Genomic DNA, 70,332 nt, shown 5'->3' on the forward strand with positions numbered 1-70,332 from the left:
AAATAACTTCAAATAAATAAGCACAACCAGACAGGAACAACTGTGGTTGAAATCGAAATGGGATATATTTGAACTGCAGAAATAAATAAAATGAGGTATCTACCTAGTAGCTCTGCTGTAGGGATTTAATACCTTGCAATGACTGATGCCATGATAGACCTGAGCTGACAATTTTCTGTCAAGTAGATATTAGTCTGACTTAAATTATTCCAGACTACTAAGCACATTCATATTGTGTTGCTCATTTATCTATGTCTATAGGTTTACAGAAAAAGGAAAGAACAAAATTATTAAAAGGTGAAGCCGAAATACTTACCCAAGTAGTTCCTTTCAGTTGGAAGAATACCTTCTCCTGTTTATTTTTGCTTTAGAAAATAATCATTATAATCAGTAATTCAAATGCCAGCCTCCATTATATTTCATTGGCACTATACCTTTGTAGTTTTGAGGTCAAAGAGATAAACAGCTGTGGCAAATGAATCCAAGCAGCTAGCCTTGTAGCTCATCATGGGGAAGAAATGGATTGTGGCAAGGCATCTGTAAAATTTCCCTAAGGCCATCTTGATACAGTAGCTTAAAAATGACATATAGTTTTGCAGTGATCATTTAGATTGGGTTAACAGAAAGATCGTTCATTGTAACAATGAGAACAACAAATGGAAACCAAAAAATACTGTAGCTTCAGCAGAAACACACTTTCTTAAATTGCATTTGGTCACCCTCCACAGAGAGGAGAGAAAACCTTTTAGCACTTTTAAAAGTGAGAGACAAACAGCCCTGTCGAGAGCCAAGGGCTTCAGAGGTGGGGGCAATGTGTGAAACAACCCACACCAGCCCAGCCAGCGGTCCCGGTTCCCTGCCCTGCTGTTCCTTTGTGCTGAGGAAGATGATGCTTTTATGATGCAAATGAAGATCGACTGAAAACCACTGCACCGATCTTCCTCCTGACCACCTGCACCGTTTTTCCTCCTCTGAGACCTGGGATGTCAATGATGGAAAATGTATTCAATTTAACTATGGCTGCTTTTGGTGACTGTGACAAGGCTCCCGCTTCTCTGCAGAGATCTCCTGTATAAATCAGTATAGCCTAAGGAGATTAGAGGACTCAAAGACAAAGAGGATTGAGTGCCTATTTCCACCAAGGCCCTAACACATCTCAAGTATAGCAACTGCAGAATTACTCCGCTTGTTCACTCAGAACTCTTTTCTTTCTTTTCCTCAGAATAAATCTCCATGGGTAAGGGGGGCTGGACTTGGTCCTGAGGAGGGAGCCCTAATGGTGATGCAGATCGAATGCACAACATTTGCCTTGCTATGGTTTAGCAGATTGATACCATAGAAACACAATATTTCTCATTCTAACATAAGCGCTTTCCTGTACCTGCATGCAGCATTGCCGTCAGCAGGAGCTGGAAGCCTGTGCTGCCAGGAAAAGGTGTGCAGTGCAACACCCAGTACTGCCAGGGATTGCAACAGGGGTTTTGTCATCACAAAGAGAACAGATCTCAATATCGAGATACGGTTGCAGCCACTTAGACACTCTGCAAAGGGCTTCTGTTGCTGATACTTTAGTACCTGAAGGGTCTTTTACATCAGAACAATACTGGAGTAATACGCCTGCAGTGTACACTCATACACCTGAGATCAGCCTCTGATTCTAAGCCATGGGTGCTGAAACGTATTATTAGCATAAATTATAGTTTAAATGTAGCAAATTTTACCTTTATGAGAGGATATTTAGCAGACTATATAATATGTAATGTTCTAAAAAGAATAAATGCCTCTGACAAATTTATATTAACTAGCTTATTGACAGCTAGGGCTTTTTTGCTACTTCCCAGATGTTGCCTTTCAGCAATCTCCTATAGCAGTCTGAAGAAAAGGTACTGTTGAATTTCATAGTAAAAATAAACGTTGAGAGTAGAAAACAATTATAAATAGAAAATAGGTGAAAAAAAAAAATCAGCACTATCTTTAGTTGATTGATAGTTTTAAAGTCAGAAGGAATACTTTGCCTAAATGACAATGATGTGTCATCCTGAGATCACAGAAGAGGCATAGGCTAAATGGAGCAACATGCATTTGTAAGAGGATTGACTGTGGGAGGAGGAGAAAACACTAACAGAGTTCCAGCTGAGGAAGGAACTATTGGTAGTTATCTTGTATTGTCATCAAAACCTATGTGTAAATACCCAGTGGTGAGCTTATGGATGCTCAGGTTCGAAAACTGTTCAGCTTCAGAAATTGAGTGTGAAAGAGATCCAATCTTCTGTTCAGTTATTCCAGTGTAGCCTGAGCCAACTCCATTTAAATAACTAGGTTTATTCGAACATGTACTAGCAAAATCATGAAAGGTTTGTTGAGGTTATAGGGTTGCTGTTTTCTCAATGAGTATAATTAGCCCTGGAAGTAAATGGAAGTGCAGGAGTCTCCATCTTGACTAAACAATTAGATCTGCTTCTGCTATGCAAAACTGAAGTAGGACTTCTGCACTGGACTAACTGGATGAAATGGTGTGGGGTCATTATACAAGAGTTAGCCTTCTTTGTTGCTTTTCTGTCCTTAGGTCCTTATGTCACTGAATGTTTAGTTCTAAGGTAAAGGAAGAGATATTCCATTTTCCTATATAACACACATTAAATTAGTTAGCAGATATCTTATAGCTTATATAAAAAAGTTCAAACCTTGTCTCAAATTAATTTTTCTTCTTAATTTGAATAAAGAAGTTTTCTGTAGAGGCAAACATTAATCTTACCTCATAATGTCCTTCCTGAGCTAGTGATTGTTAGGAATGTGTCAAGATGGAATTAGTTTTGCGGCTAAGGAATCTCTTCTTTTAATACTTTTGGTTTGACACTAATATTTGGTTTAGATGCTGGAATTAACAGAACAGTTCTTTTCCTCTGGCAGGGCCAAAAGCTTGACAGCCTGACAGTGGCCATGGGGTAGAGCAGGTCAGGTAAGCTCTGATGAAAAAGACCTTGGTGCTTCAAATGCTACTCTGCTGAACACTGAGTATTTCATTTAAAATACTTCATATTTTAATTTTCACTGTATTTGAGATTAGTTCCAAGGGATTCCCATCTGTATTTTTGACAGGTTCATCCCAAGGCAGAGTTTTGCAGCTGGCTACTGAATGGAAGCAGAGAAGCCCACAGTAATGCTCATTTTACCAGCCTCCATGTTCTGACAGCTCTTGTTTTACTGGCAGGCTGCTTTCTCTTGTGACTTTTATGTTATTTTCAGCTAAGACCCAAACCGCATATATACGTGGTAATGTAGTGAGCTGGAAGTGCTTATTGGCTTCTTAAACTCACCTTCTACTCACTGAACTCAAGCTCTGGTTAAACAGGGGTCACTGTGAGGTGTATAGAGGACAACAAAAATAATCAAAATTCTCCAGGTGACAAGAAAAACAGAGATGAAGAATAGCATGAAGGAAGGTGACAAAGGAAAATAAAACAAACAGAAAGGAAGAACAAGAAATTTTAGGAATTCTTAAAAACTAATATTGTGATTGACAGTAAAACAAATATTAATCTCTAACCAGGGAGTGGTGCATTGAAAGTAGAAAGAGATAGATTTGGGGTGTCTTTTCACTTGTTTGACTGCCCTCTGACAGATTCAATGTAAAACACAATTTTGCATTATTTTATATGATTTGCAGTGTTCAAATCTCTATAGAGTGTAGTTTCTGGCATGGACATATTTGCAAATTCTGATTTATGCTGCAGTGGTACTTCAGAAGGAAGAAGATATCCAAAGCTAAGTCCTCAAAACTCAAAGAGTTAATGATGTCTTTATTGCTCTCCTTTTATTTAGAAAAAAAAAGTTTAAAAATGTCAAGCCCTGCAGGCGGTGGAACCTTCAGGATCTGAATGCATACAGTGCTGCCTTGTGCAGGATGAGGACAGCCTGAAAGAGGCACTGAGAAGGCACGAACTCCACCATTCATCTGAAACCAGGCTCTGCTGGAGTAAATGCTAATATTGTTAACTCTTTCAACACCAAGTGGAGACAAGGAAAAGGAGGCTAACCTGCATACTCTCCATGCTCTGTTTATCAGAATGGACTTACCACTTGAAAAGGACTGTGTGTTTGGGGAAAAAAAAATCAAACATTCTCTCTGGAATTTTGGGGCTCCTTTACCAGGGCCACTCGTTTCACCCTGGGCAGCAGTGTGGAGGTCTATATCAGAGTCAAGGATTCGGTGTCCAAACTGTTTTAACCCTGGGAAGCTAAGAAACAGTTACAATTAGAGAATTCTATCCCAACAAGTGTAAGCCTAGCTAATTCACATCTGAGCCTCTCTTCCTTTCTTCCTCTTATGTTGTCAAAAGCCAAAAGCAAGTCTTCCTCCATATCAAACAAGGATGTCTTAAGGAAGAATGGCTATCCCTCAAGCTTTTATAAAGCAGTGGTATGCAGACCTCTCAAACCTAGCTCCAGCATTTGACAGACTTGTCACCAAATTATCATCAGCTACCAGGAAGCTGTATGCAGATGTACTGCAGCATCATTGGGTAGCATTGCAAATGGAAGAACCCTGTCCTTTCAACATGCACATACAGCTTCGAGTTCCATCTGTATGTGGGCATATATCATAGAACAGTCAACAACTAATCTTAACCTCCAGCTTAATCATATAAACCTTAATCTAAGCTCATGACTGATGTTTGCTAAATGAAACCCTGAATGAGAAATACTTTACTCAGAGGTCATGAAGGCATCTAATTATCTGCAAGAGGATCCTTTGTACCTGGAAGCAGAGATTCAGTAAAGAATCAGCACATGAAATTGCTGTGGTTTAACCCAGCAGGCAGCTAAACACCACACACAGCCATTCGCTTACTCCCCTCCCCTCTGTGAGATGGGGAAGAGAATCAGAAAAAAAAGAGAAACCTCATGGGTTAAGATAAAGACAGTTTAATAGGACAGAATGGGATAATAATAATAATAGTAATAATAATAGTGATAATAATAGTAATAATAATAATAGTAAAAGAGTGTATAAAACAAGTGATGCACAATGCAATTGCTCACCACTCATCAATGGACATCCAGTCAGTTCCTGAGCAGTGGTTGCCCCTAGCCAGGTCCCCCCAGGTTTGCATACTGATCATCATACTGATCATCCATCATGTGGCCTGGGATATCCCTTTGGCCAGTTTGGATCAGCTGTCCTGCTTGTGTCCCTCCCATGTTCTCACGCACTCCATACCTTCTCATTGGCAGGCCAGTATGAGAAGCTGAAAAGTCCTTGACTGCTTAGTAACAACTAAAATACCAGTCTATTACCAATGTTATTCTTGTTCGAAATGCAAAACAGAGCACCATACCAGCTACTAGGAAGAAAACTAACTTTATCCCAGCTGAAAAGAGGACAGAAATAGAGATACCAGGAGATAGTGTTTTGGCAATGGGACAGTGATGTTGTCTGTTGTCAGAGACTCATGGTTTGCATGTAGGCGAGCCCGCCTGAAGTGATAAATTCACAACATAGTGCTGATACTCTGGCCTCAGGTCTCATACAGACTGAAGAGATTTCTTTTGAGCTCTGCTAGCATAGAGAAAGAAAAACTGTGTCTTCCTTATTTGTAAATACTTTCCATAGGGAGAAGAACTCTTCACCTTCAAGTTTTCCAGTGGATAAATTGTGCAAAATGAATGAAACTTACTTACAAGCTCAGTTTAAAAGAACTGTTCACCAGAAAAACAAAAGGGGATTTTCCATTGTCAGGGGAGAGTTAGTAAATGGAATAAGACTTCGAAAGGCCTGATAAGAACAGCCAGCAGAAATTGTTTTAAAATAGAGGAAAAAAAGAATTTAGAAGAAAAGATGAGAAGTACAACTGCTGGCTACAGTTACAGATGGGCCACCTTTCTTAAGCTTTTGCGTTCCCTGTGCAACACTAAAAACACTACACAGATTTTTCTGCTAGCACACATACATATTAAATCAAATGGAAGCACATCTTAGAGAAGAATGTAGTTCTCTGGTATAATAGCAAACAGGCTCAAATCCATTCCTTCACATAAATAGTTGCATTGTCTTCAGTGAGGATTATCACATGCATATCCAGATGCTATTAGATCATTTTCTTCCAGACTATATGTATTCCAGAGTCTCTTGTGAGAGTTACGTAATTCAACCACAAGCTATTCTTGAACTGTATGTATCTCCCACATCTTTAAAAAGTTTATGCTTGCAGGGCCATAATTATTAAAAAGGTACAGTTCTTGCTTTACATTACCATCCCAGCCTTCAAAGTTTATTCAAATCTAATCTCTTCAAGATTAAGTTAGTCATGACCATGTTTCTAATGTGAGTATTTTCAGTTCTTTTCTCAAAGAACAATGGCCTAAATTCACTGTGGATATAGATAAAGGTGCTTGATGTAAGCCAAGGATGGAATTTCTCTAACTAGAAAAAGGAAAGAATGCTTGTGGGTTTTTTTGTTTTGTTTTTTTTGTTAGTTAGTTAGTTTGTTTGGGTTTTTTTGTGTGTTTTGTTTGTTTGTTTGCTTTTTTGTTTTGTTTTTGTTTTTTTTGTGGTTTTTTTTTTTTGCATTTTGCTTAAGGAAAAAACAACAACAAAAACAACCCATGTAATCACACAAAAATAAAGGGTAAAAAACAAAAAAACAGGAAGCAAAGTAAAAGCTTTCTCTTTAGCTATAACTGATCTACTACCTTAATTAATAATGCTGTCACTTGCACTTTTAATAAGTGCTCTAATCTGAGAGTTCTGTAACCCTGACATGTCACATTTCTAGTTGAAGACAAAACCCCACAAACATATTAATTGGGAAAAGAATGTCTTCTGCTTTTTATTAATAAGAAGCTGTGATGCAAAACTAAAGCTACAGTGCACAGGGACAGAAATCTTTGACCTCATCCTTGAAAGAGGCTGGGATAGCTCCAGGTTATGGATCCTGGCACTCTGGGTGACATAGGGAATATGTCACCGGGAGACTCTGGCTCTCAGTGCTGTCATGGACATTTTGAAAATGCCAGGGAATCTTTGTCCCTGCCTTCACTGTCTGAAAACCAAAGACTGAACCTACCAAATGGTATCATAGGGAAAGCAAGTAGCCTGGATTTTCAGGGGCTAGATGCAGTACATGGTTAAATACAGGTCTCCTGGTTGTTTGATGAACCTCAGCCCTCAACATAAATCAGTGTTTCTATAGCAGAGATGCCTAGGTGTGCTGAAGCACCTTAGTCTGTGTTCTTTTCATTGTTTCTTGTTCACTACAAAACATAGCCAGCTTCTGAAGATTTAACATTTGCTAAGTACAGGTATTAAATGACTCCCTCAAATACAGAGTAGTACCAAAAAAGTGCAGTTCCTGAAGCACAAGAAAATGCACGTAGTATGCTGTTAAGTTTTAATGATTCACATCATCTCACATTGACTTTGGATGAGGGAGAAAGTTTGAAAAAAAAAAAAAACAAAAAACAAACAAATGAAAATGAGGTTGTATCACAGAAAATGCCTGGTATAACTCCTCCTAACCACATTTCTCAGTGCTATTATGAAAATTCATCTTCCTTGTCACTTATTATATTTCCAGCCTGAAAAAGAAGGCTATTCTCAGGGTGAAGATATAAGGACATAGAAGATCCACTTCAAGGTCCCAGTTTGCCTTGGCAATCTGGACAAATCATTAGGTCTGGGTACTTAGGGAGCTGAGATGAGCCAGCTTCCTGCAGGCACTTTGCTTCATAGGTTCTGCCCTCCATAATAAAGGTAATATAATTTTAATGAGGCAGAGGGATTGCAACCTAGAGTCTCAAACGTGTGTGCAGGCATCTGCCCAGCACTGCTCCACTTAACTTCCAGGAGGGCTGCCACACTGCCTGCAAAATATCTTTATCATCTGAGAAAAGACCTTCAGAAACCAACAGATGGAGAATAGCGGGGCAAGAGAGAAATACAGATGAACAAGGCACCAGAATTCCTTCTTCTTAGGTTCACCCACTGTGACTACTCTCCCATTAGTCGCCTGAAACAGACAATTCACTCAGGTAGGTGGGGATTTCCCCATCCAGGACAGACAAAAATCCACAACTTTCTACCACAGAAGAATCACTAAGGGCATGGGTAGTACACGTATTCCAAAACAGGCTGGGTTACTGCAGACACTGGAAAACTGCTCATTTCTCACCTGACCACTTTACTGTCCAGCTATTCTTGAGTCAGGGTTTCTCCACTTCTCTGACAGTAGCTGTTCCCTTGAGAACCATTTCATGGAGCAGAGAGTGAACAAAAGAGAATGTTTCTACAGCACAGTGGCTTATGTCAACAATGTTGGTACTGAGGCTGAAGTCTATACTACAATATTCCATTACCAAAAAAAGTTGAAACAACTCCAAAAGGAGGTGTAAAAACCTTTTCACCAGCATATCTATTACTACAGTAGTTATGCCCTTCTGATGAGATAAGGAAACACAAAATTTATGTATCAGGTATAAATTAACCATATCAGGATGTTGGATATAGCTCTTCCACCCTAGAATTAACAGAACCTATTTTTTTTTATTTATCAGAACATGAACAAATATATATATGGTGATAACCTCTGATAAGCTTGGATCTACTGGCAGTCTGCAGCCATCTTAGACGTGCTCTCCATTCACACACAAGGATGGGCCCAGCCAAGACTATCATTTTGAGCAGGTTTTGCCTTCAGTCTTAACTCCAGCACAGTAACAAGGGAATGATGTGTTTTGTGAGTTTTGTTAACCCGGCAAAAAAAGCCCAGAAGCAGCTCAGTGACGTGTTTGAGAACATCAGCAGCAGTTAGGTGCACACAGGGCAAGTTGCATATATTTGTACTGTGTCAAGACAATGGCTTACAGATCCTAGGACAGGTAATGCTCTTGTTGTTTAATGAATTTGGAGAAGCTACCAAGAGTTTCAACAGCAACTCACATCATAGAATGTAGAATGCCATGAACACCAAATGAAAGTCTCACCATATAGCCTAACATTCTCCAGTTTCTTATGAAAAGATATAGGACAACATGCTTGGAAAATCCCTATATTGTGTTCAGGAGCCATTCCCAGAGCTGCTGGAGCAGCAGCTGGAGAAGTTTATAATCTGGGTCCCAATGACAAAACAGGAGCTAGGCAAGTCATTTAGGTCATTTAAGGGCAGGAGTTATTTAAGTTTGAATCCAGGAATTTATCTTAGAAGGGGTAAAATAAAATATATTTTTTAACAGAGCAATTGTTTTCAATAATTTACCATTTGTACTTTGACCTACACAAAGATCATATTTTGATACAGGTCATGAAACATGATCTCATTGGAGATACTGGAACTGATACTAGAGTTTTATGGTTTATGATTTCTTAATGAGACTAGGGCTGATACGACAATTGTTAATGCGTTAAAGGTTTACATACCTGAAAGGCATAATGTTTTCCTACCTCACAATCTTATTTTCCATTCCATCACCCTTCTTTTATGTTGATCACTCATGGACTGCATGTTTTTCTATTTTATGTAAAAGAAATAAATCCTTGCCATAAACATTTCCAAATCTTGATTCATCAGCCCATTAAATGCCCTCTTTTTAACAGACAAATGTCTTACAGAACTGCATTCAAAACAGACAGAAATGGCTTCTAAGAACACTGAGGAAAGTAAGAACAGGAAACACCAAGAAACTTTAAAGACTTCAGAGTATCAGTCGCAGATTTAGGAAGAAAAGCAATGCAGTACCCCATCTTCAACAAAAGGAATCATGTATCATGACACTTACATGCATTAACAAGCCATGCCTGTATCAGAATAGCAGTGACAATGCAAACCTGCTAATGTGGGATTAGTTTAACCAATTTAGAGAACAAATTAGAATAAAAGAATGTCTTGCATGTCCAATTGCTATGCAAGTCCAAGGCATGGAGGAGAAATAACTGTGAAAAATAATCTTTCAGTGGTAGAAAAGACAAGGTTACACTGGATACAAAGAAACCCTACTGAACACAAGGCTGGAGAATGTTCCACCACACAAGCAGGACAGTTATTTCCAAACATAGCATTATTGATCTTCATAGTCTGCCTTCACCAATGACTTTTTAATTATTTTTTTTTGTCTCCCTCCCCCCCAGACACCCGATAGGATTAGCAAACAAACATTATGGAGATACTTCAATAGAGAAGGAATCTGCACCACTCAGGGACACAGAACATATAACCTGGGAGCAAGCAGCAGTCCTTGGCAGAGCTTATACGTATCTACCACAGACTGGAAAGCTGGAGGCACCCAGCATCCACAGCAATGGGGACCTTTCCTGCCCTGGTAAAGTCTTTCACCTAAATAAGCGAAATGTGACCATTTAGTACTCCCAAGTAATTTCTATATTTCCTTCTCTACAAAAAGTACTTCCTCCCATTTTGCTGTTCTTTTCATAGGTCCTTGAGCCACTGTTCATGCTGGGACTGAAAAGGCATCTGAGAGAAACAATTCCACAAGCAACACAATGAAGGAATAAAAAGGAGCTTTTATGCCCATTCTTTATAAATATTGGCACTTGTAAAAGAAGGATGGTACAAATCAAAATGCAGAAATGGCAATATGTATTTGTGGAGAGCCAGGCACCACAGCAAGATTTTGTTTTTATCTTTTCTCTTTAATACCTTTCCTAGTTTATTGAACGTAATCAAGCAATGTGAAATCAATGAAGAGTTTATAAAGAAGGAATAGCTCCCCTGCCTTCAGAAGTGATTGACCATCTTACAAGAAGATTTTAAAAACATAGGTACTTTTGCAAGTCCTAAACAGAAACACATACTTAAATTTAAGCCTGTGCTTAAAGCAGGTTGCTTTGATAGGGCTCAATGTCTCACTCAAAAATCAGAAAAAGAACTCAAGCGTATATATATTTGGACTCATAGTCAGATTAACTACCTCCAACTGCTTGTTATTGTTATAGGTTAAAATGGTGAAGAAAAATAAGAAATACTGCTTGCCCAAGCAGATACAAATTTTAAATATGTTAAGTCCAGAATCTACAAATAAAAAAATAGACTCCCTTCCAAAAGTTACAAGTAACAAGTTCTTTAACATATTTACAGGCAGATATTGGGAAGTAAGAACACATCGGTCACAGTCACTCTTAATTTCAAAGGACAAATGCATGTGATTTTACTTCTGCGCATACCACTGCAATTGTATTATTTATTTAATTAGTTTTAAAATATAAGCTCATTATAACGAACTCAGTTCCTTAGCATGTGTCTACACTTCAGCCTGCTCCCCAGTGTAAATACGAGCCAGCTTGCCTATCAAGAACAGCCTGTCTACTGCAAGCAAGAAGTGGGGCAAACAAGCTCTTCTGGTACAGATAGGCACTTTCCAGTCTCCAACCTGGCTTGCTTACAACAACTTCACATTTTACTATATCACACTGTTGCTGGCACTGTTGACTTACCCTCATTTTAATAACTCTAAAGACAGCAAGAAGCCATGAGCAAAACACACTGTGCTTCTCAAAAACAGCTTCAGAGCCGTGAGCTGCTGGTGAATAGCAGTCTCTGTGAGAGCAGCACGATTTATGACCGGCGTACAGAGACCCCATGATTAATATTCATGCTACATATCCCAGAATAAATAGGAGATGCCAGTCTGATCCAAAGCCCTCTGAAATTGATGGAAACGTTTCCATTGACTGCAATGAGCTCTGGGTCAAGCCCCAAGCGTCCAAGTGTGTTTATACCTTTTAAAGAAGAAGGAATTCACTCTCCACATGTTTCAGTCCCTTGCATTTATTGTCAGAAAACCTCTGGCAAAAGAATGCCTTTCTCTGAAATGGGACTCTCCCTGAAGCCAGTAGGAGCAATATACAGTGACTGAGGACACAACCTCAATGGAAAACAAATAACAAATTGGAAAGAAACTTGGTTTTGAAACCACACAAGACAAAAAGTAGTAAGAAAGCAAATCTTTCTTTGTAAGAAGTACAAAATAACTCAGGTTTTGTATTCTTGCTGGTTAAGAAGGAAATTTTCAATGAGGCACATTGAACCTTTGTAATGTAGATTAAAAAAACATTCATGTAAATCTAATACCATTACAACGATCTTTCTTAAACACTGTAATTATAGCCTCCAAGGGTAAGTACACAAATGGTAAATTAAATACAGCCATTCAAATTATTTTTATGCAAAGCAAAGACTTTTTTACTTATTGAAGGAATTTAATACTACTTATAGGTGTCCTTATTAAATGCAGATTGACAATGAAGTTAAAGAATAAAATATGCTACTTCATAAATTTTCTGAAGTCCAAGTCCTCTCACAATAGCGTACAGTAATTGGATTAAAACTACCTTCAAATACTTTCCATCACATCTTTTACATGAAACATCTTGCAAAACCCACAATGTCTATATAATCATTTTACAGTGATTATCAAAAAAAATACTACAGAATTAAATAAAAGTGGATTGATATGGATTCTCCTCCCCAAACAATAAAATCCTAGCACCATACAAAACATAATTGTTTAAAACTGAGTGCTGGCTCTCCCTCTTTCTCTTTCTTTCACTTCAATAACCAAACAGATTATTTTTCAAAGCACGACTGTTAATATGCAGATAGGTTTCCAGAGTAGTTTTCAAAAACCATTTTTTCTCGCATTTTGCTTCAAGAAGAAAAATACGAAGTTTAAAAAAAAAAAAACAAAACAAACAACAAAGTAAAAAGGTACAGGAAATAACGTCCTAAGGTCAATTAACAGTGAGTCCCCACAGAGGCAAAAGTGGACATTTCACGACGGATGGTACTGAAAGGTGAGAGCTCCAGTTCTGTGGTGTACTCATTGTCATTGTCATCACTTGTCACTGTTGAAGACTTCTGGATGCATTCATCACAGCAGCAACAGCAACACTCCATAAAGGCCCGGCTGAAAGGTTTACAGAGACAGAAAAGGAGAACTGGGGTAACACAGGACTTAAAGAACAAAAGGAACTGACTAATGAGATGGAGGAGGTCCATAGTCTGCCGAGAGACCCCTGTGGACATGTAGGCAGTCACAATGTTGCAAATGTTTTCAGGAATGATGCAAAACCCATACAAAATGGTCAAAGCCACCACTGTGCAATTCATCTGACTTTCCAGCTGAATTTGTCGCTTGTTCCCCCTTGTGCAAGCCTTTTCCGCTCTCCTGATTTTCCTCGCTGTCACCAGGGAGCAGGTAATAGTGAAAAGGGTAGGCAAACAAAAATAGCAGCCAAAGTACCACCAGAGTCTTGCCCCGTCGTAGGTGAGAGCTAGCACATAGATGGTGTCGGGCAGGGAGGTGGATATCTTCACCACGCACCGCTCACCTGGGGGGCTGCCGCTGTACTGGGGGTCCTCCTTGGCCAGCTGGCGCAGCACCACCTCCGGCAGGGCCAGCAGCAGTGCGCCCACCCAGATGACGGCCAGCTTGGCCGTCGTCGAGGTGCAGTTTTCGATCATCTCATAGTACATCTGCACGTTGGTGGCAGCACGGAACCGGTCGATGCAGAGGGCGCACAGTGTGAATGTGGTTACTCCAAGAGATGCCACCTGGGAATGAGAAAAGGGAATGCAAGTTAAGACAGGTGCTGTCTGAGGGAAAAAAAAAAAAAAAAAAAAAAAAGAGAGGAGAGAAAAAAGGCCAACTAAAAGGGCACAGTCCATTATTCAGTGGAGAGTGGGCAAACATCTCCTTCAAAAGTCCCCTGGTCCCTTCTTGATGGCAGTCTTCTCAGAGAGAGAAGATAAAGGCCTGAACTTACTCAGGCTGAAGAGGGAATTAATTTATTCTATGTTGGATGAAGGCTTTTATCATTGAGCTGTTCTCTGGAAGAGGTTTATACTCTTTCATAGTTAGAGAGAGCTTGATTTGTCCTCTGAAACACCAGTCAAGTCCAGCCTCTTGACTGACAAAGGCAAAGGAACATGTAGTTTGCAGGCAAAGGTATGGGAAGACCATGGTGCTGAGCACCATCAAAAGAAGTATCACAGTGTTTGCTGAACTACCACCCAGGATGCATCCCAAAAGATTATACCATTCTCCATTCTGTTTTTCTGCCTAGAAATATTTATTTCAGCTTGGTATCATCCTCTTCTGGAGGCCTATACAAGCAACACTGAGTGGAAAAAAATCAGGGAACTGACCAATACGCACAACTAACCACCTTCCTCCCCCTCATTTTTCTAAGCAGTGCTTTTCAGAAAGTTCCATCACACAAGTTAGAATTTAATCTGAAAGGGAGAGTTTTACTTCAGCAGAAGTATGAACTTATGCCCATACCACATGCTCATCGAGGATGCAGAGGATCGTAGCATCAAAACCTTCCTTATTTACAAAATTTAGGAACCTTGCAGATTAGGGATCTACTGAATGCAGTAGGGTGCGACAATTGTTTTCGTGGACTTAGGCTTTTAAGTGAAACTTCGATGTGATGTAGGCACATAAAGTTATCCTGTGCTGTGAGTTCAAAGAGACTGTATCTGAAATCTTCAGATTTCCAGAGCTTGTGTAAAATCAGCCTTGACTGTAAGAGTTAGGCTTTAATAATCTATATCTTCAACTTTTCATTTCGAAAAAAAAATCACAGGCAAATCTAGGCTTAATTTCATAGGAAACATCCTGTGAGAGAGTGTACTGCAGGCAAGGGCAAATGGCGGAAGTTTTTTTGTTTAAATGATTTAAAGACGGATTGGACAGAGTTCTCAATTATATAATGTAAGGAGCAAGTACAGAGCAATGCTTATGTTCTCTAGCTTTAATAACCATCATTCTATGCATGAACAGAAATCTTGTACTGCATGAAACATAATTTCCTATCATTTTATCCTGTTTATAATTAAATTTCCTTAAAAGAAATTTGCAAGAAGACTATATACATTTTGGCCTAATCCTATTTCCAATAAATTCAGCTTCAGTTCAAATTCAAAGCAGAACTGACATTAACTTCAATTGGAGAAAGATTAGGCGTCCTATTGCATTCTAATTCATTTATTTTCTTGGCTTTGCAGGCTTGTGTTATGCTGAAAATGTGTTGATGCAAAAGAAACTGTTAAATAATATTCCTAATAAATGCAAAGAGTCCTTATTCTTATCATGAATAAGCCACGTGTCTGTGCAAATAACTGGGAAATCTAGGGCAATATTAAGCAGTTCACTACAATTTTGGTCACTCAAATTTGATGTGTGATGGCATATTTAAAATTCATATAGGTAGATTTTTAAAAATGCTTTTTTATTGACACAATAATTTTGAAATTTTCCTGTTAATGCACATCTTGTAAAAAGTTCTGCAAAGACAGATAGTACAATGACGCACAATTATATATATGTATCATTAATTTTGGCCTTCAATATTTAATGGCAATATCAGATTGCTACAATTGAATATCACTGAAAAATACTAGGCACTTGGGATTAGAGCTGTCAGGCATTGACTCACTCGGGGACTTCTTTGAAGCAGCTTCCTAAAAGACAGGATGAGTAAGATGCAGTCTCTTACTAATTAACTTGCAGGAATCTTTAATGATGACAAAGCAGTACTGTAAACATTTTTAATAGGCAAAGTTATTGATTTAGGAAGTTAAACTGTCTGACAAGATTCAAGAAAGCTTGGTAAATACAGCCACAACTAAAGAAAAATTACAGTTACTGGGAAATCTTAATAAACAGTGATAAACAAAGCTAATGAAAGATAATCTTAATGTATCACACTTTAAGAGTCAGATTTTTAAATTCAAGACTGGTGACTTTGTTTCCAGAACATTTAAATGTGTGTGCAATCTTCAGATGCCTTAGAGTGACAGCAAAACCTTTAGCCAGAACATCCAACATGAATAAGAAAATGGTCAGGACTCAAATCTCTACAACTACAGGAGACATGGAAATAACTGAGACTCAGGAATGAATAGGGATTCAAATAACAATCAGTAGAAGAGAGGAAAATCTGAGGTTTTGTATATTAACATTTTCCCTCTCAGCTATTATGTGAGCTTTCCCTGCCCCCAACGCACATGCTTTTACATTCCACGGCAAACAGGCAGTTATACAGTGGCTAAGACATTAAAACTCTGCAGCTGTTAAGGTTGGACTAATGGAAGAAGACATGTCTACCATGAACAAACGTAACCTACGGGGTTCCTGTCACAGTAATTGACCAACAACTTGGAGGTTTAAGACAGCGAAACAGAGCAAGAGGAAACAACTAAGAACAGTGGAAGTTGGCTTTAAAAACTCTCCTGTGGATTTACTGACAAAATAAGCCAAACAAAGTACGTGTTTCTCGGGAGCAGGCAATGGTTTCCTATTTTCTGTAGATTAACGGAGTTAGTGATGCCATGGCAAAGCTTGCAAAAAAACAAACACTCTCACGCAGATGAACAAGAATTCACTCCAGCTGACTTGCTTAAAGGCACTATAGCATTTTAAGGGTCTGATTACTTACCCCACACTGCAGACTATGAGCAACAGCCGGCAAAATCAATGGGTGCTGCTAACAATCTATGTGGGCAAGAACTGGGACATGCATTCTGTATGTTCACACAATTTCAGTTTAGGGGTGTTTCTTCATACCAGTCATACTAATAATTAAAGTTAAGTTGAAAATATGAAAGAAGCCAGAGAAGTTCCCTTTTTAATCAGTTACATTGCCCTGCAATAACCACAGAATGAAGAAAATTAATTTGTTGAGGAGTAGCTAAAGGACAAACTAACAAATCCTAAAGTGGTGTGAGTGTAGAGTTTAATGTTGATGCTCTTGTGGTAACAGCTGAGTTTCTGACATGCTGATATGCTGCTGCCGTCTTAGTTCCAACAACCTGGCTGGAAGTGAGGCAAAGCAAGGGCAAGTCAGGCTCAGTACTTTTTGATCATCACTTCTAGTTGTTTGATTTATTTCCATACGGTCCCTATGAAGATTCTCCTTCAGTCTCTAGACATTCAGGATGACAGTAGTTTACGTCTTTCTCTTACCAGATTATATCAGAAAGGTCCCCAAGTTTCTAACTCAATGACCACTGACCTGCTTTGAGGAGGTGGTGAAGTGACCCCTGCTTTGAGCAGGGCAGAACGCCACTGTTGAAGTTACCAGCTACAGCTACACACACAAAAGACAATATTGTTACAAGAGAATCTCTCCTCATACTGTTGCTCCTTTAAAAGCATTGACGGGCAGGGATGCTAGTGAGTACCGTGATGCTCCTTCGAGACACTGCATAAATCTTTGGTCATTAACTCACCAGCTGTTAGTCAACTATGTCAAAACTCATTTGGGGAACTGAGGCCAGAGAGAACAGCATACTAATGAAATGCTCAGCCTAATTGCATCATGTTTCCTCTGTCCCTCCAACATACCCATTTCCTTTCATGAACTTTAACAATTACCAAAATGTTCCCAGGCCTGTCCTACTTCTTCTCCTGGCTGTGGTCCCACAGCTCCTGGCCCTGGCCTCTGGGAGCAGAGCCTCTGCCTGACCAGGGAAGAAGTGCAGATGAGGTACGGTGAGCAATGCCAGTAGAAATAACACTTTGAATTCTCTCTCACTAATATCTGCCTGACTAGATAAAGGTAATGAAAACAAAACCAGAAACAAGATCAGAAAAGGTGATTTGGGTGAAAAGGTCAACAAAGACTAAATTCTCTGAATTAACATAAAAGAAGTTGGGGCACTCAGTCCATGAAGATGAAGACCAAGAAGGGATATTGCTGGTATATATAAATAGGTCTACCTTGATATACAGAGGTTACTTAAGCCAAAGGACAGTGAATATAACGGAATGGGAATCAACCAGCCATGAGCAACTCGAGGCTGGAAATGAGAGGGACCATTAATCATTTCAGGCATCATGTTCTTGAGCATGCCTTCTGATGGAAAAGTGAGAGGAAAAAACGTAGACTGAGTTTATATGGAACAAGACTAAATAAAAGATTTATAAGAAGTACCTGTTTCTACCAGCTAAAGCTGGACTTTCTAAAACAGATTATATTTTATGTTGATAACACAGTTTCTTAAACTATATGGCACTCTTCCTTCCTTTGTGAACAGGCAGGATAAGTACTTAAAACATTTTCCTGTTGTAATAGGAAAGCTGAACTAGAGAAAAGGTTGATGACAACTAGCCAAACCATTTCTGAGCTCTCAGTGACACTCTGTAGAATCTTTATTTCCATTCCTGTTATATCATATAAATGACTGATTTTTTTCCCCCAAGCCCTTGTAGTCTATCATCTTATTATGGCTATTCTATAACCACATCAAACTTCATAGCTGTAGAGAATGTTAAGGCAACATACCGTAGTGGCTTTTGCAGACTTGTGAGTTTTGCCTAAGATAAATAAACAGAGTTAGTACAGACTGAAATAATTTTTCGTGCCACTCTATATTTACAGTAGAGAGTCTAGCAATGTGACTGAACTACTGCAAAATAAAAGGTCACCCCATTGCAAACAATTATATAATTAAGTTTATCTAGATTCCTGATTTCTGTTCTTTCAATTAAAAAAACAAAACGAAACAAAAACTAAAACCCAGAACAACAGTCATTACTATAAAAAACCAAATAAGGAGTACTGGGGCCAAGGTATCCCTCTGATCTTAGCAATTAGCTTAAGCATCCTGGATGAAAATCTATGCCACATTAATTACCTCAAAGACAAGATGGTAATTCTGGAAACTACTGCCATGGACAGGTCCTACACACGTTGAACAACAGGTACAACAGGGTTGTTTCTTTTGTAGTACTATCAGTATTCATATCAGGGAGAAATGAACACATATACTTTGTGTGTTTCTTATCCTTCTGTGTACCTTAAAAGTAATAGTGTTCAGAATCCACTTTGAAGAGCTGCTTTTGAATTCTGTTGGAAGCAAAGGCCAACCAGACCATCAGGGCACTAGAAATACTCATTAGTACGCCACATGTTTACTCAGAGGGTTGGAAAAGTTGCAAAACATGAAAGGATTTAATTTGTGTTTATCTTCCTGTTTGCAATCTACCATGCTACCATACAAGTTAAGTTTAATCTACTTAAAAAACAAAACAAAACAAAAAAAGCGTCATTTTCCACTGAGGATCAAATTCTTATCACACTACACAAGTGACTCCTATACTAATTTTTAATATTAACAACATGGAATGGAATTGCTGCTACAAATCTGCCACTTTCTCCTTTTCTGGAAAAATCCTGTCATATGGAGAAATGACACGTCAGTGCTCAGACTAGAGTCAATGGTGCCGGCATAGCAGATGTTGCCTTTTCTCTCTACACATATGTAACTTAAATATTACTGACCCAATTTTAAACCTCATCTGACACAAATTCATTTCCATGCTGAAATGCCACATGCAAAGTTTAAGCCAAAAGCACATTTTTATGGACAACTTATAAGCCCCTAAGGACAGGGTTTCCAGAGGAAAGATTGACAGAACAGTCAACATGGCAGCTACTATTATCATGCCATTAATACCTAAAGGGCAGAGATAGACTAATACTTCTGTTTTAAATAATTATTTATTGCATGATAAGTGCTGAAGATATTCTGCTCAGCAAAAGACACATGTAGCCATTGCCCTAGAAAATTCTCTGTATGAAGCTTTGAAACTGCAAAGCTCTCTGTGGATCTTTGTTGTCAACCCAGAGGACCTACAGGAGATTCAGGAGCCGAGCTCTGACTACAGTCAAAGAAGAGACACAAAGAAGATGCCACAAAACAAAAGACACAGAAAATACAAATAATTCACAGCTTTTATAAACTCCCATAAAAAATGTATGTGCTTCCCTGAAGTGAAACTTAAAATAAGGATCTCTTCAGACAGCTTGGGAACAGGCAGAGAATAGTCACTTTCTTTGTGCCTCCTTCCTGCCTCTACCATGTAAAAGAGAGAAAGGGGAAAAAGCCTCACCTGAAATTGCCCTGGAGGATCATCTCCAGGGAAAGGGACTAATTTGTATTCCAGTCCAAAACAATCCTCATGCTTTCCACTAAGAATACTTATTGTGATAGCTTTCCTGAGCTGGAAGTTACCTACCAGAAATGGGAGTGATGTCACAAGTTGATTGCCAAAAGCACACACAGAGATTAGACACCAGAGCTCAGAGGCTTTCACTGTCAGCCTGCTCCAGAGTCAAGCCAGTCTCATATGCATGATATGGTCCAGATGAGGACACTACAAACTTTGTCCCTCTCTTATTTGTGGGGGGTATGAGAATGACTCATGTTTACTAGCTCTGAATGCAAGGCTGAGTACTACCACTGGTACCAACCTCTTGCTTTGTGCTGGACTGCCTCTGCAAATCCACATTCTAGACCGTTCCCCAATTCTAAATCCTTACTCCACTATAAGTAGCTTGTCTCAATCTGCTGGCATAGAAAGTGATCCTTACTTCCACAACCCCCCTCAAATTCATCCAGCTTCTAGCCTAACCTCAAAGAGCAGAATGCACACAACTCAAGCAAGCTTTTAAAGTCCAAAAGATAGTTTCTAGTTGTAGCTGACACAATCCATTTGTCATCTTGAGCAAGCTGCTCAGGGCTTTAAACAACTTAACTACTTCACTATCGGCTTCCACTATTAAAATAAAAATGCTACTTCACAGGAGTGGTATATTTAACAGCTGTGAAATATTTAGAGGCACAGTATAACTACCGACTTTGTCTACATCCACACTTCTTTGTATTAAGGTCTGGCACACGTCTGTAAGTAGGGGAACTTGAACTATATTGTTCTGCACTTCTTTCCCAGCTTTGCCTCCCCTGCCACAGTCCTGTTGTTGAAAAGACTAGGTGTGCTAAAACAAAAAGGAAAAGGTTACACATTGGCAGGGCTTGTGGAACAGGAATTAGCCAAAGCCATGGTCTTTGTTTTGTCATTTACCCTATATCTCCTGATTCTGGGCAATACTGAGAAAAGTATACGGAAGAAAACATAAAGACAGTGTGCAGGTAAACATTTCAGACATGCTTGCCTAAAGCTAGACTTCTGAACTATCTGCAAAAAAGTGGTAAAATTTTAACAACTGTTGAGCAGAGGGTTAAAACTGCAAAGGAGAAGCACATCTCTACACATTCTTATAGGCAGAGTAGCTGCTCCAGTTTTTCTAATTCCCTTCTCAATTCCCTCTCAGTGCATTCAAAACTGTTCCTCCAGGACAGTGACATCATCGGGGTCAAGTGAAGATTTTAATGGAGATCATTTTATCTACTTCTACTAACCATCTGTCTTTCTAGCTTTGTTCTCTAGTAGTTTTACTCTCATTACCCAAAGACCTCGTGAGAAGCACAGAATAGCTAATTTACTCAGCCTTTTCCTCAGTCATGTGCACAGCATTCCTTATGTAAGCATAGCCATGAGATAATTTTAAATAAAAGTGACCAAACTGTGATACAATATATGGCTGAAAAGACTGCTTAATATACTTGGTCACAGCAGATCTTTATTAGGTATGGGAAAACTGCCCTTTAAATTAAATTAAATACTGTGCAGACCTTCTACTGCTGGGAACTCAACATTTACCTATACAATTGTGATCGAAGATATCATAAAACAAATTCCCCAGACTGCGTGCATATGTATTATCACTGGCAACAGATTGTTGAAATTTTGCACAATAGCCATTAAACAGCACGAATAAAAAAACATTTGCCACAAGAGGCTAAACTAAGAAAACTCAAGGTTCCTCACTGGAATAATTTGAAACCTTCAAACACAATAGAAAGCATGCTTGAGTTATGTTAAAATGTTGTGATCACCATATCATTTGCTCTGGATAATTACACATTCCCTGTTCCCTAGTTCTGAAAGTACAAGCTGATAGGACAGAGGACTCAGTCCAGTAAGGGTCTTTGATGGTTGAAAGAGAGATACTTCTAAATCTACAACTCTAGGTGAGACACGTAGCTCCCTAAGCAGCATACGAGGAGAACTGGCATGCAAAAAAAAAAAAAAAAAAAAGAGATACAAAACATGGAACAAAGAGACACTTAAAAGAACAAAACAATGGGCTAACTTATGGAAAACACAGACAACAGCTCTAAATTTGTCCATCTTCAGGATGATGCTTCTATTTGTACTCTATGAAGGTCTGGAAATCTCTCCTGAAGACAGCTATCCATAGCTTTCCTCTCAAGGAGCTGGGAAGACTTCATCCTTCTCTTATTGTGCAAGAAGGGGATGAACCTACCCAGGCAAATTACAACAAGGGAGAAGACAGTATTGTTCAGCTGTCAGATGAGAGCGCTGCAGTGACTGATCCTTGACAGAGCAGAGAGCAGCAGGTTTCATTGCATACTCCACATCTGCATTGCTCCTGGTGGTGTCAGAGCCACTGCACAATCCCTGTGAGGTTTGAACAACACTTGGAAAGTGGCAAAACTACTCTAATTCTCTTAAACTCAGCAGAGTCAAATTCTGATTTCCAGAACCGTGTCCCCCTCACCAAGCTTGAGACAAGCTATGGAGAGGCACAATCCACTCATGGTGTTCAGTATCCACCACTCATGGCTACAAAGGACGGGGAAACCAGCCTTTCATTTACTGTTCCCAGCATGATGACTACACTTTGCATGCATGAGTATTATATTTAATGGCTGCTGACTGAAAAATGTATAGTTCTGGGAGGAATACAGGATCCCAAGGCTATATCATTTTAGATCTGTACCTTAGATGTAAATTAATTAAATTTCCTCAGGGACAAGGAGAATGTTTCACTTTTAGACCCCAGTAACAATTAAGCCTATGACAGACACTGTGCTACTGATCCATCGCAACTGGATTTGTGCCAATTCTCAACTCTCGAGATCTACAGAACTTTAAAGTGGAAAAATAAGATGTCGCTAAAGCATAAGGGGGGGACAGCAGTAGCTGAATGTTTTTCAGGATCATAGGTTTTAATTCTGGCAACTACATTTCAGATAAACTACTTTTAGTTTGACAGACTCTTTAGTGCCCAAAATTGCACAGCATAAGCAATTAATTTTGAAGAACAGTGTGGCCATGCACGTAATTTCAATTTCTGATCTTTGATGAGAATCGGCATTACAAAGAAACATTTTTATTTTGCATGTGGATGCACCAAAAAAAAGTTAGGAAGCCTAAAATGTCACTATAGGAAGGTCCTGAAAACACTTGAACTATCTACTTTAAGTGAAATGGGTACACTTTTACTGAAGCAGTACCACTTAATTTTTGGTTAACACAGTAGACAGAACTCAAATTCAGAAATTTTAAAAGCTCCTAGTACTATCGGTTTCTCAACAAATACATATTTACTCCTTCATGTCTTCTTAATGCAAATCAATTAAGTGTAGTTGGAGTTTTTCAAATGCAGTGGTATCCTGCCAGCCTTTAATTCATCTAAGTGTAGCACAGCTCCACCCTTTGTCCAATACCACCAGTAATAAAGTGTATCACAGACAATGGATACCGTGGCAATTCGATGGCTACACACACCATACATGTTTATAAACACTTTCTTAAAAATATCCTCGCGGGTTAATTATGTATTACTGTGTACCAGTGTGCTGCAGAAACTGATATTCTGTGCATTAATAACAAGATTTTTGCCTTTTTTTTCTTTCTTTCCTTAATATCTCATTCTTAAAACACGAGAATCAACAGTTACTTCCTCAGCTTTCAGTTACAGAATAATGTTGAACATAAGGTTTTGGGAATACAGTAAAGCCAGCCAGAATTAGGGGCTACCACCTTACCAACAGGCCTCAGCGTTCAGTTCCAGTAAATAAATAAAGCGCACCACCTGAACGCTGCTGGCAGGACCCTGGCCAGCTGGCTGACAGCTTCCTTGACATGGCCTCTGAACAACTGCCAAGAAGCTGCAATTTAAATGGAGCTGGTTTTTTTTTTTTTTTAATAAAGACAAATAAAAAAATGTGAGATTTGAATGCTTAAGTATAAATTAAGAGCATATACATCGCATTGATAGTCCTTCTTACAATCACCACCTTGCAGCTTATCCCCAGCCACCCCCTCCTTCCATTTTCCTGAATCACTTCACTTTAGGAAAACAAACAAAAAACCACCACCAACAAAAAGGCAACTTGAAGTCTAATTCTGAAAGGATTCTTCTCCTTGCAGGATGACAAAGAGCAAGGAAAGTTTAGCAGAACTCATGTGGGTAGGAGAGCTCGACGCGCTCACTCTGAGGCTACAGAAATCCCGATGCTGCTGGACTCCATGCGGCCAGAGCCTCCTCCTGTCACTGCAGGGCCGGGCCAGGGCCCCGCTCTGCCTCAGGAGTGCCCGGGATACACAGACCACCCAGCACCCGGACGTCCCCGGGCCGGCAGCAATGAACGCGGGCAGCGCGGGCCCCGCACGTAGTAGCAGGCGGCAGAGGAGCGACCGGAGGGTTACCCGGTGGCCCGGTAGGGCCGCCCGGGACTGTGCGGAGGCGCAGGGACCCGGGTATCCCTACCCACTGCCATTACCTCAATGTAGGGGACGATTTTGCAGGAGAAGTCTTCTAGGAGCCACTTCTTGGTGAGCTCCTGGAAGATGACCAGTGGCAGGCAGAAGAAGACGATGAGGAAGTCCCAGAAGGCCAGGTTGGCCAGCAGTGAGTTAGAGATGCTCCGCATGTAGTAGTTGTGGCATACGATGCACATCACTGCCATGTTGCCCATGATGCCGATGCCGAAGATCACCACGGAGAGGCACATGACGGCGTACGCGCCGTACGACTCCTCGGTCAGCGGGTAGAAGGGGTTGCGGAGGCGGGCACGGCGCCCCGTGCCGTTGCCGCGGCCCCCGGCGCTGCCCTCGCCATCCGCCGAGCCGTTCAGGGGCAGCCAGCGGGGTCCGTCCGACGCGCCCCTCCCCGCCGCCGCGCCGGCTCCGCGCTCGCTGCTCCGCGCCCGCCGCCGCCCGGCCCCCGCCGCCCCGCGGGGCGCGTAGCTGCCGCGCGGTCCCTCCGCTCCACCGGGCGCAGCGTCGGCCTCGCGAAGGAGGGCTCCGCGCCCGGGGAGAGCCGCGGCCACCCGCCGGCCAGGAGCAAGGGGCGTCGGGGCTGCCGGCGAGCAGGCGCGCTGCGGGAGCGCTGGCAGCCCGACAGCCGCGGCGGGGGCCAGGGCACAGGCAACCCAGGCGCCCAGCACCTGGCAGAGCAGGGCGAGGGGAGCGCGTAGGGGCTGCATGGCTAGGAGGCAGCGGGGCTCACCCGCTCCCCTTCAGAGGCGGCGGCCGCCCCGTTCGGCGGGACTGGGAGCGGGAGACATGCCCGGCCGGCTCCCGGGGACAGCCTGCCTCGCCGGGGAGGGGGCGTCTGTGCTGCCGCTGGAGTGCGGCTCCTGCTGCCGCCGGGGTCCACCGCGGTAAGCGGCCGGTGCTGGGGGCGCGGCAAGCGGAGAAGTGGGTAGGCTCTTGCCGCCTCCCGGGACAGACCCAGAAAGTTGTGTCGCCGTCTCCGACCCGCCGAGTTAATGTAGCAAGTGCAGCGCCGGGAGCAGCCCCCCTCCGGCGCTCCGCCCTTTCCCGGGACCGCTGCCTCCTCGCCAGCAGCAGAACCGGCGTCGTGCTGCCTATTTACATCCTCCCGCCGCCGCGGGCAGTTGGTGGCTTTTTAGGTGAGGAAGGGTTCCTTGCGGAAAACACCTCCCCTCTCCGGATAATCGCAAGCACTAATTCCTCCTCTTCAACAACCTCGGAGAAAACAGGTTGCTGCGCGCAGCTTAAGGTGTTTAAGAGCTTTGCAAAACTCTTCCCGGCGTTAATAACCGCGCCGACTAAGCACTCGCACCGCGGCGGTGCGCGGCGTGCACAGCCAGGGCGGCAAAGTTGCTGGCGGCGCCGGGCGGGCGGAGCCGCGGGACCGACCCCTCGGGGGCTGTTCCTGCCTCCCCGAGTCGAGCGCGCAGCGGCAGCCGCGGCCGACCAGGCAAGCGGGGGCTGAGCGAGACGCGGAGCAGCGAGGCGGTCTGCGGCGGGCTCCGCTCGGGCTCCTGGCTCCCCGCGGCTCCGGCCCCGCTCGCCCCGCTGCGGCTCGGCTCCGCCGCGGCTCCCGGGGACGCGCCGGGGAGGCGGGCGAGCATCGCGGCGGTCCCGCAGTGCGCAAGCGCCGCCCGGCGGCGCTGCGGGGCCGATCCGCCGCCCGGCCGAGGCGCCGCCCGCTCGCCCGCCGGGGGAGCCGAGCGGCGGGGCCAGGGGCGGGTGCGGGACTGGGCGAGCCTTGCCCTCCCCAGCGCCCTCCCCAGCGCCTCTGCGTGCGGGGAGGTGCGGCAGAAGCCGCTTGGTCGCCGCCGGCACCTTCGCAGCCCGGGGCCCGCGCTCTCCCCGCGCTGCTGCCGGCGCCCCGCTCTCTGGGGCTGCCTCGGCTCGCAGGTGTCAGCGCGGCCCTAGGAGCGATAGGCGAGGGAAGCGCCTTGCTCCCGTAAGGGGTATCTCGCACCCCGGCACGAATCCCGGGCGACGGGAATAGAGGGTGACAGATGATGGGGAAACTGTCGGCATCTGGGTGGAAGAAGTTTTACCAGCCTCTGAGAACACCTTGCTGTACGGGGGGAAGGGCTGGAGTTAGAAAGGGATGCTCCTATATGAGAGCACAAAATGAAGCACAAGGGTGGTGTTGATGGTGGTGGTGTTCAAAACATCATTCCCGCAGCTCGACAGCATCAGAAGTGTCTTCAGATATTTTCAGTTTTCAGTGCCTGGAGAGGTCTACATTTCATTCCTGGTTTGAACATTCATGTGTGTGTTGGTGTGTTTTTTTGTTGTTTTGCTTTGTTTTGTTTTTCTTTTTTTTTTTTTTTTATTATTATTATTTTTTATTTTCTTGCCCTTGCACAGGCAGATAAAGTTCACAGCTCTTTCTCCTTCTTTCCTTTTTTTTTTCTTTTTTTTGTTTTGTTTTGTTTTTTCTTTTTGTTTGTTTTTGGGTTTGGTTTGGCTTGGTTATGTTTAATTTTAATTTGGGTGACTTCTTAGCTCACCAAAGTTGCATACAATAAACATTTCACTGTAAGTAGCCTTTAGGATCCTCTGTCACCCTTGTTCGCATTTTTAAGAGTTTTAGGGTAGCTTATTCCCGACAATTTTATGTTTTAAAGTTTTTCCATAAAGCAGTTTGAGAAACATTCTTCCTCCCACTCCCCTCAAACCCATTGAAGTAAAGATCAGAAACCTAGTCAAAGCTACCAGAGCTCCCCATTTTAGAGACTGAAACAAGGACTATGGAGCTTATAGTTCTGTAAACTCTTTTCTCGTGGGTCAGTTTTTAAAGTCTTGAGATACCAAGTATGTGGGATATGGTTGCAGGTTGGGACTCCTTTTTTTTTTTTTTTGTATTAATGATCAAGAAAGAAAACCATGTAAATCTACAGCAACAGAAAATACATGTTGCATCCACACAAAACCAAAAAACAACCAACCAACAAGAAAAACCCCACACAACCAAAACCCCGAATCTATCAGATGTGATAACAGAGACAAGATTACTACCACTTTTTCTCAAAGGGTTTGAATCAAGCTGTAATGTTGAAAGGATTCTTTCATATTAATTGTTAGCTATTGTTTATTTGTAAAAACACAGTTGCATGAGTTCAGTAGCTGGCAAAAAGGTAGACCTTACCTAAAGGTACTCACTAGGCTGACCTTGCTGTCAACAGAGAGAGAAAAGAGCCTTCCTGAGGTCATTTATCTGGTATTAATGTCCATTGTGTGTTGTCTAAATCGCTGTCTGGAGGTGTCACTTGCACAACATTTACCCTAGAAGTAGCTTAGAAAATTATTTTTGGATGAAAAATGTGACCTTTCAATGGCTAAAATTAGTGAGTCCTGTCCCATTCAAATCTTGATATAGTGCCAGTCCCCAGAAAACACACAAACAGGACAAACAAAAAGCTTTTCCTTTTACTGAAACCATTCTCTCCACATGTAGGTGAAGTGTGATTGTGGGAACCTTGAGGCGTTTCTAAGCTTATGAGAACAACTGTAATCAGCTGGGCACTGCTGGGTGCAATGTCTCCTATTATAAATCAAGCCATTTAATTCCTCTTCTTCCTTAGCAGTGTGTCATCTCATGGAGTTAAATGATCAAGCTAATTTTAAGACTTCCTAAAAAAAAAAAAAAGTTTTGTCTAATAAAGGTATCTATTAATAAAACAAACAAAAAACCTACCAGGAAGAGAATAGAAGGGAATGGTAAATATATTTTACCTATGTTTTCCCTTATATTTTTCTCCTATTTGTTTCTACTTGTTTCTTCTGAGCTCAGCTGGTGTATAAAAGGAGTTAATGATGATAATGAGCTTACATTTACTGCGCCTTTCTTCCTGAAGAGTCCCAAAGGACATTACAAACAGATATGATAAATTCACTACTTATTCTTAAAGGATACTGAGGAATATTGCTTCTGGCTTTTATATGGAAGGAGCAGACAGAAGTTAGCAGACATATTGCCCTCCTGCATACTTCTGCAAGAAATATGGATCATGAAGGAAAAGGTTAAGCAGTATTTGGTTTACGTCACTGATCCTTTAAGGGTGAGATAAGAACCGAGTAGTGTATAGGTTTTCCAATGTCAGCATTCCACCTGCTTTATAATAGAGAAAATTAATTTCTAACCACAAGAAGTCTTGTAAATCATTATTCTCTGCTTACATTTTGTCAAATTTATCTTACTTCATTAATTATTTGGCTTGTTACAAAGAACAGCACATGCAAAAAAAATTGGATTTTGTAGCTTGTAGCCACATAACCACCCTGCCTGGAATGGAGAAGCTTGTTGTATTTATATAGGCATGATGGAAGTGTTCTTCTGGGCTTTTGTTTTGTTGGAACATTTACATCAAAGGGAAGCAGATGAATTATATTTCCTAGAGGTTTCTTCTGCAAGTGAGATGTAGTTTTTTGCAGGTGTATCTGCACCTCACCATAGTTACCTAATTCTGCCAGTCTAAGAACGTCTTTTGCTGGCTTTAAAAGCAGTTAATTTGCTGTTACGATAGTTCCCATTTACTGTTGCTGCCCTGTTCTGTGCTGAAAGTCAATGTCTGAAGGTTGCATTTTCACACTTTCTTTGTTCTCAAATATTTAATTGAAATTTTGCTGCAGTCCATGAAATTTATTAGTGGGTTTTTGGGGGAAAAGGGTGGTGGTTGTTTTTTTTTTTTTTTCAGTGAGGAGGGGGGTGGTGGTGCATATGTCCTGTGTCTTTCAAATAATTTTGGTACTTCTTATGATAAGATCTTCCCTTAGGATAAAGGTTCTACTCTCTCATATTCTGATACTGCCTCCAGTTCAGTCAGGGTTTCACAACTCATAGTGTGCTTCTCTTCTAAAGAAGTCATACATGTTTTGACAGTCTTCCTACCAATTCATGCATCAGCTTAGAAATAGTCTCACAAACCACAAACATTTATACTTATAATACATAAAAAAAAAAAAGGCACAGTTTTCTCTGTTAGATGAGGGAACTAAAATTTAGAGATGTTTTTTGCAGCCAAAATTTAGAAAAGTAAAATCAATAAACATGTTTCTACATGAAAATAAAAATGGAATTTGAAAGGTTTCCAGATACATTTGTTCTTCTTTGTTGGAGTTCTATGGCATTTCGACTATGATAAAGAAATCAATAGGCTTTCAATGCCTGCAATGTTTTTTCTGACATCTCCAATATTCATTATCTGAATAAGTGATACCCTTAGCCTGAACATGTTGCCGTGTTGCAGAAAGAAGGGATTACTGCTGTCTTTTTACCTCTGCTTAGGGTTCATATTCAGCAGTTTTTCAATGGAGAAGAGAAAGAGTATATTTCCCAAATTAACTTATGTTATTTTTTGAACTATGGTGCGCTCAGCTACCCTTACACTCCACTCTCCTTCCTTGTTTAGGCAAATGTAATAAGACAACTGTTTTCCTATAGAAAAAAGACTTATTGCTTTACTCTGTCTACTTACATCTCTCTGGGTTTTGGTGTGTATTACCTTGTCATAAAAGTCTGAGTTCAGAGAGAATGCACTTTCTGTGAGGTGGTATCATTGGGTTTTTTATTTCAGATGGACCAAAAACCCCTAATCAATGGAAGGACACAGGCTCTGTAATAAAAAATAAATGTTGAAAAGTTTGAAATTGAAATTCAAAAAGGAATTAAAAGTTTAGTGATAACATTGGGAAATTCTTGTAATTACTATTCTGATTCTGCATTTATTGACACCCATTAGGAAAGCAGATGATGATTCCTGAGTATAGATCACTATTCCCATCTAGTTTCACATTTTAAATTATGATCCTTTTCCTTTTAACCTTTCTCTTTCGCTGGAGTTTGAGTTCTGTTTTAAAGGGTAAGCATCAATTCTCTTATCGCATAGTCCGAATAGATTTGTTGTTTAAGTTATCTTTGTTTTCAAAGATAAGTACCAGCAACCATTCTATTACCATTAGTAATAAAAAGACAAGTGATCTACATTACATTAAACACTAATATGTGGTTGATAATTGTATTGCTGCTTTTCTATTCTATTTTATCCAAAAGGCAGAACAATATATAGACTATGTAACAGCATCAATTGTTGGAGAGAGAAGTCAGCAGTACATTTTTAAGGTGAATTTATTGGGGAATAAGTTATGTTTATATAATGTGGAGCTGTCAGAAAGAGCGTTATTAATGATTACCCTTGATAGACCATAGATTAAGACAATGAGGATGAAGCCACGTGGGCCATGTCCATCCAGATAAAATCATTCTTTTTCAGTCTCATGTTAGCATCTTCCCTTTTACTTGTGATCATCTGCACAAGTTTCTGTGCAGAAAACACTCAGATAGAAGGTCTCACTCAGTAATCTACAATACTAGAGGTGATGAACAAAGACTTTTATTTTTCTTTGCCTGTCTATGAAATTCAGATCAGGAAAAACAGTAATAAAAGCTTTCATTTTTAAAAGTTTATCCAAGATTTTCACTCTGTAATCAGTAAGTAATGTAGAAGGGCAATAAGAGTCTTATGGACACAGGTTAAACTTTTACAGATTTTTAAGATGGTAGATGGTGTCAGCTTTCAATCTAACATTGATTTTTCAAAAGTGTCCACCATGCTGAAATTCTTTTGATCGTTGTATTTCAGATAATTCTTAGATTTTTTTTTTTTTTTTGTTGGTTGGTTGTTTTTTGTTTGGTTTTGTTTTGCTTTTGATATCTGGTTTATACAAAATATTTGTTCCTATATTCACCAGGGTCCTTTTACTTTGCCCATGCAGAAAAATGGCCATTGTCCTTCTCAATTTCTTGATCTCCAAGTTTGACTGTTTCAACTAATTTGGATTGGAGCTATAAACCCTAAAATGCACAAACTAGTCTCAGAGTTTCAAGGCCATCTCCCTTGTGATACAGATAATCACCAGGAACATTGCTCCTGTTAGTCGCTACTTGCCCTACTTTGTTATTTAATGAAAAACTGAAGTTCAAGGGAAATTAAGACCTGTACTCTGGTGAATTCTAAGTTGTGGTCCATGAACTAAGGAAGATCTTTGAGGCCATAGCAAAGGTGTCTTTGCTGGTGTGGAGAACCTGATGAAAGAATGAAAGCTGCCACTATTTCCATTTGAAACTGTCGTGAGAAATTCCAAAGAGTTGGTAGTAGTTCATAGATTTGAAAGGTTTTGGAAGCACTGTTGTCCTTGGGATGGCCCAGATTGCTCAGCATAGCCGCACTTCCTCCAACCCCACCTGCAGTCCAGCCCAGACTGGGCAATGATGTATGTCTCAGAGTGGCAGAGGCAGCTGAATGACATCTCAGTTTTTGGTTTTAAGCAGCCGGTGCAGCTATAAAGAGAAATGAAGAAAATGAGGGACAGGGGAGCTGAGAAAGACTCTGTGAAGGACAAAGAGGGAGAGAAGTCGAGAAGCCTGACAGAAAAAAGAAAAAAAAGTCACGAGTGAGGGAGAAGGGATTTTCTTGGGAGAATATGAGGAAAAGAAGAACAACTTAAGGAATAAAATGGAGAAGGAATGCCTACGGTGTAGAGGTTGCCTTGTCCCTTCAAAGTATGGACCAGACAACTTGAGATTATTTGTTCCTAGTCCCTGTTGTTATCTCCCAGTGCTGTGGTCTGTCTCTCTCTCTTGCATGCACTTCAAATTTTCCTCTAGTTTGGAATGCTAAAATGTATTTAATTGTAAACACTTCATATTGCCTTCATGCACAGAGGATTTTCTCTCTTCCTGTGCCACATTATACTACAAAATATACAGCCCAAACATACATTAGCTTTTCTGTCCAATGAAGTTCATGCCAAATCCTCATATGTATTCTGCCCCTCATTCCTAAGGGTAAGTGTGGACCATTACTTTCCCTATACAAGATGTTTTTCTGCTGTGGGCTGTCTCTTCAATGCAGTAGCCTGCTGCTGTCTTTTTGTTTGTTTGTTTTAAAGTTAGACCTTTGTTGTTTTCTGCCACTTTAACATTACTCCAACTGTAGTTTCATCTGCAGAGCTCATTTACTTGCTGTTTACCTTTTCTTCCAGCTTATTAATGAAGTTATTAAAACAAGAAACAACTTTATACCTTGCAGTAGACCCACTGCATACTTCCCCACGACTTAGTGCTATCTGCTGCCATTACTCATCAGCCAGTGTTTGTGATCCTTTAACCTGTTTTCAATTTACATGACAGTGCTTAAGTCCAAAGCAATTTGAATTCATTTTGGGAGATTTACTGAGACACTTGTATTAAATCCTTTATTAAAATCATGCTGTGTATCTTTCATCCAGGATTTCTGCAGTTCTATCAAAAAAGCAATCACGTTTCCTTGGCACGACATGTTCTTTATGAACCCATGCTGCTTATTGCTTATCGTTCCATTATCCTTTGAAGGTTTAGAAGAGTGTTTTGGAGTTGGTTGTTCTTTTTTTTTCCTGTTTATTTTAATTTTCCCCTCAGCAATTGTTCTGTTCTTTCCCATTACAGAATATGCTTGAAATTAGACTCCTTGTTTAATAAACCACTCTTCTTCCCTTTATTGATGTTTGAAGCTATACTTGCTACGCTATATGACTTTTCAGAAATAATTTTTGAGGGATGCCTTTAACCTGGACTAATTGTCTGGAAATATCTGTTTTTCTTGCTTGTGTGCTGTCAATAGCAATTTTTGATTCTTGTTTTCTGTCAAACGTTCTGCTTTCAGTAAGAATGAATAATAAATACATGTATCTGGGAACCATGAGTTTTGCCTGCCTCTGTCCTATCGAAGTAGCCCTACTTCTAGACTATGCTTGCATTTATTTTATATCTTTTAACAATTCCCTTTGGTATCATTAACTTGTTCTTGGCTTTATCCTGAAAGCCATTGAGCATTGCAACCATGGTCTAATGAAACTGTATGAATATATTTACTTTTCATCACTGAAGTCATTTTGGGGAATATTCATGCCTTCAGGTTAAGCACAAATTTTTATGCTTTGCTTTTGCTTATACAAGTCACCTTCTATGGTTCATCTTTTCCCTGAATACTAGCCTACTCTGTATATTTTGTTTGCTTTCTTCTTCATAAGTAAATACATCACCCTGGGGAGAAGAGTTATTTAAAACTACATGATGTATTTCATACACATTCCTCTTTTCATATAATCTTTGTTCTCGGTTAAGCACAGAGTGTGTTCAAGTTGATGAGAATATTCCAATTCATGGCAATTAATTTGGATCACACCCTTAGTTGTCAAATCTCATATTTTGTTTTACTTTGGGATCCTCTTTTCTATTTTGTTTTGTTTTGTTTTGTTTTGCTTTTTTCTTTTATTATTTTTCCTCTCTCCCATTTCTATATCCCACGGTAAACTGATAGCTTCTAAAGGTTAGCAATGAATAGGGAGATCTATTAGCTGCATCTCATCAGCTGAAACATTATTTTTTGTGCATTTTCATGTTATGTCCTTGTAAGGGACATACCTGTTACCTCTTTTAGATGTAGCTTGTTTTTTCCATATTAGCTTAATTTTCCATATTTGTTTAAAAATTGAAATTCTTGCCTTCTATAGCATTGTTCAAATTTACCAGCATCTCTTAATGAGGACACAGTGTAAAGTCACTGGACATGTCAGCAGGCCGTTGAGCAGAAGAGGCAGTGAGGGATGCCAGCTCTTCTGTCACTGGTCTTCTGATTACTGATGTCCTGGACCACACGAGGCTTCTGAGGGCACTGGTAAAAGCTGCTTGTGGTCATGTTGTATTAGGCTGTGCTTTTTCTACCTAAATAGCATTAATACTCATGTCTGTTTAGGTGGAAACCTCAGCTTGCTGCATGAGCTAGTACATTCTTCCCTTAAAATCATTGGTGAATGCCCTAATTAAGCAAGCACTGTTGTTACCAGAATGTCTCTGTCACATGAAATATCATCAGGAGGCACTTATTAGCTGTGGCCATTAATAAATTCCAGGATGCTTTTTACAAGACTGAGGATATCTTGACATTGAAAGTGTGGTCATTTCCCATACCAGAAGTGTCTTCACATGAGTGGTGTGTGAATGACTTAAACAGTGGGAAAAATTTTTGGCCGTGTTTGTTTTTTGCTAATCAGGCCAACAAAGATACAGGGGCAGAGTTACAAGTAAATTGCCTTTTAGCTACTTGGATTCTGAAGCTTCTAAAAACCGCTTTGGGGTTCAGGGATGCTCACAGAAATAGTGCTCTGGACAGTTATCTGCAGCTTTCTTTCCTCCTGAGGGGTGTCACGGAGCCAGCCTAGATGATGTTTGGCAATCAGCAGTTTTCTTAAATCAGGAAAGTCTCACTTGCTTTGTTTTAGCTGCTTTTTAATATGCATACTTCATAACATAAAGAGACAAGAAAAAGGCCAAGGATTCAGTTTGGTCTCTGTAAAAGAGCTTTAGAAATGCATTATTGACCTCTGAAAGAACTGAATTCTGTAGGAGCCTGAAAAACAGAGAAAGCTACATGTTTTCCAGAGGGAAAATGTATTCCTGGCTGGAAGAGATGTTTAATATTGTTTTAATAAATAATAATTAAAAATCCACCAAATAATCTATAATCTCTTTTTAAATAACTATTATTTGAAAGAAAGCTAATGACATTTATTTTTCTCTTTCTGTTTATACTTGCAGGCTGTAAATTAAGCATTATTATAGTCTAATTCCTGAAATTAATGTTATCTGTTTTGATATGCTTTTTTTTTTTTTTTCCTCTTAGCAGCCACTGTCAAACTGTATTTCATTTGGGTGCTGGTAAAATGTTAGCTTACTGTAGAGTGACACATATGCATTTTGTGTGAAACACATAAGCCTGGCTGAATTGTATCTCACTGTGAGCTACCATTTCTGTCGCACCCCTTCCAACATTACAACGATAAGGGACAGCAGGAGTGATTTATGTGAAGAATTTAAGAAACATATTTAATTACTATTTTAAAAGGAAAATAATGTGATTTTATGTGTGTGAAGATGCCTTGTTCTGTTTTTGAGACTGAGCCTCTCTGAAAAGCACTCATAAGTTTAGCTCAGATCATTCACTTGAGCATGGCTTAAAATGAAGGGCTGCTCTTTCTAACCACTTGCAAGAAAGGTGCTGGCTGGAGCCACGAAGCAGAGCACAAGCCAAGCTGCCAGCTTGTTAGTGCGAGAATCCCGCCTTCATTGAAGCCTTTGGATTAATGACTTCAGACAGACAGATGTGAGACTCAGAGGCCATGTGTGGGGGAAGGAGTTTCTCGTCAGAGGGCCCTGGAGTATTCTTGGTGGTGAGAGTATCTTTATTCCCTGAAAAATACAGGTTGGTGACTGAGCAACTATGAGGGAAGGCTGGCAAAATGGAAGGAAAAATACAAGTATAGCAAGTATCTTTGCACTGGGAAGTAATGCACAGCAGCTTCTCTGAATCCATCCAAGAAAATGCCGTGCTTTCTTTATGTTCACTGTATCAGTCTTAAACTAAAACGAGTTCCCAACATCTGAATACAGTAGTAATACCAATGCATCGTTTCTAATGGAAGTGATCTGAGTTTCCTATGAGCCATCACTGCAGCAGAACTGAATTCTTTGGGGTAGAATATTTTATAAAACACTAGATCTGTCATAGTAAATCCATCAAGATTATCCCCTGCACACTAGCTTTTCTGCTATGCTATCAAAAATAAATAATATTAAATAAAATCTCAACATCTTCATCAAGCACTTATAAATTAGGGAATACTCTCTGAGGCACAAGTCACCGTATGTGCATTTTACAATAAAATATTTATATATTCTGTGATGTCTGTGTAGTACAAGAGAGTATAATCTTGAACTGCATTTAGAATGCAATTGCGCACATAGAAGACCAAATAGAAACGTTACATGTTATTTCATAGAGTGCTTATAAAATTATTATGGGAATATAAAAATGTATAACTAATATCCTGTAATAGATTTTGTACAGATCACATAGTCCAATTTAATATTAATTACATTTCTATGATGCTGTGTGTTGTAAATGCGTATGTACAGTTCCACACAAACACAAGCACTATCATACACTTACTAAAGTGTATGTGTCACACTTTTTATTTTGTGTTGTAGGTTAATGTTAAAACCAAGAAGGTAGAGGCATATTTTCAGTCAAAATTCATAACACTGGGAATGGATAAATGGGAACAGATGTGTTGTAGAAGGGATTTTATTCTGGAGGGCTGTGAGAATTAAGCTATCCAGCTGACTTCATATTTAATGGTAGAAACTTTCAACAGTGGGTGGTGTATGAGCACAGAAGCACACCATTTTAGAGCTCAGTGAGTATTCTTAAATATAGCCAAAGTAAAGCACAGTGAAAGATTTAGAAATAATAGGCAGCAGCTGATGCAAAAAAATTCCTGGGTGGACATAATGTGTCGCAATAACCCATCACATTGAGATAATGTACAGCTGGAATAATGTCAACTGCCCTATCAAAAGTCCTGTGATGGGGTCTTGGAATAGTGCAACTGAAGAAAGATAATAAAACAGGCTCTGTTAGCACATGCAGTGTGGTGATAGGCTGGGGACATTTGAGTACCCTCTTGAGGTGTGTGACCTCTGCCAAGAACACGGATCTTCTCAGGTTTGGGAATGAATAACTACTGATGCATTCAGTTAACAGTATCTTTCAAAATTTCCCATGGCACAGGCCCTGCAGCTACAGGACCAGAAAAATGTATCTTGCATCATCAGCATAATGGTAATATTCTGTCCTCTGTTTAGTATTGATCTCACCAAGAGGCTTCATATTTACAGCATGGGAAATGGGAAAGGAAGAGAGCCTTGAAGGGTGCCACATTTCAAATTCCCTTACTCTGACACATGATTACCCAGCAGAGCCAGTTATCTCCCATTTTTTAGACAGCTGGAAAAAGAAGGATGCTGTTATGAGTAAGACCTTGGGAGACAGAAGCTCAGTACTGGGCTCTAAAGAGCTCTTTTAGTTAAATGCTTCAACTGACCACTATTTGGTACCACTAATTTACAAGAGGATCACTATTTCTCATCTTCTAATTGTCTTGATATTTCTAGGCCCGTGGGGACATGACTAGGTTGCAGCAAAACACCTATAAAGTGTCAAACACACAACATTACAATGTTATTTGGACCTGTATGCACTGCCAAGCTGCAACAGATGAACAGTGAAAAAGACTACTGAGGAGCAGCTTCAGAAACACCAGACATTTCCTCTCGTTGCTAGAATGAAACATTATGGATTAGAAAGATTATTTATTTAAAAATTCAAGGAAAAGCTAAACAATACCAAACTTTTGAATGGACAGAACAGGTAATGACACCTATAATTAATGCTGCCCTTTGATTTAATTCCAGAGTTTTTCCATTTGCTTAGAAATTGGCAAGACAGAGTAGGGTTATTTGCTTTGGGCTGAATTTTTAGGCTATTTTCTTGGAAAGTTTCTGGGTAGAGTATTAAAGAAACAACGTATTGTTTTGATGACTATGAAATGCTGACACCTGTTTCCTTTGGAAGCTTTAAGCAGAAGCTTGAAATGTCTTGCAGAAGAACAGAGAAAAAGGTGGTTCCCTTTCCTTGTTTTCCGAAAATGTTATTCCGCTTCAGCTGTTTTTTCTCTCTGCAAGATGCCTGGTACACACCCTGTTTTCACTGCAGATGCTCCAGTGCTCTGACCAAGCCTACATATGCCAGTACCAGTGTCTGTGCACTGAACATTCACCATCCCAAGGGAATAGTACCAAATCTGACTTGGTAATTGCTCATCCCAATTGCTGGTGCTATGGAGATGTATCTGACTGCAGACACTGAGCAAAAAGAAGGAAATTCCTTCTTCTAGCATTCACAGAATCACAGAATCACAGAGTGTTAGGGATTGGAAGGGACCTCAAAAGATCATCTAGTCCAATCCCCATGTCGGCGCAGGAACACTTAGATGAGGCTACACAGGAATGTGTCCAGGTAGGTTTTTAATGTATCCAGAGAAGGAGACTCCACAACTCTCCTGGACAGCCTGTTCCAGTGTTCTGTTACCCTTACTGAGAAGAAGTTTCTTCTCAAATTTAAGTGGAACCTCTTGTGTTCCAGTTTGAACCCATTGCCCCTTGTCCTATCATTGGTTGTCACCGAGAAGAGCCTGGCTCCATCCTCCTGACACTCACCCTTTATATATTTGTAAACATTAATGAAGTCACCCCTCAGTCTCCTCTTCTCCAAACTAAAGAGACCCGGCTCCCTCAGCCTTTCCTCATAAGGGAGGTGCTCCACTCCTTTAATCATCTTTGTTGCCCTGTGCTGGACTCTCTCCAGCAGTTCCCTGTCCTTCTTGAATTGAGGGGCCCAGAACTGGACACAATATTCCAGGAGTGGTCTCAGCAGGGCAGAGTAGAGGGGAAGGAGAACCTCTCTGGACCTATTAACCACCCCTCTTATAATACACCCCAGGATGCCATTGGCCTTCTTGGCCACAAGGGCAAAGTGCTGGCTCATGGTCATCCTGCTGTCCACCAGGACTCCCAGGTCCCTTTCTCCTACACTGCTCTCTAATATGTAATTTCCCAACTTATACTGGAACCTGGGGTTCTTCCTACCCAGATGCAAGACTCTACGCGTTCCATTGTTATATTTCATTAAATTTTTCCCCACCCAACTCTCCAACCTGTCTAGCTCTAGCTTGATGGCAGCACAGCCTTCTGGCATGTCAGCTACTCCTTCCAGCTTGGTGTCATCAGCAAACTTGCTGATAGTGCACTCTATTCCCTCATCCAAATCATTTATGAATATATTGAATAATATAGGCCCCAGTACTGACCCCTGAGGCACTCCACTAGATACAGGCCTCCAACTAGACTCCGCCCCATTGACCACGACTCTCTGGCTTCTTCCCTGCAGCCAGTTCACAGTCCACCTCACTACTCGGTCGTCCAGACCGCACTCACTCAGTTTAGATGTAAGGATGCTGTGGGAGACTGTGTCAAAATGCCTTACTGAAGTCAAGGTAGACCACATCCACCACCCTGCCATCATCTATCCACCTCGTTATGTCCTCATAAAAGTCAATGAGGTTGATCAAGCATGACTTCCCCTTGGTAAAGCCATGCTGACTGCCCCTAATGACCCTCTTATCCCTGATATGCCTTGAGGTGGCACCAAGGATAAGTCATTCCATCAATTTCCCAGGGATGAAGTTGAGGCTGACTGGTCTATAGTTACCCAGGTTCTCCTTCTTGCCCTTTTTTGAAGACTGGAGTGACATTTGCTTTCCTCCAGTCCTCAGGCACCTCTCCCATTTCCCAATACTTGGCAAAGATGATGGAGAGTGGTCCAGCAAGGACCTCAGTCAGCTCCCTCAGCACCCACGGTGCATTCCATCCAGACTCATGGATTTATGGATGTCCAGATTGCCTAATTGCTCCCTAACCCAGTCTTCATCAACCGAGGCAAACTCCTCCATTTTCCTGCCTTCCTCTGGGGCCTCAGCGGTACGGGGCTCCTCAGGACAGCCTCTGGCAGAGTAGACAAAGAAGGCATTCTTTAACTCTGCCTTCTCTGTATCTTCTGTCACCAGGGCACCCACCTCGTTCATCAGTGGGTCTACATTGCCTTTGGTGTTAGTTTTATCTGCCACGTATTTGAAAAAGCTCTTTCTGTTGTCCTTGACCCCCTCTCACCAGGTTTAATTCTAAGGAGGCCTTAGCTTTCCTAGTTGCCTCCCTACATCCTCTGACAACAGCCTTATATTCTTCCCAAGTGGCCAGCCCCTCCTTCCATGATCTATAAACTCTCCTCTTCCACTTGAGCTTACCCAGCAGATCCCTGTTTAACCACGCAGGTCTCCTGGCTCCCTTCCTTGACCTCCTACGTGTCGGGATGCTCTGATCTTGTGCCTGGTAGAAGTAGTCCCTGAACACTAACTATCTTGGGCCCCTTTACCTTCAAGCAGCCTGTCCCATGGTATTTCCCCTAGCAATTGCTTGAAAAGGCCAAAGTTTGCCTTGCTGAAGTCCAGGGTTGCAATTCTGCTTGCTATCCTATTCCTGCCACAGGAGATCCTGAACTCCACCATTTCATGGTCGCTGCAACCAAGGCAGCCCTCAACGTTTACCGCTTCAACCAGATCCTCCTTGTTAGTGAGCATGAGGTCCGGCAGTGCGCCTCTCCTAGTCGGCTCCTCCACCCTTTGCATCAGAAAGTTATCGTCAAGGCACTGGAGGAACCTCCTGGACTGTGGCTGGCTGGCCAAGTAGTCCTTACAGCAAACATCAGGGAAGTGAAAATCCCCCACCACAACCAGGGCCTGTAATTGCGAGGCTGCTCTCAGCTGTCTGTAGAAGGCCTCATCAACTTCCTCACCCTGATCTGTGGCCTATAATAGACACCCACAATAGTATCACCCCCGCCAGCCTGCACCTTAATTTTCACCCATAGACTCTCAACTCGCTACTCAGTTGCCCCTGGACAGTACTCAATACATTGTAGTTGCTCTCTCACATAGAGAGCAACTCCACCACCACACCTGGCTGGCCTGTCTGTCCTGTAAAGAACGTAGCCATCCATGACCACATTCCAGTCATGTATGCTGTCCCACCATGTCTCCGTAATTGCCACTAGGTCATAATCTCCTGCCCGAACACAGGTTTCTAACTCCTCCTGTTTATTCCCCATGCTGCACACATTGGTGTACAGGCATTTCAGAGATTGAACTGAGCACACCGATCTCACCCTGGGGGTATGGGAGGCCTCCCAGCCTTCATCAACTCTAGAGTGCTGCCCCACTGATACAAGCCCAGCTACCACCCCATCCCCCTTCAAATCTAGTTTAAAGCTCTCCAAATGAGCCCTGCTAATTCCTGTCCCATCATCCTTTTGCCCCTGTGAGATAAACCTTTCCTACATATCATTCTTTGGACTGGTGTCTTGTAAAACCAGCTGTTATCAAAGAACCCAAAGCCCTGCCTGTAGCACCAGTCTTGTAGCCAATTTTTTACAGACTGAATTTTTCTATTCCATTCCATATCATCACCCAAAACTGGAAGTAGGGAAGAGAAAATCACTTCAGCCCCAGACCATCCATCCCAAGGCCTTGAAATCTTTTTTCATTCCCCTCAGACTGCGAGATGCAGCTTCCTCCCCACCTGTCTGGAAGGTCAGCAGTGGGTAGTAGTCCATTGGTTACACCAGACTGGGGAGCGTCCTGGTGATGTCCCTGATCCGGGCTCCAGGTAGACTGCACACTTCCCTACGATGAGGGTCAACTCTGCAGATTGGGCCCTCTGTCCCTCTCAGAAAGGAATTGCCTACTACAATTACCCTTCTTTCTTTCTTATCTGAGGTGGTCTTGAGACACGGGGTCAACTGCCTCTTTCTGTTAGACCTTGTAGGTGGGCTTTGCAACACATCCTCACCTACCTCTTCTTCAAGAACCATGGCCTCAAACCTATTATAGAGGGGCACCTGGGGAAGCAAATCAGGTAGGGAGGGGGGTAGCCCATGGCCCTAAACTGGAACTAGCTTCCAACCCTCGTCCTCTTTTCAGTCCCCTACCTCTGCCCGACAGCAACAAGCCAGGGGCTGCCTCAGGTCTTCTCCCTCTGCCTGACAGGGCAAGAGGTCCATCACCTTTTGGGGGGTTTCCCCCTGGAGCCTCCCTAAGTAGCATGACAGGGAGTTACTCCACCAGTCGATCTCTTTTTCACACTCCCTGATGGACCCTGATGTCTGCTTTGGGACAGCAGGAATAAGTCCTTCCTCCGCTAACTAGAATGGGATCTTATCAATTATTTCACATGCAAAACGTCAATAGAGCTATGTAAACTGTGAGGAGTTGGATACCCAGTTCGGTGTCTGGTGTTGGAGTGGGTGGCCTCAGCACCTCTGGCTGCTTCTCAAAAACTACTACTCTATCGTATGTCAACGGTGGCTAGTGGAGTTCCCAGCCTAGATCTCCAGGATTCAGCTGGCATGTGCCACGGGAAAGAGCCATGTTTTGTTTGCAGAGCCTCATGGAGCGGACTATGGCTGTCCCTGTCCAAATGCGACTCAGGTGCCTTTGGAATATCCAGGGAGAAATTGAAGTGCATGGAGAGATTCTTATGAAAAGCTCATGTGCTGTCAGCTGTTGTGTGCCACCAGACTGAGGAAAAACATCTATTTTTTGTAAGAGAATGCTCACGCTTCCATGCCAGTGCCGTATTTATGTCATACTTCAGGCGACCATGCTCTCTTGTGAAGCTGGAACTCCTGTGCACAAGCTTTCCTGTCTCTGGTGCAGAATGGTAAGAGAGCATGAGTGCTCGGGAGGGCTAAACGGGCTGTTGAGGAGGGACAGACAGGGCAGCTGAGGTCGGGGGAGTCACAGTGTATGTAAGGGAGAGGTTTGACTTGGCAGCCCTTACGGCTGGGGGTGATGTAGTTGAGAGCCTGTGAGTGAGGATTAGGGGCTGGAAAACAGAGGAGGTTCATTGTGGGTGTCTACTATCAATCAGCCACCCAGGATGATAGCACTGGTGAGTTCTTGCCTAGGAAATGAAGAGAAATGTCTGGCAATGCAATGGGCATCAAGCATCCTGGGACACGTGCACCCAGACTCGTGACCCAAAGCAGCTTGGCAAAGCTGCTGGCAAAGAGCGTGGCACAAAAGGTCCTGGGCTCCCGGTGGAGGGCAAGTTGAGCAGGAGCCAGCAAGGTGGCCTTGGCCCAAGGCGGCAGCCAGTGGTGCCCTGGGCTGCACGGGGCAAAGCCTAGCCAGCAGCTGGAGCGAGGGGACCCTTCCCCTCTGCTCGGCGCTGCTGAGGCCAGGCCTGAAGTGCTGTGCCCAGGGCCGGGCTCCCAGGGCGAGAGAGACATGGGCATAGTGGGGAGAGTCCCCGGTGCCCCTCCCCCACCACTGCGCTCAGAATGTTGGGGTGTGTTGACCCGGCGCTGTCCCGGCAACGCTTCTGTGCCAACTCGGAGTGCCAGGGGTAAGAGCCAAGCTCTTGCCCTGCACCACTGGGGCGGCACTGGGGCGCTTTCGCTGGACTTTGTCCATCTGTCTGGCCAACACCTTGCGCCCCACAAGCGTGCCCTGCTGTCAGATTCGTCGTGATGGGCCAGGTGAATTGCTGCCGCAGCTCCAGGTAGGCTCCCCCCACGCATGGCTCGGGGACACCCCAGAACAGCCGGAGCGTGCAGCAGCCGATTTTCTCATGCCCGACACCGTCTGCTCCGCAGGGACGAGCCTGAGCCTGAGCCCCAGCACCCACGCGTGCCCAACGATGGAAGTGGCCAGGTGGCTGGTGAGTTTGGAGAAGACTAGGGCAGGACGGCCCTTCCCTCCTCCTCTTGCGGACGGGCACTCAGGCTGCACTGGGGCTGCTGCTGCCCTTCCCGCAGGGCACGTCTGTCCCCGTTACTCTGCGGCAGGAGAGACCTGAGCCCTCGGGATCCCTCGTTGCCAAAGGACACTTCTCCCGTGCGCTCCAGGGTCCAGGAGCGCTGGCCAGGCACTTCTGCTCCACCTCTCTTTGCTCTCTTCTCCTTGGCAGACGGTGGCGCCCGCAGCAGGAGGAGGAGGTGGCTGCCCTGGCGCTTTGTGCGGCCAGGGACCTCGGCGGCTGCAGAGGCACCGGGGCCGTCGGGCTCTGCCCGCACGGGGCTTCTCTTTGGCCGGCCCCTGGAGGATCTCTGCAGCCAGGACGGCATGCTGCCCCAGCCCATGCAGGTAAGCAAGCCTGGCCAGGGGGTCCCCATCCTGCTGGCTCCTCTGGAGAGGCGCTGTCCCCATGGCAGGCACCCCAGATGAGTCCTGGGGACAAAGCCGCGCTCCTCTCCCCGTCACCCAACTCCAGCCAGCCCTCTGTTCAGCCCCATCCACACTCACCGCTGCCCCTGAGGAAGCCTGGCCTCTCCAGCCCCACAACATCCTCCTCTCTCCCCTGCAGGACCTGCTGGCTCTGCTGCACGAACAGGGGCCATCCACGGAGGGGATCTTCCGGCTGGCGGCCAGCGAGCGTGCCTCCCGGGAGATCAGGGAGGCCCTGGACAGCGGGACCGAGGTCCACCTGGCAAGCCAGCCGGTGCACGTCCTGGCCGTCATCTTGAAGGTGAGCCCTGCTGACCTGGAGTCCGGCAGCTCCCGGCTCTGGCGCTGCTGACGGGCAGCTGCCCGAGCAGGAGCCCAGAGCCGGGAGCTGCTCGGCACCCAGCGTGCTGGGGCTGCTGCCCGTGCTCCCGGCAGCAGCGACCACAGCCTGACGCGCAGCCCTTGGCATTGCAGGACTTCCTGCGCAAGATCCCCTCCAAGCTCCTGGTGGCGGAGCTCTACCAGCAGTGGATGGCCGCCCTGCAGAAGAGCAGCAGGGAGGAGAGGCTGGTGGGGCTGAAAGAGTAAGTGTGGCCAGCAGCCTGGCTGCTCCGCAGGGACTGGCAGAGCCCGGCACTTGCCTGCAAAGCCACAGCCTGCCTGAAAAAGATGCAGGCATTGGGGCTGGCTCCTTGTGCAAAGGGACTCTGGCCAGAAGGGCAGGCAGGGAGGGAGGTGGCAATATCTCAGGGAAGGCAGCCCCTCTGCCGTAGAGCCGGCTTGGCCAAGGAGCCTTCCCTGGGGTGGGCTTGTCTGACATCAGCATGGGACACCTGTCCTGACAACGCCTACTTCATCTCTGAACGTTGCGTTCCTGTTCCCGCAGGGTGGCCCGCAAGTTACCCGCGGCCAACCTCCTCCTCCTCAACACCTTGCTGCGGCTGCTGCAGAACATCAGCAGCAACGCCACCGTCAGCAAGATGACAGCCAGCAACCTGGCCATCTGCGTGGGGCCCAACCTCCTCGGCCCACCAGAGGAGGACACGCTCCCTCTGGACACGCTGGTGCAGGCGACAGCCAAGGTACGCTGCGCTTCCCAGCCGCTGCAGCCTTCCAGGCCCACGCCAGCTTTGCTCTTCAGAGGTTCCTGGCTGCCTCCTGTCTTCAGCCAATGCTGGCAGGGGAGCTGCTGCGAAGAGCAGCCGCACAGCTGCAGCTTTCTGTGCGCAAGGCAGGATGAGGAGTGGGAAGGGCTGTTGGAGCCACTTGCAGCCAGCGCGTTGGAAACCAATGGTTTGCTGTGTGCAGGTGACCCAGCTGGTAGAGTTCCTCATCAACCACCGGGAGGAACTCTTTGAGGCCGAGGAGGAGCGGGAGGAGGAGGAAGAGGGGGCTGGGCTCGCCGCTGAAGGGGCCGAGGAGTCGCCGGCAGCAGGAGCAGAGGCGGAAACTGCAGAGGTAGGTGAGGTCCACAAGCAGCGTGAGAGAATGCCTCCCCCCTCAGAAGGTGGGATTGCCACTGCAGGGACAAGCAAGTTCATCCACCCACCTGCAGCTTTGCACGAGTGCAGAGTGAGGCTGATGCAGGTTGGCCATCACTCTTTGTGCAGTGACCCCAGCAGAAGTGGCACAGCTGGGCTGAGCAAAGCCATCCAAGGGATCTGCCTTTTAGAGCTGAGCTGGAAAACGGGCAGGGGTCATCTTCTACGTTTCCATTGCAGATGCCTGCAGTCGATGAAGAAGGCGAAGCTCGGAATAGCTCCTCTGGGCAGAGCAGGTAACATGAGCTAGCTGCGATTTAGAGTAGAATTGATTCCTGTTTGTCATGGCTTTACCTGCCTAACAATCCGTTTGGATGGAAAGCTTGCCAGGCTCTTCGCGGGAGGGGGGAAATCCTTCCCCCCGGAAGAGAAAGCTCCCGCGCGAAGAGAGCGATGCGCAGCCCAGCAAGCGCAGGAGGAGCCTGGAGCCAGGGAGCTCAGGAGCGGGCGACTGAGCCAAGCCAGGTGGGGCGAGAGGAACAAGGAGCCCTGGTGTGTGAAAGAGCCTGCTCTCCCTCTTTCCAATTGTCATGCTGCTCTGAGTCTAGGAAATATTTCTGTGGTGCCCAGAGACGGCCCCAGAGAGGAAGCATTCACCTTCCCTTGGGAGAAGGGGCATGTCTGGAGGCAAAGAGCACTCCAGCGTTGGCGGTTTTCATTTGGCACTTAGAACCCTAGAATCAAAGAAGAGTTTGGGTTGGAAGGCACCTTCCAAGGTCACCTAATCCAACCCCCCTGCAATCAGCAGGGACATCTTCAACGAGATCCGGTTACTCAGAGCCCCGTCCAGCCTGGCCTTGAATGTTTCCAGGGATGGGGCATCTACCACCTCTCTGGGCAACCCGCGCCAGTATTTCACCGTGCTCATTTTAAAACAGTTCTTTCTCTTGCCTTTGTCTTTGTGCTTATCTTTGTCTTTGTTCCTCCTTGCTTTACCCTGGTTCGTTTTTACTCTCTGTTCTTACTGCAGCTGTACCCAGGCCTGGCCCTGGAAGCATAGATTTGTACGGCAGTTGAGTCAAAAGCCCCTGTGTCCGCTGAAGCCTCCCCAAACTCGCACAGTCTAAATCATTGATAGCAAAACCCCAAAGCCTAATACCCAGCCCTAAGGAATCCTGCAGAGGAGAACTGTGGATGGGGCTTGCCTATGCCAGCAAAGCACGAGTTGCTTGTTCTCCTCTCAGCCTTGTACTTAATGCCTGTCTTTCCCCCCCCTCTTTCTCAAGGCAGGTTGAAGAGGAAGTCGCCCTCGTGTTGCCACCCTCATGTTGGCTGGGCCGGACGGTCCAGAGTTTGTTTTAGTTAGTTTGTTGGTTAGCGAGTTAGAAAGTTTGTTAGTTAGTTTGTTGGTTTGTTACTTAGCAGGTTGGTTAGTTTGTTTGTTGGTTTGTTACTTAGCAAGTTAGTTAGTTAGTTAGTTAGTTAGTTAGTTAGTTTCTAGTGTAGGTAGCTGTGTACTGAGTGCACTTTTTTTTCACAAACCGGTTTCCAGGTTTCCAAAATTTTCCCATAGGTTTTTGAGCCAGTAGGGCAAGAGAGTTTGTTTGTTTGTTTGTTTGTTTGTTTGCGAGTTAGTTAGCAAGTTTGTTATTTTGTTTGTTTGTTAGTTTCTAGTGTAGGTAGCTGTGTACTGAGTGCACTTTTGGTTCACATACGGTTTGCGAGTTTCCAAAGTTTTCCCACAGGCTTTTGAGCCGATAGGGCCAGAGAGTTGGTGAGTCAGGTCGGTAGGTAGGTAGGTACATTTGGCTGAACTGCACAAGCTCCCAACAAATGTCTGGAGAACAGCCCTGCTGTCAACAACGTCTGCGGCTGCACAAGATGAGGGCCTGTCTGAAGGAGCTGCAAGAATCCACTGCCAAGCAAGAAAACCTGGCGACCGAGCGACTGAGGCAGGATCCAGCTGTGCGAGCCTCAGTCCTGCTGAGCAGGGTGTCCGGCGCGGATGTGAGCCCTGGCTGCAGCTGTGAGGGGACCGTGGCCCCGCGAGGTGCCAAAGGAAGAAGACTTGCTGCTGCGTCAGGGCACGACTTACCTGTTGTGGTTGTTCTCTCACTGCACAGTCCAATGCGACGTTCTGCTCACTCAGGCAAAGCCCAGTTTAAACAAAGGAATGTATTCCTTTAGCCGGTTGCGAGTTAGCGATTTCCAGTTATTCCTCATCCCTACCTCCTCTTTTGTTTGATACATTCCAGAAAGTTTCTGTAACTAAAGATTCAGCAAGTTTCAGAGAGGTTTTAGAATGAACCACCTTGATTCTGCCACTTGATCTGTTACAGACTTAACGTTGAACTTGGAGATGTTCATCAATACATTCCCTCCTTTCCACCTGAAATTAATAACAGTAAAATAAACCTGAGAATGCCAAGAAGATGCTTCCTGTGCCTCTTTCTTTTGAAATTTAATCAACATCTTTGTAAAAGAAAAAATTATCATGGAGTGTTCTATACATTGCTATGAATACCTAAACGTTGTGTTGTTCTAATCAGCTATAGTGGTGGTCTTGTTGGTTTTGGTGAATTTCTAAAACTGTGCCTATGAACATGTAAATATAGCAGGAAAGCTGTGGCTGTTTATAACTACAGAGAAGATGGAGTACAAGCGGCAAGAAAGGCCCAGTGAAGCCTCTGTAAACAGGGAGACAGTCATTAGCTGGTCTTAATGTAACGGTTTCCATGAGATGGCTTTGCAAGAGACCGTGTCTCTTTGTCACTGAATTACAAGACACTTGTTGCATATGCCTGCCAGGTGGTGCCGCTCTTTTTTCGGCTATTATTAATAAATACCACTTCTTGCTGTTGAATACCTGTTTGGAAGCCTTCCAGAGCACCCTAGTTGATTGAGATGAGCTGCTCCAGCCTCGGGCTCTCATGTCCTGTTACAGCTTAGATGTTGCGACTAAGGAAATGTCTGTGACATTGTGGGAACATGAAGGGTCTTCCTTTGGAGAAAACTTAAATTTTAGCTCTTCATTTTGAAATTCAGATTTGATAATGCAAAATCCAAGGTATTTAATACCTGTGATTAGGTATGACATCCACTGAGGAACGCTGCTCTTGACTGAGGACTTTTAAAATCTGGCTAATACCTTAAGAATTGCATGGCAAGGACAGGTTTCTATTCTTTCTGAGAAGACATATTCTAATATGGTTTGAGTGGAGAGATGGGGCTTTGTTTCCTTTTCTCCCCCATTCTTTCTATGTGGACTTCTGAACCTCACTAGATATGTTTGTGCCACCTTTCCACATTCGTGAACTGAGACTAGTATTGTTTCCCTATTTTAAGGGTAAATATGTAGGATTGACATTACCTCAGATAGTAACTGGTTTAGCCCAAAGCCTGATGTGCGTTAGATACCAAGAGCAGAAACTTCATTCCAAAGGCTCCTGTCACTGCCCTTTGGCTTCTACCCACTTGCACACGCTGCAAAAGGCACGTGTTGAGCTGCAAGAATCTCCTTTAAGGACACAGGTAATAAAATGGCCATTCTAAACTGACTCTCACCCAGTTCTTCTTGGCACATTTCCTCCATGCAGTGAAAGGGTGGACCTTGCCATCAACCTCTGTGAAGTCGCACTCTTCTTTAAGTGATTGAAACAGAGCTCTGGGGCAAACAGAACCCTCAATCGCTCCTCTGTGACACTTCTTTCCCTCCCTCCCTGCCTCCCCTCCTGCCTTCTAAAAAATGTAACACAACAGCTTGGGTTTGGATTTTGGGCTTCTCCTGACTTTGCTTCATAGATTTGGAGCCACAGAGACAAGAGGACTGGCCCGAGGAGGCAGAAGGACAGCTTTCTTGTCTCTGCCAAGTGTCTAAAGCACCCCGGGAAGAGTGGGAAGTGGGCAGGATGTAACTGCAACCCCCTGGGTTGCACTCTTCTGATCTGTTCTGTTTCTTGGAGTTTCCCCTCGATGTTTTAGAGGCTGGAGTCTAAAAGACAGTACCAACCACCACCTTTTAGCCAGGTACTCTGTGAAGAACAAAGTTGGTGTGAAAAAGCTGGAGTTAGGGAAAAAAGACAAAGGACGGAGTTCGAGTGAAACTCCGTCTCTGGACTCTGTCACCAGGGTGCAGCCTCTTTCTCCCCATCCCGTAACAAAAGAGAGAGCCTTTCCGCCTGCACCACTGCTTGGGCTGGAGGAAACATGCCCTCCTCATCCTCATGGCAGTGGCAACAGGAGACGTGCGGCAAGAGCGTGGGACCGACTGTGGATGGCAAGGGTACGGGCATGAAGCATCCCGGGACACTTCCGCACTTTGGGACTTGTGATCCAAAGCAGCTTGACCAGGCTTCTGGAAAGCAACGTGGCAGAATATGTCCTGGGGGTCCTGGAGCACACCGAGTTGACCAGGAGTCAGCAAGGTGAGCTGACTTACATGCAGCATACACCCTAGCAGCTAAAAAATGCCTTTGCCATAAACCAGTATTGTGTTCTTCCCCTAATATGCTCCACAAATGCAGCCCGGGCCTTTAGTAGGTGACCAATATCAAGAAGATAAAGCTGTGTATCCCGTGTACATCCTTTCAAAAGAAGTCATTTTAAATTCTGACCATCTTCGAACATGTCTTGCTCATATGACGTGACAAATATTTCTACACAGTTGCACATGCTGCAGAAGGCACGTGTTGAGCTGCAAGAGTTTCCGCTAAGGACACAGGTAATAAAATGGCCAATTTGAGGCATTTCCTGCAGGCTGGAGAAAACGGGTAGCAAGCACTGAGGTGATTTCCATATTTAAATGTTTAAATTAGTGTTTCTTGAAGTTTGCCAAATGGAGAAGGTTAGAACAAGACAGTAAAAACACAAAAAACAACAAAGCGCCTTCCCTAGCCCCAATATTTGCTCTTCACTGCACAAGCTACCCAAAACGTGCGGAGAATGCTCCCACTAGGTCTCAGCTATGGGGATACAGGACACAAACCTCCTTGGCGGAAGAGGTAATAAAAGGGGCATTTGAAGGCATTTCCTGTGGGTTGGAGGAAATGGATAGCAAGCACTGAGATGATCTCCATATCTCATTAACACACAAGGAAATGGGAGAGGCATTTGACCCTCCTGAAATGCTGCTGCTTGATGCCCTTCTTACTGCATTAGAAGGAACCTGCATGCGGAGCTGCATCACTCAAGCCAGCTGCGCGCTTTTCCGTGTTTGCTCGGTCAGGTAGTCTGGAACGGTGACAGAACTATTGCGTGTGAGCTGTATCACAATCCCGTCACTTCTCAGCATGACAGTGCTCACGAGCCGCTTGCTTTGAGACCTATAAAAGCCAAAACGAAGGAAACCTGGAGAAGAGACCAAAGCAGAAGTCCTGAAGAACCTCCAAGGTCAACTTAGAGAGGTTTTCATGGAAGATAAGAAACAGTGAGACGGAGGCAACTGTAATGCAGCTTACAGAAATATGATGGTTACCTAGAGAAACCTTGTATTCCATGGGCAGTTTTGTTGTATCAAAGTGTATTTACTAGAGAGAGGCATGCTTCATGATAGAATGAAAAGACGTCATGTGAAAGGTGATGCGAAAAAGTGAGATTCTTCATCTCAAACTGTGCTGGTGCTCGACAGCACACAAAGAGCGGTCGCTGGCTTGGCGCTTTTGAAATTACTTCAGTGGTAAATGGGTAGGGCACGATGCATTAGCTGCGGTCAGGCGCTTTGCTGTGGGCACAACCTATTGCTTTCAGCATGTTGGTTGACCAGACGCTGCCTGTGAAACTCACTCAGGTATTAAATGGAAAGCAGGAGCAATGGGTGGAGCGATGTATTTGCTGTTTCACGACTGCTTTAAAAATGGCTCTTCATTTCAGCCAATGTCTTGTAGTATTTAGATATGTTACATATTAATACATTTTCTTCAATAAAAGAGTGTTTCTTTGCAGTAAACAGACATGAGACACATCCTTTCTTCAAAGGTCAAAAACTTGTTTCACTAAGTCCATTGTGTTTCTTGAAGCTTGCCAAATGGAGATGGTTAGAACAAGACACAGTAAAAAAATAAACAACAAGAACAACAACATCAAAGCACGTTCCTTAGCCCCCAGTATTTGCTCTTCACTGCACAAGCTACCAAAAATGTGCGGAGAATGCTCCCACTGGGTCTCAGCTATGGGGATACAGGACACAAACCTCCTTGGCGGAAGAGGGAACTGCAACCAGGGTGGGGTTCGGTTCACTGTGACTTGAGTGTCACAGTGTTGGGACTTGGTTTCCACAAAGCCCGTTAGAGTGAGCGGGCAGCAAGGGCTTGATGACAGAGCCTCTCCCTGGGCATGGTTTGGGCATGATCTGAGATTCTAGAGGGGATGTTCTCTGACCTCCAGCTGTCCCCTCAGAAGGGCCAGACTATCCCTAGGTCCTGCGTCACATCTGCTGATCCCTAGGTGCTGGTTTCGTTACGGCATCTGAAATGGCATTAAGTTGCCTGCGCGTAGGAAATCCAACTGAGCCCTTAGTCGACACGCTCCCTTAAGTCTAAAGGTGTCCTAAAGGTGTCTGCTTTAGGACAGTAGGAATAAGTCCTTCCTCCGCTAGCTAGAATGGGATCTCAGCAATTATTTCACATGCAAAGCTGCAATGGAGCTCTGTAAATTGGGAGGAGCTGAATGCCCAATTTGGCGTCTGGTGTTGGAGTGGGTGGCCTCAGCACCTCTGGCTGCTTCTCAAAAACTACTACTCTATCGTATGTCAACGGTGGCTAGTGGAGTTCCCAGCCTAGATCTCCAGGATTCAGCTGGCATGTGCCACGGGAAAGAGCCATGTTTTGTTTGCAGAGCCTCATGGAGCGGACTATGGCTGTCCCTGTCCAAATGCGACTCAGGTGCCTTTGGAATATCCGGGGAGAAATGGAAGGGCTTGGGGAGATTCTTATGAAAAGCTCGTGTGCTGTCAGCTGTTGTGTGTCACCAGACTGAGGAAAAACAGGTATTTTTTGTAAGCAATCGCTCACGCTTCCATGCCAATGCCATAAATACGTCACACTTCAGGCGACCATGCTCTCTTGTGAAGCTGGAACTCCTGCACACAAGCTTTCCTGTCCCTGGTGCAGAATGGTAAGAGAGCATGAGTGCTCGGGAGGGCTAAACGGGCTGTTGAGGAGGGACAGACAGGGCAGCTGAGGTCGGGGGAGTCGCAGTTTATGTAAGGGAGAGGTTTGACTTGGCAGCCCTTACGGCTGGGGGTGATGTAGTTGAGAGCCTGTGAGTGAGGATTAGGGGCTGGAAAACAGAGGAGGTTCATTGTGGGTGTCTATTAGCAATCAGCCAGCCAGGATGATAGCACTGGTGAGTTCTTGCCTAGGAAATGAGGAGAAACGTCTGGCAATGCAATGGGCATGAAGCACCCTGGGACTCGTGCACCCAGACTCGTGACCCAAAGCAGCTTGGCAAAGCTGCTGGCAAAGAGCGTGGCACAAAAGGTCCTGGGCTCCCGGTGGAGGGCAAGTTGAGCAGGAGCCAGCGAGGTGGCCTTGGCCCAAGGCGGCAGCCAGTGGTGCCCTGGGCTGCACGGGGCAAAGCCTTGCCAGCAGCTGGAGGGAGGGGACCCTTCCCCTCTGCTCGGCGCTGCTGAGGCCAGGCCTGAAGTGCTGTGCCCAGGGCCGGGCTCCCAGGGCGAGAGAGACACGGGGATAGTGGGGAGAGTCCCCGGTGCCCCTCCCCCACCACTGCGCTCAGAATGTTGGGGTGTGTTGACCCGGCGCTGTCCCGGCAACGCTTCTGTGCCAACTCGGAGTGCCAGGGGTAAGAGCCAAGCTCTTGCCCTGCACCACTGGGGCGGCACTGGGGCGCTTTCGCCGGACTTTGTCCATCTGTCTGGCCAACACCTTGCGCCCCACAAGCGTGCCCTGCTGTCGGTTTCGTCGCGATGGGCCAGGTGAATTGCTGCCGCGGCTCCAGGTAGGCTCCCCCCACGCACGGCTCGGGGACACCCCAGAACAGCTGGACCGTGCAGCAGCCGATTTTCTCATGCCCGACGCCGTCTGCTCCGCAGGGACGAGCCTGAGCCTGAGCCCCAGCACCCACGCGTGCCCAACGATGGAAGTGGCCAGGTGGCTGGTGAGTTTGGAGAAGACTAGGGCAGGACGGCCCTTCCCTCCTCCTCTTGAGGACGGGCACTCAGGCTGCACTGGGGCTGCTGCTGCCCTTCCCACAGGGCACGTCTGTCCCCGTTACTCTGCGGCAGGAGAGACCTGAGCCCTCGGGATCCCTCGTTGCCAAAGGACACTTCTCCCGTGCGCTCCAGGGTCCAGGAGCGCTGGCCAGGCACTTCTGCTCCATCTCTCTTTGCTCTCTTCTCCTTGGCAGACGGTGGCGCCCGCAGCAGGAGGAGGAGGTGGCTGCCCTGGCGCTTTGTGCGGCCAGGGACCTCGGCGGCTGCAGAGGCACCGGGGACGTCGGGCTCTGCCCGCACGGGGCTTCTCTTTGGCCGGCCCCTGGAGGATCTCTGCAGCCAGGACGGCATGCTGCCCCAGCCCATGCAGGTAAGCAAGCCTGGCCAGGGGGTCCCCATCCTGCTGGCTCCTCTGGAGAGGCGCTGTCCCCATGGCAGGCACCCCAGATGAGTCCGGGGGACAAAGCGCGCTCCTCTCCACGTCACCCAGCACCAGCCAGCCCTCTCTTCAGCCCCATCCACACTCACTCCTGCCCCTGAGGAAGCCTGGCCTCTCCCAGGGCATGTCTCCAGCCCAGCAACGTCCTCCTCTCTCCCCTGCAGGACCTGCTGGCTCTGCTGCACGAACAGGGGCCATCCACGGAGGGGATCTTCCGGCTGGCGGCCAGCGAGCGTGCCTCCCGGGAGATCAGGGAGGCCCTGGACAGCGGGACCGAGGTCCACCTGGCAAGCCAGCCGGTGCACGTCCTGGCCGTCATCTTGAAGGTGAGCCCTGCTGACCTGGAGTCCGGCAGCTCCCGGCTCTGGCGCTGCTGACGGGCAGCTGCCCGAGCAGGAGCCCAGAGCCGGGAGCTGCTCGGCACCCAGCGTGCTGGGGCTGCTGCCCGTGCTCCCGGCAGCAGCGACCACAGCCTGACGCGCAGCCCTTGGCATTGCAGGACTTCCTGCGCAAGATCCCCTCCAAGCTCCTGGTGGCGGAGCTCTACCAGCAGTGGATGGCCGCCCTGCAGAAGAGCAGCAGGGAGGAGAGGCTGGTGGGGCTGAAAGAGTAAGTGTGGCCAGCAGCCTGGCTGCTCCGCAGGGACTGGCAGAGCCCGGCACTTGCCTGCAAAGCCACAGCCTGCCTGAAAAAGATGCAGGCATTGGGGCTGGCTCCTTGTGCAAAGGGACTCTGGCCAGAAGGGCAGGCAGGGAGGGAGGTGGCAATATCTCAGGGAAGGCAGCCCCTCTGCCGTAGAGCCGGCTTGGCCAAGGAGCCTTCCCTGGGGTGGGCTTGTCTGACATCAGCATGGGACACCTGTCCTGACAACGCCTACTTCATCTCTGAACGTTGCGTTCCTGTTCCCGCAGGGTGGCCCGCAAGTTACCCGCGGCCAACCTCCTCCTCCTCAACACCTTGCTGCGGCTGCTGCAGAACATCAGCAGCAACGCCACCGTCAGCAAGATGACAGCCAGCAACCTGGCCATCTGCGTGGGGCCCAACCTCCTCGGCCCACCAGAGGAGGACACGCTCCCTCTGGACACGCTGGTGCAGGCGACAGCCAAGGTACGCTGCGCTTCCCAGCCGCTGCAGCCTTCCAGGCCCACGCCAGCTTTGCTCTTCAGAGGTTCCTGGCTGCCTCCTGTCTTCAGCCAATGCTGGCAGGGGAGCTGCTGCGAAGAGCAGCCGCACAGCTGCAGCTTTCTGTGCGCAAGGCAGGATGAGGAGTGGGAAGGGCTGTTGGAGCCACTTGCAGCCAGCGCGTTGGAAACCAATGGTTTGCTGTGTGTAGGTGACCCAGCTGGTAGAGTTCCTCATCAACCACCGGGAGGAACTCTTTGAGGCCGAGGAGGAGCGGGAGGAGGAGGAAGAGGGGGCTGGGCTCGCCGCTGAAGGGGCCGAGGAGTCGCCGGCAGCAGGAGCAGAGGCGGAAACTGCAGAGGTAGGTGAGGTCCACAAGCAGCGTGAGAGAATGCCTCCCCCCTCAGAAGGTGGGATTGCCACTGCAGGGACAAGCAAGTTCATCCACCCACCTGCAGCTTTGCACGAGTGCAGAGTGAGGCTGATGCAGGTTGGCCATCACTCTTTGTGCAGTGACCCCAGCAGAAGTGGCACAGCTGGGCTGAGCAAAGCCATCCAAGGGATCTGCCTTTTAGAGCTGAGCTGGAAAACGGGCAGGGCTCATCTTCTACGTTTCCATTGCAGGTGCCTGCAGTCGCTGAAGAAGGCGAAGCTCGGAATAGCTCCTCTGGGCAGAGCAGGTAACATGAGCTGGCTGCGATTTAGAGTAGAATTGATTCCTGTTTGTCATGGCTTTACCTGCCTAACAATCCTTTTGGGTGGAAAGCTTGCCAGGCTCTTCGCGGGAGGGGGGAAATCCTTCCCCCCGGAAGAGAAAGCTCCCGCGCGAAGAGGAGAGCGATGCGCAGCCCAGCAAGCGCAGGAGGAGCCTGGAGCCAGGGAGCTCAGGAGCGGGCGACTGAGCCAAGCCAGGTGGGGCGAGAGGAACAAGGAGCCCTGGTGTGTGAAAGAGCCTGCTCTCCCTCTTTCCAATTGTCATGCTGCTCTGAGTCTAGGAAATATTTCTGTGGTGCCCAGAGACGGCCCCAGAGAGGAAGCATTCACCTTCCCTTGGGAGAAGGGGCATGTCTGGAGGCAAAGAGCACTCCAGCGTTGGCGGTTTTCATTTGGCACTTAGAACCCTAGAATCAAAGAAGAGTTTGGGTTGGAAGGCACCTTCCAAGGTCACCTAATCCAACCCCCCTGCAATCAGCAGGGACATCTTCAACGAGATCCGGTTACTCAGAGCCCCGTCCAGCCTGGCCTTGAATGTTTCCAGGGATGGGGCATCTACCACGTCTCTGGGCAACCCGCTCCAGTATTTCACCGTGCTCATTTTAAAACAGTTCTTCCTCTTGCCTTTGTCTTTGTGCTTATCTTTGTCTTTGTTCCTCCTTGCTTTACCCTGGTTCAGTTTTGCTCTCCGTTCTTACTGCAGCTGTACCCAGGCCTGGCCCTCGAAGCATAGATTTGTACGGCAGTTGAGTCAAAAGCCCCTGTGTCCGCTGAAGCCTCCCCAAACTCGCACAGTCTAAATCATTGATAGCAAAACCCCAAAGCCTAATACCCAGCCCTAAGGAATCCTGCAGAGGAGAACTGTGGATGGGGCTTGCCTATGCCAGCAAAGCACGAGTTGCTTGTTCTCCTCTCAGCCTTGTACTTAATGCCTGTCTTTTCCCCCCCTCTTTCTCAAGGCAGGTTGAAGAGGAAGTCGCCCTCGTGTTGCCACCCTCATGTTGGCTGGGCCGGACGGTCCAGAGTTTGTTTTAGTTAGTTTGTTGGTTAGCGAGTTAGAAAGTTTGTTAGTTAGTTTGTTGGTTTGTTACTTAGCAGGTTGGTTAGTTTGTTTGTTGGTTTGTTACTTAGCAAGTTAGTTAGTTAGTTAGTTAGTTAGTTAGTTAGTTAGTTTCTAGTGTAGGTAGCTGTGTACTGAGTGCACTTTTTTTTCACATACGGGTTTCCAGGTTTCCAAAATTTTCCCATAGGTTTTTGAGCCAGTAGGGCAAGAGAGTTTGTTTGTTTGTTTGTTTGCGAGTTAGTTAGCAAGTTTGTTATTTTGTTTGTTTGTTAGTTTCTAGTGTAGGTAGCTGTGTACTGAGTGCACTTTTGGTTCACATACGGTTTGCGAGTTTCCAAAGTTTTCCCACAGGCTTTTGAGCCGATAGGGCCAGAGAGTTGGTGAGTCAGGTCGGTAGGTAGGTAGGTACATTTGGCTGAACTGCACAAGCTCCCAACAAATGTCTGGAGAACAGCCCTGCTGTCAACAACGTCTGCGGCTGCACAAGATGAGGGCCTGTCTGAAGGAGCTGCAAGAATCCACTGCCAAGCAAGAAAACCTGGTGACCGAGCGACTGAGGCAGGATCCAGCTGTGCGAGCCTCAGTCCTGCTGAGCAGGGTGTCCGGCGCGGATGTGAGCCCTGGCTGCAGCTGTGAGGGGACCGTGGCCCCGCGAGGTGCCAAAGGAAGAAGACTTGCTGCTGCGTCAGGGCACGACTTACCTGTTGTGGTTGTTCTCTCACTGCACAGTCCAATGCGACGTTCTGCTCACTCAGGCAAAGCCCAGTTTAAACAAAGGAATGTATTCCTTTAGCCGGTTGCGAGTTAGCGATTTCCAGTTATTCCTCATCCCTACCTCCTCTTTTGTTTGATACATTCCAGAAAGTTTCTGTAACTAAAGATTCAGCAAGTTTCAGAGAGGTTTTAGAATGAACCACCTTGATTCTGCCACTTGATCTGTTACAGACTTAACGTTGAACTTGGAGATGTTCATCAATACATTCCCTCCTTTCCACCTGAAATTAATAACAGTAAAATAAACCTGAGAATGCCAAGAAGATGCTTCCTGTGCCTCTTTCTTTTGAAATTTAATCAACATCTTTGTAAAAGAAAAAATTATCATGGAGTGTTCTATACATTGCTATGAATACCTAAACGTTGTGTTGTTCTAATCAGCTATAGTGGTGGTCTTGTTGGTTTTGGTGAATTTCTAAAACTGTGCCTATGAACATGTAAATATAGCAGGAAAGCTGTGGCTGTTTATAACTACAGAGAAGATGGAGTACAAGCGGCAAGAAGGGCCCAGTGAAGCCTCTGTAAACAGGGAGACAGTCATTAGCTGGTCTTAATGGAACGGTTTCCATGAGATGGCTTTGCAAGAGACCGTGTCTCTTTGTCACTGAATTACAAGACACTTGTTGCATATGCCTGCCAGGTGGTGCCGCTCTTTTTTCGGCTATTATTAATAAATACCACTTCTTGCTGTTGAATACCTGTTTGGAAGCCTTCCAGAGCACCCTAGTTGATTGAGATGAGCTGCTCCAGCCTCGGGCTCTCATGTCCTGTTACAGCTTAGATGTTGCGACTGAGGAAATGTCTGTGACATTATGGGAACATGAAGGGTCTTCCTTTGGAGAAAACTTAAAATTTAGCTCTTCATTTTGAAATTCAGATTTGATAATGCAAAATCCAAGGTATTTAATACCTGTGATTAGGTATGACATCCACTGAGGAACGCTGCTCTTGACTGAGGACTTTTAAAATCTGGCTAATACCTTAAGAATTGCATGGCAAGGACAGGTTTCTATTCTTTCTGAGAAGACATATTCTAATATGGTTTGAGTGGAGAGATGGGGCTTTGTTTCCTTTTCTCCCCCATTCTTTCTATGTGGACTTCTGAACCTCACTAGATATGTTTGTGCCACCATTCCACATTCGTGAACTGAGACTAGTATTGTTTCCCTGTTTTAAGGATAAATCTATAGGACTGATATTACCTCAGATAGTAACTGGTTTAGCCCAAAGCCTGATGTGCGTTAGATACCAAGAGCAGAAACTTCATTCCAAAGGCTCCTGTCACTGCCCTTTGGCTTCTACCCAGTTGCACACGCTGCAAAAGGCACACGTTGAGCTGCAAGAATTTCCTCTAAGGACACAGGTAATAAAATGGCCATTCTAAACTGACTCTCACCCAGTTCTTCTTGGCACATTTCCTCCATGCAGTGAAAGGGTGGACCTTGCCATCAACCTCTGTGAAGTCGCACTCTTCTTTAAGTGATTGAAACAGAGCTCTGGGGCAAACAGAACCCTCAATCGCTCCTCTGTGACACTTCTTTCCCTCCCTCCCTGCCTCCCCTCCTGCCTTCTAGAAAATGTAACACAACAGCTTGGGTTTGGATTTTGGGCTTCTCCTGACTTTGCTTCATAGATTTGGAGCCACAGAGACAAGAGGACTGGCCCGAGGAGGCAGAAGGACCGCTTTCTTGTCTCTGCCAAGTGTCTAAAGCACCCCGGGAAGAGTGGGAAGTGGGCAGGATGTAACTGCAACCCCCTGGGTTGCACTCTTCTGATCTGTTCTGTTTCTTGGAGTTTCCCCTCGATGTTTTAGAGGCTGGAGTCTAAAAGACAGTACCAACCACCACCTTTTAGCCAGGTACTCTGTGAAGAACAAAGTTGGTGTGAAAAAGCTGGAGTTAGGGAAAAAAGACAAAGGACGGAGTTCGAGTGAAACTCCGTCTCTGGACTCTGTCACCAGGGTGCAGCCTCTTTCTCCCCATCCCGTAACAAAAGAGAGCCTTTCCGCCTGCACCACTGCTTGGGCTGGAGGAAACATGCCCTCCTCATCCTCATGGCAGTGGCAACAGGAGACGTGCGGCAAGAGTGTGGGACCGACTGTGGATGGCAAGGGTACGGGCATGAAGCATCCCGGGACACTTCCGCACTTTGGGACTTGTGATCCAAAGCAGCTTGACCAGGCTTCTGGAAAGCAACGTGGCAGAATATGTCCTGGGGGTCCTGGAGCACACCGAGTTGACCAGGAGTCAGCAAGGTGAGCTGACTCACACGCAGCATACACCCTAGCAGCTAAAAAATGCCTTTGCCATAAACCAGTATTGTGTTCTTCCCCTAATATGCTCCACAAATGCAGCCCGGGCCTTTAGTAGGTGACCAATATCAAGAAGATAAAGCTGTGTATCCCGTGTACATCCTTTCAAAAGAAGTCATTTTAAATTCTGACCATCTTCGAATACGTCTTGCTCATATGACGTGACAAATATTTCTACACAGTTGCACATACTGCAGAAGGCACGTGTTGAGCTGCAAGAGTTTCCGCTAAGGACACAGGTAATAAAATGGCCAATTTGAGGCATTTCCTGCAGGCTGGAGAAAACGGGTAGCAAGCACTGAGGTGATTTCCATATTTAAATGTTTAAATTAGTGTTTCTTGAAGTTTGCCAAATGGAGAAGGTTAGAACAAGACAGTAAAAACACAAAAAACAACAAAGCGCCTTCCCTAGCCCCAATATTTGCTCTTCACTGCACAAGCTACCCAAAACGTGCGGAGAATGCTCCCACTAGGTCTCAGCTATGGGGATACAGGACACAAACCTCCTTGGCGGAAGAGGTAATAAAAGGGGCATTTGAAGGCATTTCCTGTGGGTTGGAGGAAATGGATAGCAAGCACTGAGATGATCTCCATATCTCATTAACACACAAGGAAATGGGAGAGGCATTTGACCCTCCTGAAATGCTGTGGCTTGATGCCCTTCTTACTGCATTAGAAGGAACCTGCATGCGGAGCTGCATCACTCAAGCCAGCTGCGCGCTTTTCCGTGTTTGCTCGGTCAGGTAGTCTGCAACGGTGACAGACCTATTGCGTGTGAACTGTATCACAATCCCGTCACTTCTCAGCATGACAGTGCTCACGAGCCGCTTGCTTTGAGACCTATAAAAGCCAAAACGAAGGAAACCTGGAGAAGAGACCAAAGCAGAAGTCCTGAAGAACCTCCAAGGTCAACTTAGAGAGGTTTTCATGGAAGATAAGAAACAGTGAGACGGAGGCAACTGTAATGCAGCTTACAGAAATATGATGGTTACCTAGAGAAACCTTGTATTCCATGGGCAGTTTTGTTGTATCAAAGTGTATTTACTAGAGAGAGGCATGCTTCATGATAGAATGAAAAGACGTCATGTGAAAGGTGATGCGAAAAAGTGAGATTCTTCATCTCAAACTGTGCTGGTGCTCGACAGCACACAAAGAGCGGTCGCTGGCTTGGCGCTTTTGAAATTACTTCAGTGGGAAACTGGTAGGGCACGATGCATTAGCTGCGGTCAGGCGCTTTGCTGTGGGCACAACCTATTGCTTTCAGCATGTTGGTTGACCAGACGCTGCCTGTGAAACTCACTCAGGTATTAAATGGAAAGCAGGAGCAATGGGTGGAGCGATGTATTTGCTGTTTCACGACTGCTTTAAAAATGGCTCTTCATTTCAGCCAATGTCTTGTAGTATTTAGATATGTTACATATTAATACATTTTCTTCAATAAAAGAGTGTTTCTTTGCAGTAAACAGACATGAGACACATCCTTTCTTCAAAGGTCAAAAACTTGTTTCACTAAGTCCATTGTGTTTCTTGAAGCTTGCCAAATGGAGATGGTTAGAACAAGACACAGTAAAAAAATAAACAACAAGAACAACAACATCAAAGCGCGTTCCTTAGCCCCAGTATTTGCTCTTCACTGCACAAGCTACCAAAAATGTGCGGAGAATGCTCCCACTGGGTCTCAGCTATGGGGATACAGGACACAAACCTCCTTGGTGGAAGAGGGAACTGCAACCAGGGTGGGGTTCGGTTCACTGTGACTTGAGTGTCACAGTGTTGGGACTTGGTTTCCACAAAGCCCGTTAGAGTGAGCGGGCAGCAAGGGCTTGATGACAGAGCCTCTCCCTGGGCATGGTTTGGGAATGGTCTGAGATTCTAGAGGGGATGTTCTCTGACCTCCAGCTGTCCCCTCAGAAGGGCCAGACTATCCCTAGGTCCTGCGTCACATCTGCTGATCCCTAGGTGCTGGTTTCGTTACGGCATCTGAAATGGCATTAAGTTGCCTGCGCGTAGGAAATCCAACTGAGCCCTTAGTCGACACGCTCCCTTAAGTCTAAAGGTGTCCTAAAGATGTCTGCTTTAGGACAGTAGGAATAAGTCCTTCCTCCGCTAGCTAGAATGGGATCTCAGCAATTATTTCACATGCAAAGCTGCAATAGAGCTCTGTAAATTGGGAGGAGCTGAATGCCCAATTTGGCGTCTGGTGTTGGAGTGGGTGGCCTCGGCACCTCTGGCTGCTTCTCAAAAACTACTACTCTATCGTATGTCAACGGTGGCTAGTGGAGTTCCCAGCCTAGATCTCCAGGATTCAGCTGGCATGTGCCACGGGAAAGAGCCATGTTTTGTTTGCAGAGCCTCATGGAGCGGACTATGGCTGTCCCTGTCCAAATGCGACTCAGGTGCCTTTGGAATATCCGGGGAGAAATGGAAGGGCTTGGGGAGATTCTTATGAAAAGCTCATGTGCTGTCAGCTGTTGTGTGTCACCAGACTGAGGAAAAACAGCTATTTTTTGTAAGCAATCGCTCACGCTTCCATGCCAATGCCATAAATACGTCACACTTCAGGCGACCATGCTCTCTTGTGAAGCTGGAACTCCTGCACACAAGCTTTCCTGTCCCTGGTGCAGAATGGTAAGAGAGCATGAGTGCTCGGGAGGGCTAAACGGGCTGTTGAGGAGGGACAGACAGGGCAGCTGAGGTCGGGGGAGTCGCAGTTTATGTAAGGGAGAGGTTTGACTTGGCAGCCCTTACGGCTGGGGGTGATGTAGTTGAGAGCCTGTGAGTGAGGATTAGGGGCTGGAAAACAGAGGAGGTTCATTGTGGGTGTCTATTAGCAATCAGCCAGCCAGGATGATAGCACTGGTGAGTTCTTGCCTAGGAAATGAGGAGAAACGTCTGGCAATGCAATGGGCATGAAGCACCCTGGGACTCGTGCACCCAGACTCGTGACCCAAAGCAGCTTGGCAAAGCTGCTGGCAAAGAGCGTGGCACAAAAGGTCCTGGGCTCCCGGTGGAGGGCAAGTTGAGCAGGAGCCAGCGAGGTGGCCTTGGCCCAAGGCGGCAGCCAGTGGTGCCCTGGGCTGCACGGGGCAAAGCCTTGCCAGCAGCTGGAGGGAGGAGACCCTTCCCCTCTGCTCGGCGCTGCTGAGGCCAGGCCTGAAGTGCTGTGCCCAGGGCCGGGCTCCCAGGGCGAGAGAGACATGGGCATAGTGGGGAGAGTCCCCGGTGCCCCTCCCCCACCACTGCGCTCAGAATGTTGGGGTGTGTTGACCCGCCGCTGTCCCGGCAACGCTTCTGTGCCAACTCGGAGTGCCAGGGGTAAGAGCCAAGCTCTTGCCCTGCACCACTGGGGCGGCACTGGGGCGCTTTCGCCGGACTTTGTCCACCTCTTTGGCCAACACCTTGCGCCCCACAAGCGTGCCCTGCTGTCGGTTTCGTCGCGATGGGCCAGGTGAATTGCTGCCGCGGCTCCAGGTAGGCTCCCCCCACGCACGGCTCGGGGACACCCCAGAACAGCTGGACCGTGCAGCAGCCGATTTTCTCATGCCCGACGCCGTCTGCTCCGCAGGGACGAGCCTGAGCCTGAGCCCCAGCACCCACGCGTGCCCAACGATGGAAGTGGCCAGGTGGCTGGTGAGTTTGGAGAAGACTAGGGCAGGACGGCCCTTCCCTCCTCCTCTTGCGGACGGGCACTCAGGCTGCACTGGGGCTGCTGCTGCCCTTCCCGCAGGGCACGTCTGTCCCCGTTACTCTGCGGCAGGAGAGACCTGAGCCCTCGTGATCCCTCGTTGCCAAAGGACACTTCTCCCGTGCGCTCCAGGGTCCAGGAGCGCTGGCCAGGCGCTTCTGCTCCATCTCTCTTTGCTCTCTTCTCCTTGGCAGACGGTGGCGCCCGCAGCAGGAGGAGGAGGTGGCTGCCCTGGCGCTTTGTGCGGCCAGGGACCTCGGCGGCTGCAGAGGCACCGGGGCCGTCGGGCTCTGCCCGCACGGGGCTTCTCTTTGGCCGGCCCCTGGAGGATCTCTGCAGCCAGGACGGCATGCTGCCCCAGCCCATGCAGGTAAGCAAGCCTGGCCAGGGGGTCCCCATCCTGCTGGCTCCTCTGGAGAGGCGCTGTCCCCATGGCAGGCACCCCAGATGAGTCCGGGGGACAAAGCGCGCTCCTCTCCACGTCACCCAGCACCAGCCAGCCCTCTCTTCAGCCCCATCCACACTCACTCCTGCCCCTGAGGAAGCCTGGCCTCTCCCAGGGCATGTCTCCAGCCCAGCAACGTCCTCCTCTCTCCCCTGCAGGACCTGCTGGCTCTGCTGCACGAACAGGGGCCATCCACGGAGGGGATCTTCCAGCTGGCGGCCAGCGAGCGTGCCTCCCGGGAGATCAGGGAGGCCCTGGACAGCGGGACCGAGGTCCACCTGGCAAGCCAGCCGGTGCACGTCCTGGCCGTCATCTTGAAGGTGAGCCCTGCTGACCTGGAGTCCGGCAGCTCCCGGCTCTGGCGCTGCTGACGGGCAGCTGCCCGAGCAGGAGCCCAGAGCCGGGAGCTGCTCGGCACCCAGCGTGCTGGGGCTGCTGCCCGTGCTCCCGGCAGCAGCGCTCACAGCCTGACGCGCAGCCCTTGGCATTGCAGGACTTCCTGCGCAAGATCCCCTCCAAGCTCCTCGTGGCGGAGCTCTACCAGCAGTGGATGGCCGCCCTGCAGAAGAGCAGCAGGGAGGAGAGGCTGGTGGGGCTGAAAGAGTAAGTGTGGCCAGCAGCCTGGCTGCTCCGCTGGGACTGGCAGAGCTGGGTGGCACTTGCCTGCAAAGCCACAGCCTGCCTGAAAAAGATGCAGGCATTGGGGCTGGCTCCTTGTGCAAAGGGGCTCTGGCCAGAAGGGCAGGCAGGGAGGGAGGTGGCAATATCTCAGGGAAGGCAGCCCCTCTGCCGTAGAGCCGGCTTGGCCAAGGAGCCTTCCCTGGGGTGGGCTTGTCTGACATCAGCATGGGACACCTGTCCTGACAACGCCTACTTCATCTCTGAACGTTGCGTTCCTGTTCCCGCAGGGTGGCCCGCAAGTTACCCGCGGCCAACCTCCTCCTCCTCAACACCTTGCTGCGGCTGCTGCAGAACATCAGCAGCAACGCCACCGTCAGCAAGATGACAGCCAGCAACCTGGCCATCTGCGTGGGGCCCAACCTCCTCGGCCCACCAGAGGAGGACACGCTCCCTCTGGACACGCTGGTACAGGCGACAGCCAAGGTACGCTGCGCTTCCCAGCCCGCTGCAGCCTTCCAGGCCCACGCCAGCTTTGCTCTTCAGAGGTTCCTGGCTGCCTCCTGTCTTCAGCCAATGCTGGCAGGGGAGCTGCTGGGAAGAGCAGCCGCACAGCTGCAGCTTTCTGTGCGCAAGGCAGGATGAGGAGTGGGAAGGGCTGTTGGAGCCACTTGCAGCCAGCGCGTTGGAAACCAATGGTTTGCTGTGTGTAGGTGACCCAGCTGGTAGAGTTCCTCATCAACCACCGGGAGGAACTCTTTGAGGCCGAGGAGGAGCGGGAGGAGGAGGAAGAGGGGGCTGGGCTCGCCGCTGAAGGGGCCGAGGAGTCGCCGGCAGCAGGAGCAGAGGCGGAAACTGCAGAGGTAGGTGAGGTCCACAAGCAGCGTGAGAGAATGCCTCCCCCCTCAGAAGGTGGGATTGCCGCTGCAGGGACGAGCAAGTTCATCCACCCACCTGCAGCTTTGCACGAGTGCAGAGTGAGGCTGATGCAGGTTGGCCATCACTCTTTGTGCAGTGACCCCAGCAGAAGTGGCACAGCTGGGCTGAGCAAAGCCATCCAAGGGATCTGCCTTTTAGAGCTGAGCTGGAAAACGGGCAGGGCTCATCTTCTACGTTTCCATTGCAGGTGCCTGCAGTCGCTGAAGAAGGCGAAGCTCGGAATAGCTCCTCTGGGCAGAGCAGGTAACATGAGCTGGCTGCGATTTAGAGTAGAATTGATTCCTGTTTGTCATGGCTTTACCTGCCTAACAATCCTTTTGGGTGGAAAGCTTGCCAGGCTCTTCGCGGGAGGGGGGAAATCCTTCCCCCCGGAAGAGAAAGCTCCCGCGCGAAGAGGAGAGCGATGCGCAGCCCAGCAAGCGCAGGAGGAGCCTGGAGCCAGGGAGCTCAGGAGCGGGCGACTGAGCCAAGCCAGGTGGGGCGAGAGGAACAAGGAGCCCTGGTGTGTGAAAGAGCCTGCTCTCCCTCTTTCCAATTGTCATGCTGCTCTGAGTCTAGGAAATATTTCTGTGGTGCCCAGAGACGGCCCCAGAGAGGAGGCATTCACCTTCCCTTGGGAGAAGGGGCATGTCTGGAGGCAAAGAGCACTCCAGCGTTGGCGGTTTTCATTTGGCACTTAGAACCCTAGAATCAAAGAAGAGTTTGGGTTGGAAGGCACCTTCCAAGGTCACCTAATCCAACCCCCCTGCAATCAGCAGGGACATCTTCAACGAGATCCGGTTACTCAGAGCCCCGTCTAGCCTGGCCTTGAATGTTTCCAGGGATGGGGCATCTACCACCTCTCTGGGCAACCCGCGCCAGTATTTCACCGTGCTCATTTTAAAACAGTTCTTCCTCTTGCCTTTGTCTTTGTGCTTGTCTTGGTCTTTGTTCCTCCTTGCTTTACCCTGGTTCAGTTTTGCTCTCCGTTCTTACTGCAGCTGTACCCAGGCCTGGCCCTCGAAGCATAGATTTGTACGGCAGTTGAGTCAAAAGCCCCTGTGTCCGCTGAAGCCTCCCCAAACTCGCACAGTCTAAATCATTGATAGCAAAACCCCAAAGCCTAATACCCAGCCCTAAGGAATCCTGCAGAGGAGAACTGTGGATGGGGCTTGCCTATGCCAGCAAAGCACGAGTTGCTTGTTCTCCTCTCAGCCTTGTACTTAATGCCTGTCTTTTCCCCCCCTCTTTCTCAAGGCAGGTTGAAGAGGAAGTCGCCCTCGTGTTGCCACCCTCATGTTGGCTGGGCCGGACGGTCCAGAGTTTGTTTTAGTTAGTTTGTTGGTTAGCGAGTTAGAAAGTTTGTTAGTTAGTTTGTTGGTTTGTTACTTAGCAGGTTGGTTAGTTTGTTTGTTGGTTTGTTACTTAGCAAGTTAGTTAGTTAGTTAGTTAGTTAGTTAGTTAGTTAGTTAGTTTCTAGTGTAGGTAGCTGTGTACTGAGTGCACTTTTTTTTCACATACGGGTTTCCAGGTTTCCAAAATTTTCCCATAGGTTTTTGAGCCAGTAGGGCAAGAGAGTTTGTTTGTTTGTTTGTTTGCGAGTTAGTTAGCAAGTTTGTTATTTTGTTTGTTTGTTAGTTTCTAGTGTAGGTAGCTGTGTACTGAGTGCACTTTTGGTTCACATACGGTTTGCGAGTTTCCAAAGTTTTCCCACAGGCTTTTGAGCCGATAGGGCCAGAGAGTTGGTGAGTCAGGTCGGTAGGTAGGTAGGTACATTTGGCTGAACTGCACAAGCTCCCAACAAATGTCTGGAGAACAGCCCTGCTGTCAACAACGTCTGCGGCTGCACAAGATGAGGGCCTGTCTGAAGGAGCTGCAAGAATCCACTGCCAAGCAAGAAAACCTGGCGACCGAGCGACTGAGGCAGGATCCAGCTGTGCGAGCCTCAGTCCTGCTGAGCAGGGTGTCCGGCGCGGATGTGAGCCCTGGCTGCAGCTGTGAGGGGACCGTGGCCCCGCGAGGTGCCAAAGGAAGAAGACTTGCTGCTGCGTCAGGGCACGACTTACCTGTTGTGGTTGTTCTCTCACTGCACAGTCCAATGCGACGTTCTGCTCACTCAGGCAAAGCCCAGTTTAAACAAAGGAATGTATTCCTTTAGCTGGTTGCGAGTTAGCGATTTCCAGTTATTCCTCATCCCTACCTCCTCTTTTGTTTGATACATTCCAGAAAGTTTCTGTAACTAAAGATTCAGCAAGTTTCAGAGAGGTTTTAGAATGAACCACCTTGATTCTGCCACTTGATCTGTTACAGACTTAACGTTGAACTTGGAGATGTTCATCAATACATTCCCTCCTTTCCACCTGAAATTAATAACAGTAAAATAAACCTGAGAATGCCAAGAAGATGCTTCCTGTGCCTCTTTCTTTTGAAATTTAATCAACATCTTTGTAAAAGAAAAAATTATCATGGAGTGTTCTATACATTGCTATGAATACCTAAACGTTGTGTTGTTCTAATCAGCTATAGTGGTGGTCTTGTCGGTTTTGGTGAATTTCTAAAACTGTGCCTATGAACATGTAAATATAGCAGGAAAGCTGTGGCTGTTTATAACTACAGAGAAGATGGAGTACAAGCGGCAAGAAAGGCCCAGTGAAGCCTCTGTAAACAGGGAGACAGTCATTAGCTGGTCTTAATGTAACGGTTTCCATGAGATGGCTTTGCAAGAGACCGTGTCTCTTTGTCACTGAATTACAAGACACTTGTTGCATATGCCTGCCAGGTGGTGCTGCTCTTTTTTCGGCTATTATTAATAAATACCACTTCTTGCTGTTGAATACCTGTTTGGAAGCCTTCCAGAGCACCCTAGTTGATTGAGATGAGCTGCTCCAGCCTCGGGCTCTCATGTCCTGTTACAGCTTAGATGTTGCGACTGGGGAAATGTTTGTGACATTGTGAGAACATGAAGGGTCTTCCTTTGGAGAAAACTTAAAATTTAGCTCTTCATTTTGAAACTCAAATTTGATAATGCAAAATCCAAGGTATTTAATACCTGTGATTAGGTATGACATCCACTGAGGAACGCTGCTCTTGACCGAGGACTTTTAAAATCTGGCTAATACCTTAAGAATTGCATGGCAAGGACAGGTTTCTATTCTTTCTGAGAAGACATATTCTAATATGGTTTGAGTGGAGAGATGGGGCTTTGTTTCCTTTTCTCCCCCATTCTTTCTGTGTGGACTTCTGAACCTTACTAGATATGTTTGTGCCACCATTCCACATTCGTGAACTGAGACTAGTATTGTTTCCCTGTTTTAAGGATAAATCTATAGGACTGATATTACCTCAGATAGTAACTGGTTTAGCCCAAAGCCTGATGTGCGTTAGATACCAAGAGCAGAAACTTCATTCCAAAGGCTCCTGTCACTGCCCTTTGGCTTCTACCCAGTTGCACATGCTGCAAAAGGCACATGTTGAGCTGCAAGAGTTTCCGCTAAGGACACAGGTAATAAAATGGCCAATTTGAGGCATTTCCTGCAGGCTGGAGAAAACGGGTAGCAAGCACTGAGGTGATTTCCATATTTAAATGTTTAAATTAGTGTTTCTTGAAGTTTGCCAAATGGAGAAGGTTAGAACAAGACAGTAAAAACACAAAAAACAACAAAGCGCCTTCCCTAGCCCCAATATTTGCTCTTCACTGCACAAGCTACCCAAAACGTGCGGAGAATGCTCCCACTAGGTCTCAGCTATGGGGATACAGGACACAAACCTCCTTGGCGGAAGAGGTAATAAAAGGGGCATTTGAAGGCATTTCCTGTGGGTTGGAGGAAATGGATAGCAAGCACTGAGATGATCTCCATATCTCATTAACACACAAGGAAATGGGAGAGGCATTTGACCCTCCTGAAATGCTGCTGCTTGATGCCCTTCTTACTGCATTAGAAGGAACCTGCATGCGGAGCTGCATCACTCAAGCCAGCTGCGCGCTTTTCCGTGTTTGCTTGGTCAGGTAGTCTGCAACGGTGACAGACCTATTGCGTGTGAACTGTATCACAATCCCGTCACTTCTCAGCATGACAGTGCTCACGAGCCGCTTGCTTTGAGACCTATAAAAGCCAAAACGAAGGAAACCTGGAGAAGAGACCAAGGCAGAAGTCCTGAAGAACCTCCAAGGTCAACTTAGAGAGGTTTTCATGGAAGATAAGAAACAGTGAGACGGAGGCAACTGTAATGCAGCTTACAGAAATATGATGGTTACCTAGAGAAACCTTGTATTCCATGGGCAGTTTTGTTGTATCAAAGTGTATTTACTAGAGAGAGACATGCTTCATGATAGAATGAAAAGACGTCATGTGAAAGGTGATGCGAAAAAGTGAGA

General features: G+C 46.0%; 3 protein-coding genes and 1 long non-coding RNA gene across 4 annotated transcripts; 3 read left to right on the forward strand and 1 right to left on the reverse strand.

The window, feature by feature from the left end:
• Window positions 1–10,496: 10,496 nt before the first annotated feature.
• Window positions 10,497–25,386, reverse strand: GPR37 (G protein-coupled receptor 37). The gene is made up of 2 exons (XM_013368873.3): window positions 24,459–25,386; window positions 10,497–13,565 (listed from the first exon to the last, which is right to left on the reverse strand). Exons 1-2 carry the CDS (start codon window positions 25,161–25,163, stop codon window positions 12,747–12,749), a joined length of 1,524 nt encoding a protein of 507 aa, XP_013224327.2. The 5' UTR covers window positions 25,164–25,386; the 3' UTR covers window positions 10,497–12,746.
• Window positions 25,387–44,694: 19,308 nt separating this feature from the next.
• Window positions 44,695–49,995, forward strand: LOC135575283 (T-cell activation Rho GTPase-activating protein-like). Its single transcript, XM_065053794.1, has 5 exons — window positions 44,695–44,804; window positions 45,107–45,302; window positions 45,529–45,678; window positions 45,942–45,997; window positions 49,683–49,995. Exons 1-5 carry the CDS (start codon window positions 44,752–44,754, stop codon window positions 49,993–49,995), a joined length of 768 nt encoding a protein of 255 aa, XP_064909866.1. The 5' UTR covers window positions 44,695–44,751.
• Window positions 49,996–54,376: 4,381 nt separating this feature from the next.
• LOC135578772 (T-cell activation Rho GTPase-activating protein-like) lies at window positions 54,377–57,304 on the forward strand. The gene is made up of 5 exons (XM_065055073.1): window positions 54,377–54,916; window positions 55,219–55,414; window positions 55,641–55,790; window positions 56,054–56,109; window positions 56,196–57,304. Exons 1-5 carry the CDS (start codon window positions 54,864–54,866, stop codon window positions 56,329–56,331), a joined length of 591 nt encoding a protein of 196 aa, XP_064911145.1. The 5' UTR covers window positions 54,377–54,863; the 3' UTR covers window positions 56,332–57,304.
• Window positions 57,305–65,703: 8,399 nt separating this feature from the next.
• Window positions 65,704–66,571, forward strand: LOC135578785 (uncharacterized). The gene is made up of 3 exons (XR_010470878.1): window positions 65,704–65,902; window positions 66,166–66,221; window positions 66,308–66,571. It is a non-coding gene; the product is annotated as an uncharacterized LOC135578785 (long non-coding RNA).
• Window positions 66,572–70,332: the final 3,761 nt, after the last annotated feature.

Source organism: Columba livia, chromosome 1, assembly GCF_036013475.1.
Source record: "Columba livia isolate bColLiv1 breed racing homer chromosome 1, bColLiv1.pat.W.v2, whole genome shotgun sequence".
NCBI classification, from domain to species: Eukaryota; Metazoa; Chordata; class Aves; order Columbiformes; family Columbidae; genus Columba; species Columba livia.

Excerpts from the sequence above, each read along its gene's own strand:
- LOC135575283 (XM_065053794.1), top strand. The coding sequence starts at position 44,752 with ATGGCCGCCCTGCAGAAGAGCAGCAGGGAGGAGAGGCTGGTGGGGCTG. Across the intron at positions 44,805-45,106 it reads AGGCTGGTGGGGCTGAAAGA|GGTGGCCCGCAAGTTACCCG; the intron begins GTAAGTGTGGCC and ends CTGTTCCCGCAG. Across the intron at positions 45,998-49,682 it reads AGCTCCTCTGGGCAGAGCAG|AGGCTGGAGTCTAAAAGACA; the intron begins GTAACATGAGCT and ends TCGATGTTTTAG.
- GPR37 (XM_013368873.3), bottom strand. The coding sequence starts at position 25,163 with ATGCAGCCCCTACGCGCTCCCCTCGCCCTGCTCTGCCAGGTGCTGGGC. Across the intron at positions 13,566-24,458 it reads AAATCGTCCCCTACATTGAG|GTGGCATCTCTTGGAGTAAC; the intron begins GTAATGGCAGTG and ends TCTCATTCCCAG.
- LOC135578772 (XM_065055073.1), top strand. The coding sequence starts at position 54,864 with ATGGCCGCCCTGCAGAAGAGCAGCAGGGAGGAGAGGCTGGTGGGGCTG. Across the intron at positions 55,791-56,053 it reads CAGAGGCGGAAACTGCAGAG|GTGCCTGCAGTCGCTGAAGA; the intron begins GTAGGTGAGGTC and ends TTTCCATTGCAG. Across the intron at positions 56,110-56,195 it reads AGCTCCTCTGGGCAGAGCAG|CTTGCCAGGCTCTTCGCGGG; the intron begins GTAACATGAGCT and ends TTGGGTGGAAAG.